Here is a 72,089-nt window from a genome sequence, read left to right as displayed (position 1 = left end):
GAGTAATAGAGTGGTGATCACCATTGACAAGCTGGGCATCTGTATATGAGACCTTGGACCTGAGTTTCCTCCATATTATTATCTTTGTCATTTATCATGTTTATTACAGCAGTGCCTCAAAGCCCATGCAAGAATGGAGCCTCATTCTGCTAGGCAGTGTTCAGACATAGTGTTCAGACAGTCCTGGCCCTGAGGAGCTTACAATCTAAATATACAAGTGCGACAATCAGAGTCCAGACATCCCATTGGGAAAACAGGGGTCTGAGCCCCAAAGAATAAGCTGTTGAATCAACTGATTGTATACAATAGTACTGTAGTATACAATTATACCAAGTAAGGTCTTTTATGAAAGATGGTGTCACACTGGTGATTAATATTGTGAAATGTCTGTGTTAATACTGTAGGAGGAATTATGGATACTCACTGCTCTTACGCTTTACAGCCTATGACCAAACAAAGGGAGAAACAGGTTTTCTCCCAGCCAGGAGGGAAGGTAGCTGTCTCCCTCTGTCTTTAATGAAAATTAAGCATTGTGGAACTAAAACAATGAAAGCCTCATTTACAGCAGAGGGATGAGAAGTCCACAGGAAGGGACAAACAGCAGGGAAGAAAAATTTTCTCTGGGGATTGTGATGCTATTAACACAAACTGGAACCAAATAGGTCATTGTTGAAATCAAGGTCCTGTAGTGGCACTGAATATTGTACAAAGGTTGTCATGTGAGGTGTCTATTAAAATAAGTTTGGCTGTAATGCAAGAGACCTACAGGCCATATCCTGTATGTTAAGCTAAAGCAAAGTTAGTATCTCTATATTAAGATCTTTTACTCAGAAAGCAAAGTTGACCTATATCTTGTTACCTAAATAGATGAGTACCCACGCCTATGTCCATGACCTTTTATTTAGACCAATAGACAATGGGGAATGGCATAGGGGGTTTTCAATGTTGTACCCACAGACTTAACAAGTACACCACAAGAGACTGATGTGCGTACATACCTGTCATCAATACTCACATACATACTAGCCTATGGGGTAAGTGTACCCTAACACTTCTGTGGGTGAGGAATGAAATTTGGGCATAAGAGGAAGGATTTCCAGCATTTGCCCTATAAAAGAGGTAACCCACCTCAATAGAGTAGCTCCAGTTCTCACTTTACTCCATCTCCATTCTCACTTTACTCCATTCTCACTTACTTCCTCCACTTTATCTATTCTATCTATCTATGATGACTGCTACTATTAGTAGGCTATACTAGTTCTTCATAAACTTTAAGTTTCAAAGGAACTAGGCTAAGCTTGGTTTCCCTAAGTTTTATTCTTTGTTTATTAGGTTTCGATTTAAGTTTAAGTTAGTCAAGTAAACCCTATTCAGCTTGCATAGCTCTTAGCATTTTCTAAGCACTGCATCCCTCACTCAAGAATTGAGAAACCTGAACTGCAACGCTGTTCCTGCGTCACATACCAGCAGGTTATCAAGGAAGGGTGTGAGTATGTTAACCAGAGCTTTGTTGCATATAATACTATATTATCATATGTATCTTTTGAATAGCAGTAATGCAATTGTAACTTGGTAACTCTGGTTATTTTACCATTTATTTACTATTATTGATTTTAATAAAAAGTCTTTAAGGCTAAATCTGTCTCAGTGTAAGCTTCCTGTCATACCTCCAAGGGTCCTTTGTAAATTCTCTGGAGCCTGATTCAGGACAAGAACTTTTATCTTCTGATCAAACAGATTAGCGAGCCTAGAACCCATACTAATTAATATTAATGATTAATTACTATTGATATTATCAAATTAAGTAAAAATTAGATAAATTTAATTCCTGTATTATCCAAATTAATATTAGTACACCCTAAATCAGGCAACATATTATTTGCTGGTTATGATTATGTTATCTGAATGTGTGTATCATTTTTGTAGTTGAAGTTATGACTATTGATTATGTACTTGTATCTCAATGTGTTTTGATTCTAAGTAGCCTCATTGAAGCATTTGATTAGCTTCTTGAGAAAGGACTATTCTCAGTAAGTGCACAGTCAAGAAACACTTAACTGACAATGAACTTGAGAGATGCCAATCCACATGTGTGCTTTCCTGGGAACGTTCAAATTAACATGTAAACGATGGTGTTGGCCTGCAAACTGAATCATGCATGGATGGGTGACTTGCTCATGTGACTCCAGCCTCCATCTTGCTGCTGTAATTTTCCACAGGCAGAGAATATAAAAGGCCCTGAAAACCTCTCCATCTTGTCTTCAATACTGCTTCTAACTTCTGGAGGAACCTTGCTTGAAACTGAAGCTCTGAACAAAGGACTGAATGACTGAGCTGTGGATGTACTCCAGAAATTTGATTTGAACCTGCAGTTTATTCCATCAACACTACACGCCCGAACCTAGAACTTTGCCTTTACTGTATGTAATTGATTTCATTTAACCAATTTTGGCTCTCATCTATATTTCTTTCTTTTTATGAATAAACCTTTAGATTTTAGTTTCTAAAGGATTGGCAACAGTGTGATTTGTGAGTAAGATCTAATTTGTATATTAATCTGGACCTGGGATTGAGAGAACCTTTTTTCTTTTACTGGGTTATTGGTTTTCATAACCATTCATCCCCATAACGAGTGGCACTGGTGGTGATACTGGGAAAATGGAGTGTCTAAGGGAATTGCGTGTATGACTTATGGTTAGCCAGTGGGGTAAAATCAAAGTCCTCTCTGGCTGGTTTGGTGTGCCTTAGAAGTGGATAAACCCCAGCCTTGGGCTGTAACTGCCCTGCTCTAAGCAATTTGTCCTGAATTGATACTCTTAGAAGTGTCCCACCAAAGGCAGCATCATTACAGTGAGATACACTTCAGAAGAATTCATTTCAAAGGTTTTCTGGACTATAAAAAGAAGAGGAGGGATCCCTTGGTTATCCATCACTTAGAAGACAAAGGGGTCGAGACTCTCTGATTCTGTGAACCTCTGGCTTCAGGGGCTTGATCTAAGTGAGAAAGCTGCTTAGGCAAAAGTTTTAGCTTGCTAAAGCTAATTTTTAGGCACTAGATAGAGTGTTATTTTTGTTTTGTTTGTAACCATACCTATCTCTTTTTCTTCTTTAGTATTAACTTAAATCTCTGTTCTTTGTTAATAATGTCGGAGAAAAACATAGTTCTCACTCTCTGGTTGGGTGCAGCAAAGTCAGATATTTTATTCTCAAGCAATTGCATAGAGGGAGAGCGTGCGCTAGAACACAGGGTTTCCCCCTCCTAGGCAGGTCTCTCTACAGGTAAACAGTTACAGCAAGAATATATACCTTTATTACAAACAATAATAAACAACACTACACGACAATATGAGTCAACAGGCATTGCCAGCAGATCGATGGATGTGATCATTCCTCTCTATTCGACATTGGTGAGGCCTCATCTGTAGTACTGTGTCCAGTTTGGGGCCCCACACTACAAGAAGGATGTGGCAAAATTGGAGGGAGTCCAGTGGAGGGCAACAAAAATGATTAGGGAGCTGGAGCACATGACTTATGAAGAGAGGCTGAGGGAACTGGGATTGTTTAGTCTGCAGAAGAGAAGAATGAGGGGGGATTTGATAACTGCTTTCAACTACCTGAAATGGGGTTTGAAAGAGGATGGGTCTAGACTGTTCTCAGTGGTACCTGCTGACAGAACAAGGAGTAATGGTCTCAAGTTGCAATGCGAGAGGTTTAGGTTGGATATTAGGAAAAACTTTTTCACCAGGAGGGTGGTGAAGCACTGGAATGCGTTACCTAGGGAGATGGTGGAATCTCCTTTCTTAGAGGTTTTTAAGGTCAGACTTGATAAAGCCCTGGCTGGGATGATTTAGTTGGTGTTGGTCCTGCTTTGAGCAGCGGGTTGGACTAGATGGCCTCCTGAGGTCCCTGCCAACCCTGGTATTCTATGATTTTATGAATAATAAGCAACAGCTGCATTTTGTTTATACATAGGTCATCCTGATAACTTATTTTTCTCACTTATTTAGATTCTAGTCTACATTCCATGTTTATCTACACAAGGTCTCAGCAACTTCTTACACAGTTCTTTCCCACTAGCCTCACACAATCCTCACTTCTACAAATCTTGTGTTATTAGGGTTACAGCTAGCCTGACTTTTGCTAACAGAGACTGTCATGTATTGAAATCCCCTTCAAATCCCTGTCAGTTCTTTCTCTACTTCCACAATAAACTTAGTCATAGTTTTACTATAAACCATCTCAGTGTTGTGTATTATAACTTTGCAACAGCAGACTTCAATATTTCTATGAATGCCCAGAGAAGGGACTGCTTTTTATAGAGAGACATGCCTGAGGAACTTGGGAATTGGGGCTCACTGAATGTTACCTGCAAGGTAAGGTTTGGATTGGCAGAGTCTCAAGGAGTTTGCTGGTTAGGCAGACTGACTGATGTGGCAGGGAGCTGTCACAAAGCTTAAGTGCCAACAAAGCTCTCTCTTGCTGAGAGAGAGGGGTAACACAATGGCTTAAGGCTCTGGACTCTCTGAAGAGAATGTGACAACAAGGCAGACACAGAGCAGGTGTTGGGACATTACTAGAGCTGTGCAGAGAGTGGAAATTCTGTTGCACACAGAATATCTAGATTTTGAACTCTGACTTCATTCCAAATCAGAATGAAACCTGGAAATTTCAACATGCTCCGCAAAGCAAAATTCCAAAAAAGAAAATAAACGTGGATCAACTGAAACCTTTTGATTAGACAAAATTGAAAATATTTTTATGTGATTTTGACTGATAGTATACAACATGTAATACAAAATAAGAAAACATTCTAAATGAAAATTATTTCAAGACAAAAAAATAGAAATGTTTCATTCAAAAAATGGTGAAATGAGATGTTTTGACATTATCTGAACTTCTTTTCCCATGTTTTCTCCAAAATGTACTTTTGATTAACTTAATACTACTTTGCAAAGCATTTCAATTAGGACAGAACTACATTCTTGGATGGAAATTGGTTCACTCAAAGTTTTCTCAAACAGCTGTAGATATAACACACACATATATGATGGCTGGCAAATGTTATGTTAGTTCCATGATTTTTCCTTTTTTGCGGGGGAGGGCAGTGGGAATTAGATGGGGAGATAAGCTGGGTGGAAAGTGAATGTGAAACCTGTTTTAAGTGACCTCTCAAGAGCCCAAACATACAATTGGTTGCTGAATACAAAGAGAACAGAATTGTACTCTGCACATGTGGGGATAGTTTGAGGTGATCTTTTGAGGTGGCAGGTTGCCTATTAAAGATCTTCTTTTGTATGGATTCCACTGGAGGTTTTGTATGTGTTTGGTCAGTTTCCTTATTAAATTTTAAAAAATAAACCACTCTGCTAATGATAAGCCTGAAAAGTCAGCCTATAGCAGCTACAAGGAATTAATCAGCTTTTCCTGCTTCTTTCCCCAAGGTGAGTGCACACCAAATAAATAAATATGAAAACAAGTGTCAGATTTCTTGTATTTTATCCTCCGTCTGTTGAGTTTAATATTTCTGATTTAGCCTTCTAGCCAATTTATTGTAATTGTTTTTTTCCCCACTACTGGAGGCAATTTCCTGCAATTATTATCCTGCTTGAAATTTAAACATGTGCATATAATCTCAAGGTTAATACAGGGCTCAGGGAAAGGAGGAGGAATTGTAATTGATTTACAAAAGCACGACCTCAGCAGCAATATTATTGTAGATGATTTAGAAGGAAATCCTTGTGCAATTCCTTTGGTGACAGGAGCTACCCATCCATTTTTTATTAACAGTTCAATGGAGATAATTAGATCCTTTGGAAGACTTTCCCTTATTACATGCAGAGTATCAGAATCATTGGGCATTAGCAAGAATCCACAACGGGTTAAAAAAAAATCTACTTACAACATTCTCACAGGTGCAAGGACTACTCCCTCGCTCACTTTTTCACTCATGATATTGCTTGAATTTATTACTCATCACATCTCCAACATACCATCAGTGAGGCCTTTTCTAGTCAATCCTTTAAAAGCAGCCTCAGTAAGAAAGTACTTAATGAGTTAACTGAGGGACTGGAATATATTGGCCTGGGTAGTTTTCTGAAAATGTAAACATATGAATATACATATCTTGAGGTGCTACAGCTAGCTAGCTGGTTAGCAAAGGGTTAAGTTCTCCTGCTACGAAGATGTTAGCATGAAGGAGAGATTAATTTAGAATGTGTCTCTCATGTTAAACCGCATCTGCAAGATCAAGCCAATTGACCTGAATGATATGATTAGGAAAGAAGAACTGGTAGCAAGGGAGGTTTCTGTGAACTATACACATGCTTGTACCCATTTCAGCCTGGCCTACCTGGAAAGCTCTGGGCCCACATTCTTCCTGTCCACATAGAATCAGCTGAGTACAAGATGCTGTTCTGTCAATGTATTGGATTTGCCCATTCTGGGGAGGAAAAACCTCCAACTTAATTCCTTACATCAGTAATAACTTCCCAGCTGCCATAACATGTAGTTCTTATTGTCTTTTCCCAGCACACAGTCATCTATAGAAACCATGGCAACCAGCAATGAGTGCTAAGCCTGCTGGAATTGAATTCCCTGGCATTTCTCCTGATCACCCAAGATTCCTTGGGCCATACCCAGAAGGGGTGTGAGTCTTTTTAGTTAAACTTTTGCTACTCAGAACAGCCAGTAAAACAGAGATTATGTATTATTATTATGGTACAGAGCCTCCAATTCCTTTTTCATCGTCATGTGCAGTCGCTTACTGTAATTCAGGTCATCAAAAGCAGTTTAAAGAAAACAAATACAGAGCTCTCACTTCTGTCACCAGTTTAAATCCAGGGCAAAATTTCCAAAAGCAGCGGAGTGATTTAGGCGCCTACGGCCCATTGACTTTCAATAAGACTTAGGCTCTGACATGCAAAGGTCACTTTTGAAGTTGGACTTAGGCTCCTAAGTCACTTAGGAGGGTTTGAAAATTGTACACACTGTCCACTTGCTGTCCTGTGCCAAGAGAGTTTTGCGATAGCATCACAGTCCCCAGCACATCTTGATGGTCTCTGAGATAGTACAGGACCTAGCACAGGGGAGCCCTAATTGTATCTGGGTCTTTGGGCACATTTACAGCAAGATGCAATGGTTCAATCCAGTTCTTTGCAAGAGTTGTCCATGCACAAAACACCTACATCTTTGCCTGCAGAGAGAAGCCAAGGATAGAATGAGAAGGAGGGAAGTTACACTTCTCCCTACTAAGGCTACATCAACACTACAAGCTGGGGTTTGATTTCCCCTGCTCATGTACACATCCTAGCACTAGCAGTCATCAAGATAGTGTGAGTATAAATAGCAGTGAAACTGCAGGAGCAAGGGTAGCAGCAGCAGAGGCCCGGCTGAGCCATGCCAAGTACATACATACTGGCAGGGGCGCTTGAACAGGGGGGCCAGGGGGCCATGGCTCCATCACTTTTTACCAGCTGTAAGGGTGAGTGACATGGGGGGAAGGGTACGGAGAGGAGCTAGTTGGGGGAGGGGTCTTGGGGGAAAGCAATGGTGCGAGGGCAAGGACTCGGGGAAAGAGGTGGCATGAGGAGGGCGGCTTGGAGGGAAAGGGGCAGTACTGGGGCGGGAAATCAGGAAGAAAGGGCAATGTGGGGAGGGCGGGCCATAGTTCCGGAGCCAGTGCTATTTATACTGGCACTAGCTGAATGAGAGCTAGCGTAAGTTTGGGTACACGAGCAGGGAAATCACACCGCTAGCTCTAGAGGGGTCTCACAACAAAAGTTATGGTGGCCTCAGAGTGTGGCCACCAACTGTTGCTGGTGGCCGCTCTGACAATTTTTCCTAAAATACTTGATTAACTTTAAGAAAAACAAATAAATACGCACATATACAGGTCCAAATCATTGTCATTTATTTATGTTATTTATATATTAATTATATTATCATTTTTGTAATTATTATTTATATGTAGGGTTTCTTGCAGACTCAACAATAAAATAATGCACAGTTGTCTCTATTCTTTACTGGACCTGAACAGAATAGAAACAAATAAGGTACTTTGTATGTTCTTTTTGTTGTTGTTGTTTCTTTTGCTTTCTTAGTTGCTCTTTTTTAGACTTGCTAGCTAGTAAGTCTGCTTGTGTGAAAAGTGATATTTGTTTGTTAATATCTCTTTCACAGCAGCAGAATTGCTAGCTAGCTGGGAGGCAGGGACAAGTGATATTAACAAACATACAGATATCATTTCACAACAGACTTACAGTCCTGGCAAGCTGGGGGACAAAATAAACCTAGGATGGGGAGGCGGGTAGGGAGGCAGCAGGGACTACGGGCAATGAGAAGATAGATGATGGGCCAAGGGAGGCAGCAGGGGCCAGATGCAATAGGGTGGGTGAGTGAGGAGCTAGGGGAGGCAGCCGGGGTTGGAACAATGGGGTGGTGGTGAGCCTGCGACCAGAGCCCTGTGTGACCAAAGCCCAGGGCTCGAGGACACAGCAGGGACCAGGAGGGATGTGGGGGGAGGTGAGCTTGGGGGCTGGCACCCACTGCCACATGACTGGGTACCGGGGCCGTGATCCCTCAGCCAGAGCCTGAAACCCTTCAGTCAGGGGATGGAGCCCACCACCCGTCACTCTAGAGTTGAAGCTGGAAGCCCAAGCCCCACCTTTCCAGGGAAGGTGAGGGACTCACACCACCTGCTTGCTTCTCTGGCATTTGTTCCAGAGAGGGGCAGGGCCCAACCCCTGCTGACAGTCACGGGGGAGAGGCCACGGCATCCCCCCTCCAGCCCCAATCACTGCCCAGGAGGCTGTGGACACATGAAAAGCCCTCAGTGACCACATTTGAGAAACACGGATTGATGTAGCCTTAGTAGGGAGAAGGGTGACTGTCCTCCTGCTCATTCAGTGCTTGGTTTCTTTGTGCAACCAAAGATGATAGCCTCAAGTTGGTTCCTCCAAAACAATCCGGGCATGTTTTTCCAAGGAGTGTTGAAAATACAAATAAATACATGAATAATAATGGGACTGGTATCCCCATTATAAAAACAGCTACCATGGCAGTTGTTACTAATTAGCAGCAACAAGGCCAAGGACAAAACAAGGTTTGGTTTCCTTAGAACAGAAATGCTTTAGTTTAACTAAAGTCATTGGGCTCAATATAGGAGTATCTGGGTCAAAATTCAGAGCCTGTGCTATACAGGTTGTCAGACTAGATCAATGGTTCTCAAACATTTGTTCTGGTGACCCCTTTCACACAGCAAGCCTCTGAGTGCAACCCCCATTATAAATTAAAAACACTTTTAAATATATTTAACACTATTATGAATGCTAGGGGCAAAGCGGAGTTTGGGGTGGGCACTGACAGCTCACAACCTCCCCCCATATAATAACCTCACAATCCCCTGAGGGGTCTAGAACCCCCAGCTTGAGACCCCCTGGACTAGATGATGTCATAATCCCTTCTGGCCTTCAACTCTATGGCATCTGGTAAATGAAGTCTGAGCTATATTTGACCCTTCAGGTCAATTTAAGGGCCGACTGGCAAGGCAGTATAGGGAAGCTGTTGCTCCTGTTGCCCATGCTGTACTTCAATCTGCTGGGCTGTCAATCTCTCTCTCCCCCTCCTCCACCCCGTGCCCCGCCCCCCCAGCCCAAGCACTACATTCAATTTCTTCTAAAGGAACAAAAAAATGACAAACAACATGGCAGAGAGCTCCTCCATGGATGGAATTTTAGAGGCTGGAGGAGGAAAGACATAGATTCACCAATATCTGCACTCCTGCAGCTGCAGGGTAATTTATAGCAGGGAAGGCTTAAACTTGTTTGTAGTTCACTTCACACCATACCTTGATGGAGGAATGACAGATGAGGGCAACCTCCCAGCCCACTGGCAGTTGCAGGGACCATCTTTCTACATGCAAGATCTATGTGGCAGCTGTAGCAATTAGATTCATTTCCCATGTAAACAGATATGATAGTATTTCATGTATTTAGCTTCTTGGGAGGCAGTTTAGCTGTCGATAATGAGGAGGAGAAGCCAGAGGAAAGTGAACTTCTCCCAGTGTGCTCTAGGGGTGGGGATGGAGAAGGAAATTCTTCACCACTGTAAAGCTGCTGATCACTTTAAACATGCGCATGCGAGTGGGAATCACCATGATATTTAAACTGGACATATAGTGATTTTTTTCCCCTTTAGCTTGTATCAGATTTACTACCTTATTTATTTTACGGTAACTTTTCCCTCATTCCCTCATGGCAAAAAAACCCCTTCACTCTAACAGAGAAATGACTCAAAAGACATTTGGAACCTTTCTTAAATGGTCATTAACCTTCTGCACAACATTCTTCTTTGGCCCATGGCTCCCGTTCACACATTCTCCTCTGTAGTTCCCATCTATCAAATAAATGCAGGATATGCTGCAGAGAGGCGTTTAGGAGCAGAGCAGAAAATTATCCCTATGTGGTTATTTTAAAAACACTTTGCCTTTGAAGTGTTTTTCCCCAGCAGCTCATGATAATTAAACAAAAATACAATGAAAACAGCCTTAAAATTACAAAGAGAGAGAGAGTCCCACAGTGAGGAAAACAGGCCGGACAGCTGCTATAAAGATCACATTGGGGGAATGGCCTGGATCAAAGGCTGTCAGAGCACTCTGCAAATATTAGGCCTGATTATACTCATTACACAGGTGTAAACTGGAATAATGCCAGGGTGAATCAGGCGCAGTAAGGCCCAGGAGCCCTGTGCAGTAGTGGTAGCAAGCCCTGTATTTACAGAGAGGTTTGTGAATACTGTATTATATTTGTTACCCTGTCTCAGCCCGCTTGCTGTCCCAACCACCGGTTACATCGTGGCTTTTTGATTGTCTTTGAGGCAGGGATTGTCATTTATCATATGTCTGTACAGAGCCTAGTGTAACACACACTCATCAGTGGGTTACACTAGCATAAAGGGACCCAACCTGGCTATGGCCTGTATGTTCTGCTGCAACAACAAAGGTTAAATGACTTAGGACACAGAAAGTCATTGGCAGAGCTTGGAATAGAACCCAAGAATCCTGACTCCGTTTCCTCCTCTTACTACTAGACAACACATTTCTCAAGCCCACATGACTTTACTTGCCCAAGCTCAGCAGAAAAGCTGAGGGAAAAGATGCTAAATCAGACATGATCACACTAGGGATAGCAGCAGGGCTGTAGCAACAAAGAACGTGACCCCCTCTGAACATATGTCCAGGGCCCCTTACAATGCAGAATCTGGAATGCGATATTTATTTTATACAATATACAGGGTTCATATTATGTATACATAAGCCTACAGTGTACATGTATTCCGTATTTACGCAAAGCCCTTCTTTCGAGCCTTGTTCTCCGCAAATTGGTTAATCAATGCGTCATAGTCCAGAGATCTGGCAATCTTTTTTTCGATTGAGATAACTGCAAGTGCAGAAAGCCTGTCATCTGTCGTGGTTGAGCGCAGGATATTCTTGATCAGTTTCATTCTGCTGAAGCTCCTTTCAGCACCAGCGACAGTAACTGGTGTGGTCAGAAGAATTCTGATGCAAATGCAAAGATTCGGATATATCTCCTGAAGGCTGTTTTTGTATATGTACGTTAAAAAATGGTTTGCCGTGACAAGTCCTCTCTCTTTCTCGATGACATAAATAAAACGATTCAATTCCATTATGAGTTCGTTGGCATCAATGTCTCCCATTTTTCTTTCAAAATTTTTGCTGTGATTCTCGAGTTCATTTTCTCTGTGACACTGCTTCAGGCTGTTAGGTTGTACAGAAATCCAAACAACTTATACCACTCCACGAGTTGGTCAAATCGCGATGAAACAAGATATGGCCTGATCAGTGAGAACAAGAAAGAACTGCAATTTGAATTTTTCTTCGGCAGAAAGACGACTCGAATCATCAGCACATTCGTAATCAAACATTCTCTTCTTACATCGCACCCTGGTTTCTGGAAACACTTGCTCAATACCCATATGCTCTGCTATTTCACGTGCATTTGTGACCACAGAGTTATATCCTGTATTTCAATAGTCTTCCAAAATCTTCATTGTAGCACAGACTTCTGCCCGCAGTATGTCAATTGACACATCTGGTGACTGAATTAATTTGCTGGTTTTATTGACATGAAATAGTATATCGTACCACGTGTACACAGTCAGAACAAAAGGCCACGTAGTAACATGGTCTAAAAGTGCACCGGCTTCTGTTGCTGTATTGCCATCTTCCTTTTCGAGCGCATATTCTCGCAAAGATGACAAAGCATTGCACAATTCTTCAAGGTGATAATGCAATGGCTTCACAGCATCAATTCTCGACTCCCAACGAGTGTCCGATAACCCTTTAACAGATATTGGCATATGTTCTTGAAGTATATCCCAACGTGAAGGTGAAGAAGAGAAGATAATGTATATTCTGTTAATCAGACCGAAAAAGTCAACGGCATATTTCAATGACTTTGCCGCGTCTGAGATCACAAGATTCCAAGTGTGAGCTCCACATGGTACATACAAGGCACGGTCATTTATTTCTAGCATGCGGGCTTGAACTCCTTTATTCTTTCCTCTCATATTTGTGCCGTTATCATAAGCTTGGCCTCTCATGTCAGCAATGTCTATTCCTAAGTTGTTTGCCTTTTCAAGAAATGCTTCCAGTAAGCCCTCGCCAGTTGTATCATGAACATTAAGAAAACCAACAAACGCTTCACGAATATTGACACCATCTTCACCGTTGCATTCAACAAAGCGTAACACCACAGACATCTGTTCTTCATGTGACACGTCGGGAGTACAGTCCAAAATAACTGAATAATATTTTGCTTTTTTAAGCTGCGCTATGTTGGCCTCTTGAATGTTACTGGCAACAAGTTGAATCAGCTCGTTTTGGATCTGTGGACTGAGGTACTGAACATGTGTCTCTGCCTTCTTAATCCTCTGTAAAAGTTCGCTGAGGACAGTATCATACTTTGCAAGCAATTCAAACAGTCCCAAAAAATTGCCATTCGAAGGATCACCGAGCTTTTCATTACTTCCTTGAAATGCCAAGTTTCTTTTGGACAAGAAAATAACGACATCAACCATACATTTGACAACATTTCTCCAGAAATCTCTTTCTTTCAGAAAAGCCTGCAATTCGAGTTGGTCAATAGATGTACGGTTTACTATGCCTGACTGAAGGTCAAACCATTTCACCATACAGTCTTGATGACCTTTGCCTGTTTCATGCTGCTGAAGTCTTTTTGACAGTGCTTTCCAAGCAGATGTTCCACAACGTAGCGGTATGTCGCCAGTGTCAAATAATTTACAACAAAAACAAAAAATGGCATCTTTCTGAACTGAGTACATTATCCATGAACGTCTTATTTTCTTGCCATTTCCTGTGGTTCGATAGAAATGAGTACTTGTGAATCTCCGTCTTTCCTCATTAAATGGAAATTTGTAACTTTCATTCTGCTGCAGTGGGCCACGTGCAACAATGTCACACACTTGCCTGTCCGATATTATAGACGGCCAATCTCCTGGATCATCAGTCAGTGGTTCAGATTCAGATACTTCTTTCCCGGCAGCAGCTGGAATATCTGTCACAGTTTGTTTGGTAGAACAACTGGCTTCACCTTCGACCTCACTTGAAGCACTTCTGGATACTTCTGGATACGATTCGTTGCTGCTAGCGCTGTCTGTTTCATGTGCCTGTACCTGTACGTTGGATTGCAGCGCAAAATACGTTGACAACTTTGGAATTTTCTCAAGTTTCTTCTTGGCATCTTTTGCTGCCTTTCGTTTACTAGCTCCGCTCTTATACATTCTCTTAGACATCACAAAGCACGCTTTTGCATTGGAAACGATAAAAAACTAAACAACTAAATTAATAACATTTATCCGCCGACCGCCATTATGAATGCAAATACACATTCTTTGAATGGGTCCAACTAAAATTCGAAACTGACTGACAGACAACTGATGTAGCCAATAGCGTTATGATGTATCATAATGACTTCACGGTTTTGTCAGTAAAACCGACATGGATTGTGCAATAGCATCAATAAATGTCACTTACCTAGTTATACCTTACATTTTTTTCACCACTTTTAGGGACCCCCTTCCTTGCGGGGCCCCCTCCGGTCGGAGGGTATGGAGGGCGCTCGCTACACCTCTGGATAGCAGAGAATTACATAGGTATAGCCATGTTCACAATTTTGTTATTTAAACATACAGTAAATTAACCTTTTTACATTGTTTAAATCACATCCCAGAGATCAGGTGGCTCTGGAACATCGGTGAGGCTCCTCACATTATTTCAACACCCAGTTAAACAGCCCCATCTGCATAGGAGGTGATATCACACTGCTCTGATAGCTCGTTGTTACTGACTCCCACTCATCGCTGTAGAGTCTACAACACCCAGAAGTCAAGCTGGCTGAAAAAAATAAAATTGGTTGAAAAGTAATTTGGACAAAAATGGCTTTTCCTCAAAAAATGAACATTTTAATGGAGATATATAATTTTTAATGACATTTTCTGGGATTGGAGGAGGGAGCTCACCAAAAATCAAAAAGTAAAAACTGAGACATTCTCAGTAAAAAAAAAAAATGTGATTTCAAATTTTCTAAAAGGAAAATCTTTACAGCATCCATATATATATATATATATATAGTCAAAATGTTCTATGACTTTTTTTTTTCAGGAAAAAAATAATTAAAACCTATTTTAAATAAAAATAACATATTAGATGGGTTTTTGTTATTTTTTTCTGAAAAAAACAAAAGTCATAGAAAATTTTGACAAAAACAAAAAAAAATTAAATTTCCAATTAAAAAAACATTTGCCATTGTCCAGTCAGCTCATTAATTGTCTCCTGAAGGGTAAGTTTTTGAGAAACAAGGATTAAGGAGTATGCCTTATGATTTGTTGCTTGTTCTAGAGAGTCCTGTCTTAGGAAGAGTAGAAACCTTAAGGGTCCCAGTAATCTTAACCTCAATGGGGCATATACAGAGAGGAATTTGTTCTCAAAACTGGCTCCCAGATCATTCAGTCTTACAGGCCTAAACAAATACCTTAAACTGAACTTGGAAATAACTGCAAGTCATTTTCTGCTTCAGCTAAGATACCACTTAATCTCAGCATCGAATGTGTGATTTCTAGCAGCGTACACAAAGCAGTATTTCAGGGGATGAAAACTGATAAAACGCAGCTGTAATTTAAGCATTCATCATGTTAAAGCTGCAACACTGGATGGGAGCATGATGGGTGAGGTCTCCAGATCATAATAAATAAATACTTCATCCTAGAATGTCACTGGCTTGTATAACACCCTCCAAACCTTGCTATGATGATAAACTTAACTGGTGAAAATTGTGGCTTTCCTTGTGTACGCTATAGGCTTGCACCGATGCAGCTAAACTGCTTCCTTGACAACGATGGCTGAAAATTGGGCTAATTAATCCTCGGGATGGACAAGGTCTCAAGATGACAAAACCACAGTGTTATCTTCAGTTTATATTTGGAATGTAAACTTCACAGTCATGTGAACTAGAAACTTTCATAGGTTTGAAATGCAAAGGCCAGAAGGGACCATTCTGACAATCCAGTCTGGCCTCCTGACTGGATAACCCAGGCCATAGGACTTTCTGGAATTAATTCCTGCTTCAAGTACAGCAGATGGGTTTGAATAAGAGCAAATTTTTTTAGAACATCCAATCTTGATTTTAAAAATTCCTGTAACTGAAAATCTGCTATACAGCCCTCGGTAAGTTGTTCCAATGGTTAATTACTTGTTAAAAATATGTGTCTTCTTGCCAGTCTGAATTTGTCTAGCTTCAACTTTGAGCCATTAGATGTTGTTATATCTTTGTCTGCTTAACTAAAGAGTTCTCTATTATTTAATTCTGTTTCTCATGTAGGTACCTATTGATTTTATTTCAACATCATCATCATCATCTGATATAGCTATATCATCTGGGTTTTTTCCCAGATAACAGAAATATTTATGGAACATTTCTGCCATTTCTGTGTTAACATTAACCATTCGACCATTTCCACCTAGTAATGGACCAATCAGCGATTGTCCTAGATGTTTGGGAGCATACAGCAGAAAATATTTTCAATGGCTCCACCCCTAAAGTCACAAGAGAACAAAACACTACTTCTCCCAGCAATTGGATGCTCCTGAATGTGATGATTTGGCATCTGAAATGTTGGCACCCTGGAAGGTTTGCCCAGATCACCCATCTCTAAGGCTGGCCTTGGGACTAATACCATTGATGGGGTACCATTTGTTCCTGATATACTTTAAAACTCCTTATTGTCCTTAACTCTGGTGGCGAGAGACATCTCCTTGTCTCCTTTTGGTTCCCTTATTGATTTTCTGCCTTCTAAAGTATATTTATTGCTATCAACTTCCCCTCTATTCTATATTATATATGGGGGGCAGGGGAAGGGTATTTGTTTGACTGCCTTCTGCTCTCAGTTCCTTTCTAATCTAGGCAGTGGTTTTAATAAGTGTAGCTGTCTCTCTTGATTTTCGGCTTTGGGGCATCTAATAAAGTGTTCTGAAGCAGTTCTCAAATGCCATCATATTTTTCTGATTAAATTCTTTCTCTCAGTTGATTTGGCTCAATTGTTTTCAGCTTTTTAAAACTGGCCTTTCTAAAGTACCAAATATATATGTAGTTACTGGTTGGGACTTTATTCTGTTTGCATATAGATGTAATCAAGTCATGATCACTTGTACTTAAGCAACCACTAATTTTTAGTTCTGTGATTTATTCCTCTTTATCTGTCAAGGTGAGCTCTAATACAGAATTATCCTAGGTCAGAAGAAACATTTTTTGAGCTAGGAAATTGTCACCTATGGTTTTTTAAAGTTCCAAGGATGTTTTAGTATTGCAGCATGTTTCCTCCAGTATATGTCACTCATACAGATGTCCCCTGATAATCCAGGTTCCCTACACATTACAGGTATGTGCATAAGGAGCTCCTCAACCTGTTCTCTAGTGTGATTTGGTTGTCTGTAGCAGACACTGAATAGTATCCCATCTTGCACTTTATCTATTAGACAACTGATCACTAAATATTAAAGATAATTTGTGTGACATTACACTGCATATTCTTCTTGAAAATATGCTTATTATATGGATATGACATAACTGAGAAGTACTTTATTCAAGATGGCTCATGTAAGGTATCATTGGAAAGGTTATGATTTATGGAATGTGTTTATCCAGTCTGTATGCATGTATCATTTTTGTATCTGAAGCTGGGAATATTGACCATGTCTCTGTATTTCAAATGTGCTACATTACAATTTTAGTGGTTTATTGAAGAAATGCACACAAGCATAAGAATCACCCCAGGAACTGTGTGCAGCAGAGACCTCTCAGAAATAGCTCTACACAATGGAAACTGTTAGACCCAGGTCACAGCAAAAAAAAAAAAAAACTTTTCAGCAAGTGAGGGGAAGATATCAAAGAGGGACAAGGACAACATGAAGGGACCTCACTCTCCCTACAACACACCTGGAAACACCTGAAGAACAAAGACTGAATTGTGGGAAGTGATGGTCCCAGGCTGGAAGAATTTTGAGCCTAAGAAAACCTGGGAAAGCCAAGGCACATGAATCTGCCAGCCTGTTTATCACTCAGGATGAAAATTTGCTAATTTGTATCCTACCTATCTAGTGTGTTAAGGTCAGTTTACATCTTTTTTTTTATTTACTAAGTAATCGGCTTTGTTCTGTTTACTATCCCTTTAACCAGTTAAACTCTACCTTTTGTAGTTAATAAACTTATTTTGTTTATTATTAAACACAGTTTATGTAATTTCTAAGGGGGTGGGGCAGGAAAGAAGTGCACATCTCTCTTCACATTGAGGAAGAGGGCGGATTTTTATGATCTTGCGCAGATTTTTCTATACAGTTCAAGACAGTATTATTTTGGGTTTATCTCCTAAAAGGGGTGGATATGAGCGTTGGGGGAGCCCTCTCACACAGAGCTGACTTCAGTCTGTGGTTGCAGCTGATTATGGCCCTGCCCATGTGTGTGTGCTGCAAGAGGCCAAAGATCCTAATTCAGCAAAGCAGGGAGAGGGAACCCAGGCTGGTTGAGCAGAAGAGGCTCAGTTAAACCCCAGTACATCAGGTGAATGACATCCCAGAAGGGGGGGTCCAAACTGTCACAATTGCTTCCAAGTTACCTGTTTCCTGGTCTCTGACAATGTTGTTTCTGACAGAACATCACTCTTCCTTGTTTTTGTCCCACTTGATCATTTGTAAATAGATAATAACTAGTCTTGTGGAGAAAGGTAATCCTGTTTCATGGAGGATTTCAAAATTTTGACATTTGGTTGTGTTATAATTTGGAACAAACCCCCCCAAATTTCAAAGTTCTCTGGGAACTGCAACCAGAATCAGCAACATGGAGAACTTGCCATTTCAAGAATTCTTCTAACTTGGGCTTTTGCTCCTGTTTCTGTAAGGAAGTAAACAAAGCTTCCCTGAGATACTGGTGGGAAGCTTAGTGGTGTTTCCTGACTCACCAAAGGCACTTGGCAGAGTTAATGATGGAGAAGGAAGGTGACAGTCATGGAAGACTCAAACTGGCTGATGCTGCTCATGACACTCAGTATAGTCACTGCCACATACGTAGATCAGAACTTCCGGGGCAAGGTCACAAGCACAGACTGGGTGGGACCACATAGTCATGCAGACCTGGGATGATGAGCAATGGGTCCAGAAAGTTTGCATGAAGAAAGCTTCTGGAACACAGTGAACAGCTTGCCCAGCATAAAGATGTGCATGAGGGCAGCCATGCTGGTCCACAAGCAGGTTGTGATAACCTCCTTGAATCTGGCTCCAGACTGCTACAGGTCCATTACTAACAAGTTTGGTGTTGGAAAGTTGACTGTAGGAAAATAGTGGCAGAGGTTTTCTGAGGTAACCAGTCATGTGGCTTACCCCAAAGTGGTGGGCATAAAAGACAAGGCGCATAACTAAGAGGCCTTGAGAGCTGCCAAAAAGCCAGGAGCTCGGAAGCCCAAGTTTCCCTGCAGCCTGTCCAGTGGGTTGCTAAGGAGCTGGGTGAGCAAGCAGGTTTCCAAGGAACCTTGCCTGTATTCCATCAGACCTTCACTGAAATTCAACTATCTTAGCGGAAGAGCTTGATTTTGACAAATCAACATTCTCTGACAGAAAAATGTTCCATCACAGAATTTCTGACCAGCTCTACTTATCCCAGTGATAAGCTCTTATTATCCAGGTGCCTAGCATTGATGTATAGACAATGAAAGAGTTTCTTCTCTTCACATCCCTTCATGCCTTAAATAATTTTGTTCTTGACACCTTTTCTGCTAAATGAGTGTTCAGTTGTTCTGCCTCTTTGCTGGTTTAATGCCCTCCTCACTAGTCCCCTGACTAGCCTCTCTCCCTGAAGATTGGTTGCCCTTTTCCTGAGATAGAGGCCATCCAAACTATGCAGGCTCCCTCTCCCCAACAAAGGTGGATCAATATTCCATGAAACCAGAACTTTCAATCTTACACAACTTACATAGCCAGTGGTTTACTTCCAGAATCTTCTGTCTTCCTTTACTTGTCAGACAGGAAGGATCTCTGAGGAAATTACTTGGCAGGCCACTGAAGAAGAGGAATGTCTGAGTTCGCTGGAGTAGTTTATAATCTACAAATGCATCATATGAAGCAATGTCTCCACTGATATTCACTATCACTAGTGAGGCCTTGCCTGCCAATTCCAGAATCCTATCCAATCTTGCAGTCACATCCTGGTTCCAGGAAGACTGCATGTCGTCCTGATGTCTCCATCCCTTGCAGACGATTCTTTCCATTCCTCTTAGCATACAATCCCTAAGGAAAACTAATAAAATCTTAGAATCCTCAGAATCCAAGTGACTCATGCTGGCCATGTAAATAGCTGAAGTGGGCTGCGTGTTTGACACTTCTGAAATATGATAATTAAATACGGGACACTACAAGCCAGATGAAAACAAATGAGTCTGGGTCTGAGTGCGTCTGTGATCACACTAGATTATGGGAAGACCGCCACTATATTCAGCTGCCCCTGTGGAATGCTAGTAATAGAGGGGACACCAGTGTTTCTACTGGCTTGGAGCAGGTGTGGATGACATGGTGATAAGTAGTAGTGAATACCAATGTCCTTTCTACACCACCATTGCCATTAGTGCTTGTAAGAGTGTAATGGTGGGAGATTTTACTTATACACACACACACACACACACACACACACACACACACACATACAATGCCTAAGCTTTAAAAAAAACCCATGAGATTTTTAAAAAAATCCATTGGGAATTATTTGCCTTCTGAACTTTATCAAGACGCATTCATGTTTTCAAGCGTATCTCCATAACCATACAACCCTATTTTAAAGGAAAGCCGAGAAGCTGATGCATTTACCTGACTTCAGGTCTTTAAGAAAAACGCCAGTTATTGTTGAGAGTTGGCGACACAGTGATGACAGCCAAAGAACAGGAAACCTTGAACATACAATATGTTCAAAGCGTGTTACTAAGGATGAAACCATGACTATCCATTGTGCAGTGGCCTCAGAGCGTAAGACTGAAAACAGGGCCTTTTTCCACTTGGAAAATACAGCTCACATTCACAATCACAGAGGTGTTTATAATGTTGTTGTCATGGTATAATTCCCCACTCTGAACCTTAGCGTCCAAAAGATGGGGTACCAGCATGAATTCCTCTAAGCTCAGTTACCAGCTTAGTACTTGTAGCGCTGCCACCAACCAGGAATTCCAGTGCCTGGTACACTCCGGTCCCCTCCAAAAACCTTGCCTGGGGACCCCCAAGACCCAGTCCCTCTGGATCTTAACACAAGGAAAGTAATCTCTTTCCCTCACCGTAGCCTCTCCCAGACATCCCCTCCCTGGGTTACCCTGGAAGATACCTGTGATTCAAACTCCTTGAATCTTAAAACAGAGAGGAAAATCCACCTTCCTCCCTCCTTCTCTCTCCCCCTCCCAGACTCTCCCTGAGAGAGAAAGGTTAATTTCTCTCCGTGTTAGGATTACTTTCTCTCCCCCTTCCCTCCTTTCTCCCCACCAATTCCCTGGTGGATCCAGACCCCGTCCCCTGGGGTTTCACACCAGAATAAAAAAACAATCAGGTTCTTAAACAAGAAACTTTTAATTAGAGAAAGAAAAAAACAGTAAATATTATCTTTGTAAATTTAAAAAAATGGAATAGGTACAGGATCTTTCAGCTATAGACACTGTGAATACTCTCCCAGCCTAAGTATACAAGTACAAATTAAAATCTTTTCAGCAAAATACCAATTTGAACTCCTTCCAGCCAAATACACATCTGAACTCCTTCCAATCAAATACACATCTGCAAATAAAGAAAACAACCATAAGCCTAACTTGCTTTATCTACCTAGTACTCACTATTCTGAACTTATAAGAGCCTGTATCAGAGAGATTGGAGAGAAACCTGGTTGCACGTCTGGTCCCTCTGAGCCCCCAGAGTGAACAACAACCAAACACTAACAGCACACATACAAACTTCCCTTCCTCAAGATTTGAAAGTATCCTGTCCTCTGATTGGTCCTCTGGTCAGGTGACAGCCAGGCTCACTGTTCTTGTTAACCCTTTCCAGTCAAAAGAGATATGAAACACTTTTGTTCTATTAACTCTTACTTATTTATGACAGTTGTCCAACACTGCAAGTGCATTTGCTTGGAGCAAGTTATATCCTGAATTTGGTCAGCTGTGCACAGCTGCAATACTGATGTAGAGTGAAAATCCTGATGTTGCCTACACCAATCAGTTGGTCCTCACAAAAGAGCACAATACTCCAATAACTGGTTTATGATGGGCACTGTTTTCAGTATGTACATACTTTGGAGCTACTTCAGTGTCTAATGTAATGCATATGTTAATTTCATCATGTACCTGCATCCATGAAGCTTTTCTTGTTAAACAGGTTGTTTTATATACCATAAGGCACAGGTACTGCAACAGAGCAGGTCATGAAATGTGTTTTTAGTCAAACTTTCATAGAAAAGTTTTAATTAAGAAAAATTAGTCTTTCATCAATAAAACTAAAGTTATTTTGGGGGGTTGAGGATAAAAAGCTGAGTATAAACAAAAAATTGTTTTTGCAACAAAAGCATGGAAGTTTCAGAACTGGACATTTCCCATGGAATTATTTACATTCATGCACAGAGTATTATTAATACTGCCATACCACCAAGAAGCTGTAATCATGGACTGGGACTGCACTGTGCTAGGTGCTGTACAAAGACTCTGCTTGCACTTGCACTAAAGAGCAACACCATGCAATGTAAGAACTGATACAGAACAGAATTGTCTGGAGGCCAGATGATTTGTAATTCCCCTCCCCTACCCACCCCCAAAATCTTCCTTATGCTAAAATACCTGAATAACCCTTCTCAATGTTGAAGCTGTTGGTGAAGGTCATAGCAATAAAAATGCATCAACTTTAGGAAAGAACAACTCCAATAGCAATAGAGTCAGATTTTTATTGAGGATCAGCTTGGAATTGAATTCAAATGACATCCATAAAAACAGGAACTTAAAAAAACACCACATAAATGCAGTAAAAGGCCAATATGTAAAACGAACTTTGAAGTTCAGAGAATTTGACATCTGACATTTTGCTTGCACATTTGCCAAACACTTAAAGCTTTAAAGTTTCCCTTTAGTCACAGTATAATCATCCTCTGATGCACACTTAAGATGTTCAATTTTAAAAGGCAGTGATTCCCTGATTTATTGTGTAAGGCACAATACTTTAAAAAGTGTCCCTTTAAGTAATTGTAGATGATTGTAACAATCATTTCCCTCTGAGATCTAGTTTTAAGATTGTCCAAGGGAAAAAAAAAATATTGGGGCTTTATAAAATGAATAACCACCACTTATTGTTAATTTAACAGCAACTGCATTCTTAGAGAATTTACTGCCAGGAAGTGTATCTTTGTGTATCACAAACAAAGAACAGAATTTTTAAGTGTCCTCAGTGGTAGAGAGTGAATACTGCTCACATGATTCTGAAAAATCTCATTAAAGCTCATTTTTAAGCTTTAAAACACTGCAGTAAAATTTTCCAAGTACATAATATAATCAATACATTCCTACGGCTGAGAAATTTGCTTCTCAGAAATGAGGCACTTGGGCAAATGAGTTTTGCTTTATAATTTTGGGACAGGAGTTGCGGACACTGCTATACTTTCAATTGCACATTCATCGGTGCCCCGGCGGATTCTGAAGTAACCATTTTCTCCCCAGGTGCTTCCCCAGCTGTTTTTTACTGTCCAGAACTTCTCACCAGTATCTGGATCTTTGCCATACCCCACGAGCAACACAGCGTGATTGGTCAACTCAAAGGGGTTGAACTCATCCTGCAGCCCAGTGTGATGGTAGATTCCTCCTCTATAGAGCATGAAATCACTATAAACTTCGAAAGCAACGGCCATTGGCCCATATAGGACAAGTTCAAGCTTCATCAGGGCTTCATTGCAGCCTCCATAAAACCCTCCAACGTAGTGGTACTCAGAGGCATAGTAGTGGTAACAGTTGCGCTTCGGAGTGCATGGAGAATCTGTGGCTGTGTAAGGGAAACACTCTTCCTCCACCACACCAAAATCTTGGACGTATTTCCCAGCAATGAGGTATGGGAATCCGCCATCACAACCTGAAACAGTCAGAAAAGATCTGATTATTCCTTGTAGAAGGTCTTTTTGGGGTAGGAGAGGAAGCTGCAATTTTGCAACTTTATTGATTTAAAAATCACCACAAGTCTTTATTATCCCCGGTATTTTGTATCAGACTGAGCATGGCTAATGCAGGTTACAATTACAAGGGAACCACTCTTACCCTGAGATCAAGAGGAAACAATGCCTAACATTCCTTTAACACCTAGGGGCTCTCAAGCTGTCTCACAGGATGGACCACCTTAACTTCCTCTTCCCTACTGCAGAATCCATCTCCTCAGCCATTTGTGCCCGTGTGACATCCACATGGTAACCACAGCAATTCCTTACATGGAAACATAGCACTAGTAAAAAAGCGTATGTATTGTAGCAGTCATATATCGTAGGGATGGTGTCCTTTTCCCCCAAAAGTGAATCGCACAGTCTGCTGATTTTTGCTTTTCCTTTCACCTCCCTCCACCTTCTTCCTCCCTCTGTACATGCTTCAGGGACATTTTGTTCCCTTCTCCCTAAATGTGCTACCCAGTCTGGTGGCCTTCTCCTAACTCCCCTGGACACACTGCCCAATTCCAATCTCCTCTGCTTCCCTAGACATTCCCTCTCCACTGCAGGTGGATTACAGCTCCAGGATCCTTCTCCAACACAGCAAATTCCCCTAGACAGGTTCCTTTACCTTGTTTTCAGCTGCTTTTTGCAGTCATCCAAGGCTGTTTACAATGAAGCGCCTGGATGCCTGCACAAGTAGCTGGAGAAGAAGTAGAGCAGATACCAAATGAGTAGCCAGTCTCCACAGACCGCTAGCTAGTGTTAAGCAAACCACTGGTGGTTCAACTCCAATACAAGATTCCCATGTACATGGCAAAATGGACTCTAATGACCCTGGAATGAAATCTGGATCACTATGATGGAGTCACAGAAGTCAGCTACCATAAAATGTAGTCCCAAGCATGTGACACTCAAGAATTATCATCTCTTTCAGTCATGAAAGAAGCGTGTTCTAATACCCTGGCTTTCTGAAGCTGCTATTTCACAGCAAATGAGTTTCCCACCCCAAGACCACAGACAGGCTTACAAAAATGGTTGCCAATCAATGAGAAGAGACTGTCAACCCTTCCTCTCTTGTAGTGACAGAATCCTTGGGGTGGTGTTCCTCCCCCATCTCCTCAATACCAGGAGAACATATCCAGTCCACTCACCTTGAGAATAATGGCTGCAGGACACAACCTGCTGAGGACTGAAGATTGGTGTCTGAGAATTGTTAGTGCGGATACGAATTCTTGCCTCCAACATGCCCATGGAAGCAAACGCATAGCAGCTGCCACATGATGCTGAGGGAAACAGGAAATACAAAACATCAGTAAATTAAACAAGACCAGAGTGCTGTAAAGGGAGGTAACCCTCATATTGCACAGGTTGTTGAATCAAGTCAACCCTGCTTTGACATTGTCTTCAGTTTGACCAAAAGTCAGGCTCCAGTTCAAGAAAGCCATTTAAATATGCTTAACTGTAAGCACAAAAGTAGTCACACTGAAGTCAGTATTTAGAAATCCCTCTAAAGATCAGCTGTGGTCATAAAGCAGGTTTGATGTCTCCTAAGAGGAAGCAGCAAGACAGAGAAGGTTCTTTTTAATATAGTTTCTCTTATTAAAAATTTTAAGTTTAACTTTTTAATTGTCTAGTATCAAAAGGTGCATAATTGCTAAGCTGTTGCCTCTGAATGGTCATATAAAGAATATTTGTTAGCATGGTGCAGAAGATGCTCATAGCTAACTCCTTGAGGCTGCTTTTTAGGAAGCCCTCCCATAAGTTGTCCTATGAGACTGTGTCCACTGAACTCTGGACATACTATTCTAGATATCCTCAGCATGTTAGTATATTTAGAGCCATAGTTTCCCACTGCACCACTATACTTATACCGCTGCTTCTAAAATAATGGCTTGTTTTAGAGTCTGGCAATGTAAGTGTGAGGTTTAATATTGTGGATTTTGTGATTCTCTCAAGCAGCATGCAGTCTCTGGCTTTTCAGAGTAGTTGTCCTCAAGATAAATCACCTAGCATCATAATTTACACCAAAATTTAGAGTTGCCTTTTAGTTTCAGCTCCTTCGCCCCCTCTCGGTGTTTTCTGTGATGTAAGAGAAACTTTGAAAGTGAAGTAGCCTCACTGCAGAGGGGGAGTTGCTTAGCCAAGGTCTTATTCTGACGATTGCCCCTCACTGAGGGCCCTCAATTGTAGTTACCCACTACAAAGGAAAATACCGCAAAGCTTAAAAAAGGAACGAGGCTTTGGGAATACAAAACCAAACTACCCCCTGTCTCAAACTGCGTGTAGGAGGGCATCAAGCAGGGCTATTATAAAAGCAGGACTTTGTACCATTATTCACCATTAAGAGGTTGGATGCATCTCTAAAGAAGAGGGAATGGAAGTTGCTCTCTGATCACATTGCTGGGCAAAGAGCATTCATGTTCCAAGTGCTGAAAGGAGACACCCATTCTTATGCAATCATGCCATCTTTTGCTGATTGGCCAAGCCACTGCAGGCCAGGTCTCAATTGCAAAGATACATAAGAGTCCATTCATGTAATCATTGTCCTGGAAGTAACTTCTTTTAAAAAAACATTCTCCCCTATTAACGGCAGCAGTACACTCTGGGAAGCTCCTAAATGGCACCCGCACAGAAATGGAATGTCAGTGGAGATCAGAGAGAATTGCTGGAACTGTTGCATGTTGGATGCTCCCCACAAATTCAATTCCAAGTCAATCACAGACTTCATTGCATTAGATTCCACTCAGTCTGTGGCAAAAGGATCATTACATGATGAAAAATGATTTAAGGGCATAAAACACCTTTAAAACGCGAGGAATCAGTAGGTCACTATATTTTTCCACCTACTCTGGTTTGACAGGAAGATTACAGGAGCCAGAGCAGAGATTTACTGAGAATCCTAGATCTCTGGGCTAAACTGGTTACTGTGATGTAATTGCCCAACAATATTTCCCCACAGTATAAACTGACAGCAATGCAGCCTCTCAAACTAATCTCTTCTGCAGAAGATATCTAAAGCACGGGACAGGGGAGTTCCTGGAACAGTGATTTTATTGAAGCTTAATTTGTATTAGAGTTCTTTGTTCTGTTTGCTTCTAGTTTCAAACTGAGCGTTGGGCATGTCTACACTACCAACTTAAGTCGAGCTATGTTAGGTCAACTTACAGCCGCTGCAGTAATTACCTGCCATGGTTCATTACTCTCTTCTGTCAGTGGTGCGTGTCCTCGTCAGGAGTGCTTCCCCTGACTTAAGAGGAGCAGTGGGGGAGGGTTGAGAGCCTGGGTTCCCCGCAGCCCAGCTGCCCCCACTCCGCAGCTCCTCGCTCCCAGTGGGGAGCTCTGCCTCCCAGAACCCAGGGGGCAGCTGGCCTCTAGCTGGAACCTCTCATCCACCCTGGTCTGAGGATGCCAGATTCACAGAAGGGAACCTACTGGCCTTTCTCTTAGTATGAGGCTCCAGCAGGGCACCATGAAATTGACAAGCACGTGAAAGTTCGCCTAGCATGATTGGCTGTTTGAAAAAACATTCTTATTGCTCATGGTTCTGTTAGACTCTGGTGCATTTTCAAATTTTCAGCATCTAAATCTTAATACTGTGCCACTATTTTACTAACTATTTACAGCCATTGATGTCTGATGCCTCTGCAAATCTACAATAATTCATTAATGTAAAGAAGATGGTTATTTGATATGTCAGCACTGCACATATTAATAAGGTTGTCTTTTTGGCTCTTTATCATATCAAAGACACTCATTTCTGGCTGAATGTGACATGCAAATACAGTCCACCTAAATTCCTTTACGTGTTGGATGTGCTTTGTCAACACAGTATGAGGGGATTTAGGCAGCTCTCATTCCTGAAAACAGCAAAGCAAGATTCTCCATACTGAGAACATATTTACAATGCTGCTCAGGAACAGGAAGCCTTAAATCAGGGGTTCTCAAACTTGGGGTCGGGACCCTTCAGGGGGTCATGAGGTCATTACATGGGGGGGTCGCAAGCTGCCAACCTCCACCCCAAACGCTGCTTCCCTCCAGCATTCATAATGGTGTTAAATATATTAAAAAGTGTGTTTAATTTATTGGGGGGGTCCCACTCAGAGGCTTGCAATGTGAAAGAGGTTGCCAGTAAAAAAGTTTGAGACCCACTGCCTTCGATCTTGTTACCCACTGAATGAAGAAGGGACGATACCACACTTCTCAAGTCAACTGAAGGTATGAAGGAAGCATAGGTCTTCACACCAGTTAGCTGTTGATAATCCCTGTTTAAGTGTTTCAGTATTTCCTATCATCATTCAGCAACAGATCAGATTGTGAATCAAGTCTCTCATATTCCATCACCCCCCATCATCCTCCTTCTGCTCCTCTTTCCCCCCCAAAAAAAATCCTGTTAGGAATTTTTCAGTACACACACATACGCACACACATACACACCCCTCATGCATTTGAAAGGGACCAATAGTTTAAGGAAACAATTTCATTATATAGCAGCACTCCATTCCATTTGCCTCAAGAGGAGATTTTGAACCACTACAAATGAATAATAGTAAGACTGAACCTTTAAATCCAGCTAAGAAGGAAGATCTGTACTAGTGCAGGAGTGAGGAGAAAGCTTTACAGTGGTTGCATTTTGTTTATGGGGGGGTATCAGACGTTTACCAATGTCTACACTTTCCAAAGCATAAACAGACACCTATCTCTGTAATGGATCAGTCATGTAACTAATTATTCCTAAAATGATTTAAGTAATGAGACTTGAGGATGGTATAAACAATTCTTCAAGAGATTATTGGTTAAAATTGCAGGATAATATGCTGTCAGCAGCAATTAGTAGAAAAATTAATAACTGAACTTGCGCTGTATCAGTTCTGAGATTGTGGTGGGCAGAAATTCATCATGATGACAGTTTGGACAAACAGAATTTGCTAACGATCTCCACACAGAGAGCCGTCGTAATTGACTTTCACTCCTGTACTGAACTGGATAGTCTGACAGGAAGTAGTTTTCTAGTCTGGCAGGAAGTATTAAGAGACAAAACTTTTCCAAGCCTTAGCAGAGGGTTTATATATCAGGTGTGTTCTACTGCCTAAAACAGGGGACCATACAGCAAAGCAAATTAAGATTTTTCATGATACTGACATGGACTAGATTAAGTATCAGGTACTCTTTGCAGACAGTCTCATTATGAGGATTATGAAAAACCTCGTACCTTGGTTTCTTACAGGAGTGACATAGTTGACACCATTAATGTTCCTCCAGTCCCAGGATTCTGGCAAACCTGAAGCTCGTTTGACTAATTCGGGCGTTAACGGTGCAGGCTTCGGTCTAAAACACAACATACATTCGACATTAACATACTATCACACCCGCTAGACAGAGGAAAAGAGATTGCATGAGGAACTGATACCTCTAGCAATTTTGCTTCCACAGACTATTTCCTAACAGCAGAGGCACATTAAGATTTACTGGGGCCCTCGGCACAAAGAACTTTTGGGCCCCCGACAACCCCTCTCGCTATGGGCCCCTGCCCCTGCTCCTCCTCTCCCCAGAGGCCCTGCCAGACTATAGTAAGAGCTGCGGCAGCTGCCCAGGGAGCCAGGTCACCGTGGGGAGCCCAAGGGTGATGAAACTTTTGTAAAAGTGGGTGGGGCCAAGGCCAAAGTGGCGGAGGAATGCCCCCCATTGCCCCTGGGCCCCACTGCCTCCCTCACATTGCCCCAAGATCCCTTCCATGGCTTCATACCCCAGGCCCAATCCCGCTCCTTGCCTCTTGAGCATAGAACCCCTCTGACCATGGCGCTCACGCGTAATGGCCAGACCTGTGTTCACTTTATTTCCAAACTTCACTGCATCAGAATACACATGCCAAGATTAAAATGCCCAGGCTCAGAGTGGAGTAAGATCTAAACAGCAGGCTACCGGCATGAAGATTTACACTCCTCCTCTAGTGGCCTAGATTCATGCCCTCAGTATATTAGGATGCACCCAACAAGGCCATGACAGGATTCACATTACAGAGACAAGGTGGGTGATGCAATATCTTTTAGTGGACCTGCATCTGTTGGTGAGTGAAGAAGAGCTCTGTGTAAGCTCGGAAACTTGTCTCTCACACCAACAGAACTTGATCCAATAAAAGACATTACCTCACCCAACTTGTCTCTCTAATATCTTGGGACCAACAGGACTACAACAACACTGCCTACAAGAATGGAGGATTCACTTTAACAGCCCAGAGTGACCATCACACCAGGACACTATTTTCAGGATTCATATTTCTAGCATAATGTCATAATGTCTCCACACCTTGGCACTAGCACTACCAGCAAAATGAGATAAATACAGCAGGGTGTGAAGGCTGAAAATTCACAGTACAAGGACGCTGGGATCCACATAGCAGGGTAGCAGTGTCAGATTCCATGCTCACAATATGGCAGGGATACACTCAATCCCTGAATGCAAGGGTCCAGCTAAATACAAGGGCACCTGCAAACAGCTACACTAACAGCAGGGTCTACACCATTGGCTCAGTAGCGCATGAATTCACCAGCCCAGCACAATGGGATACAGGCTACGGGTCTTTAGTATCCAAATTTGTACTCCCAGAATAGTGGGATGGAATTATAGCAATTAGAGAAGAAAAAGCCCTCTGTGATCATCCCGTCTCGGTCTATCCCCCTGCGAATGCAGGGCTGCCCCTTACAGTATGTTCTGTCCAGTCTCCTTTTAAAAGTCCCAGGCCTTGGGGTTTCCAGCCTTTCTCTTGGGAGACTATTCCTAAGACAGAGATCGCACTGCCAGAAAGGTTTCCCCTGATAGCTTTGAGTTTCCCCCTCAGGTGACAACACAGTTGCAGTTGTTCCCCAGACACTCTAGTGCAAATTGGTCCTAAACAGAATCTCATCACCACCACTCATTTGACACTTCCTCTTTCTAAGGCTGGTTTTGTCTTGTTCCTTGGAGTACTGGTTGGTGCAGAGCAGGGTAACAATCCCAGGAGACACCTTCTCAGCAATGTGAGATCCGCACGCCATCCCCAGCCTGGCAGACCCTCACCTCTACAGTGCTGGGGGAAGGTGTCTGTTTCACCTGAGGGTGGAGGGAGAAGGATGTCACATCCTGGGCTCTGGAGAGAGGATGTGCATGGGGAGGGGTGCAGACATGCTTGGCTTTTTGCAAGCAGTTTAAACCGCAACAAGGAGGTGTCCCAGGAAGGGAGGAGGCCCAGTTAGTGGGGGGCTCTCAGTGTGTCGCCACGGGGATGGGGGGATCCCGGATTGGGGGATGGATGTGTCCAGGATTTCCTGGTCTGTAGGGGATGTATCCTCTGGGGCTAGGGGGATCTCAGGATGGGGGTGAAGTAGGATCTCTGGCTGTAGAAAAGGGGATCCCAGGCTCTGAGGGTGGGTGTCCCAGGGAATATTCTGTGCAGTGGTGCACTGTGTGGGCAGGCACAGGGATAGGCAAGGCAGAGGCTGCTGGAGCCCCCGGGATTGGCTTGCTGCCCTCTGGCCCCTACACTCAGCACTGCAGCTGCCACAATCGGCAGCCAAAACTTGCAAAGTCCCGGCCCAGCAGAGCCAGTGCCGCCAGGAGCAGAGCAAGAGAGCAGGTGCCTGGGAGCAGCCCCCTCCAACGGCGCTGTGGAGCGAGCTGCCAGGTGGTCTGGGTACGGGGTGGGGAAGGAAGGGGCACAGTCTTCTAGGACAGGGTTCGGATGATCCACGGATTCAAACATTGCCCAAAGGGTGGTGAGAGCTGAGGTGGGTTCCGGGCGAGGGGGGGGGGGCATCCCTTCCATAAGTGTGGTTTGACTGCTACATTTGGGGGGCCGCATGTGTGTGCTGAAGCCAGTACCCCTGGCTCTCCCCCCCGGCCTGGAGGGGTACCTGGGCTGCCGGTACTGTGGGGGACAGCTTAATGGGGGTGGGGGCTGCTGCTGCAGTGATCTGAGTGGCCACTCAGGCAATTCAGATGCAAAGTGCCTCTCCCCACTGCCCCCTTCCTCATCCCCCTTTCTCTCCCCACCTCATCCTCCTTCTCTTCCCCCTCCCGCTTCCTCTCCCCACCCCATCCCCCTTCTCCTTGTCCTCCCCCTGCCCTTTCCCATTCATCTTTTCCACTGCCTCTTCCCCATCCCATCTCTCTTCCCCTCACCACTGCCCCACCCCTCTCCCTCCTCCACCCTCTCATCCCCTTCTTTTCCCTCTGTCTCTCCCTCCCCAACCCCTGCCACCTCCTTTTCTCCAATCCCCACCTCAGGCAGAGCAGAGCAGCTCAGAGCTGCAGAAATGTGGGGAGGAGGAATGGCACATGATCCCCTGAACACCCCTCCATATCTCATCCATTTTTTGCGTGGGGGGGGCAATTTCTCCCCAAAACTACATCCATCCACTGCCTGTCTCAGGACACTGCAACCCAACCCCCCACCCAAGCAGGGCTCCCTCTGCCCAGAACTGGAGTCATCTGGGGCTGGGAGCTGCAGCCACACCCGGAGCCGGCCCTGGCTGAGCAGGGGCCAATGCTGATGATACAGGGCTCCATGCTCTCGCCCACCACTAAGGCAAGTTTCTTGTATTAAAAGTGGGAGGGCATAGTCCCCTTGGTCCCCCCGGTTCTGGTGACCTGGGCCCCGAGACTATCCATTTGTCCTGGATGGTGCACCCCGGGGGGCAGGGACACAGACTTTGGTCCCCCAGCCCTCTGCCCAGGGCAGGCAAAAGGTCCAGGGCTCTGTGGGCAGCTCTGGCCCGTCTCCAGCTTCCGCCCTGGCCAGGAGGCAGGGCGACAGGGGGAAGAGGATGAGCAGAGGGCGGGGCCACAGTTTCAATGCTCCCCGGGGGCCCCAAATTATCCGGGACTCGTGTGTTAATCTGCCACTGCCTAACAGTATCTAGAGCTAGCAACCCCCTCCATGCACACTGAATGGGTGTCAAGTCTCACAGGTGATTCTTTATTGCTTAGTTTCAGTGGGATGGAATATGGCAAGGAGAAAATAGTCATAATCCCTGCTGGAGCAGATAAGGGTTTATTTGTGCCGTAGCAATCTCCTGGTTAGGGCAATTAAATCAGTCCAAAAATTTGTTTTTGTTTTGAAGTACTGAACTAATACCACAATATCATCAAGAATGGCAGCCTTACAACAGACTTTGAACAGGTACTGAATGTCTGTGCTATCAACAAAATTTCATTAAGAATACACAGGGTTTCTTGAAACGACACAAAATCACCAATTACTGTCAATGTGCATCAGTCAGAGGTGAACATAGTTTAACTGCAAGCGCTGACAAGGACAAAGTGTCCAGCCACGCTTCCGATGATCACGGTTAAAGCATGTTTGGAGACAGCTACTTGAAGCCGACTTTCTCCGCAGATACTGAAGTGGTGCTGAATACTGACTATCCCTGTCTACGCTTGCAGCTAAACCATCCTCACCTGCACCTGTTGCTGGCGGACGGTTATAGTGCAGACAAGCCAAAAAGGATTGCACAGTTAAGCATTCCACTCCCTTTAAAAGTCAAGTTCTTGTGACGAGCAACAGGTTCACTCCTACTCACAGCAGACTGGAAAGATCAGCCCAACAAGTGCTGTTCCAAGTGCATTACAGAGATCTAACATTACACCCAGATGACGGAGGGTCTAATGTTTGTGTGTCTGTATCTAGTGCTATTTTTCTGTGATTGTGAGGGCACGTGACTATCTTCACAGGGACAACACATAATCTTACCAACGTATCGGAAAGCCCTAACATTATCTGCATGCACAAAGCAAATATTTGGAGTTCTCCATAATCAGAGCAGCAAAAGTTAGAGACATTTCAAGTTCTACCTGCACACTTGAGTGCTATAGTACAGTGAAGTTTTGGGGGGAAAGTATGAACAATATTTCTTCCCTACAGCCCCCTCCTACCTTGGGACATGGCTCAACACCATGAGAGTCAACCATCTGAGAGAGAAAAAAGACACCTGCAAAGCTAAAACACTGCAAAGCAAATATTAGGCATAGGGAATAGGAAGGTAGCTTTACTCTCTCTCTTGACAATGTACTAAAGCGAACAGCTACACAATGGGAAATTTCAAAGGAAAAACAATTTATACCACCACTTACAAGTTTGGTCAGACTGTAGTGAAATCAGAGGTTAGTGTAGTGAAATCAGTGTGCCAACACAACCCCCTGCTGCCTGATATGGAATGGTGTGTGCCTTACTCTGTGTATAAAATATAGGCCAGCATTCTCCCCAAATTATCTATAGAAGCAGACACTGGGATGGGTAATTTGATACAGTGACAGAGAACTCCTTCTGAAAATCTGCATTGTCTGTATTTCAGCCATGATTGCCTATGGCTATTTTTGGACTGAAGGTTATAAACTTGCTAATTAACTTTATTTAAAGGATAAAAATACCTAACTACCTGCCATAGCTGTGTGTGGGCACAACCTCAGTGATGGATGGATAAGAGTCTAATTCTAAAATTCCCATTCTACACCCATGTTATCACCTCTTCCCTTAATCTGTATATTCTGAGGCAATTTCAGGACCGGATCAAAGTGCTTGTAAGACAGCCAGATATGTTTGGATCATCAGGACTCAAACAGGCAAATATGCTGGCACTCAGTCATACTGTAAGGGGTTTGAATACATCTGGATTTCATAGCATATTATATATAATCTGAACTAGGAGCCAGATCTATAGCTGATGATAATCAGCACAGCTCCAAAGAACTCAGAGAATGATTTTCACCAGCAGGCCTCGTGAGTGACCTAAGTAGGAAAATTTTAATACCTCGGAGCTCTGGACTTGAGACCTCCAGCTCTTCTAGTTAGTTCTTCCAGGGAGAGGTTTTCATATTCTTTGTATGTTGTTGCTGTCCAGGATTTCTGAACAGTATTGATAGCTTTCACGAAGTCAAAGTTGTGTACATAAGGCCTCCTTGAAAACCTGCAGACAATCGGGAACAATACAATAAGATAAATGTTTGGCCTGAAGACTACTCACTATTCACGCAACTGCTGTGATTAGACAACTTAACGCTTTGCCACTAGGTTAGGAGCAGGCCCTTATAAACCAGCTGTAATACTGAAGTATGGTCTACCCTACTGACCTATATTGGCATAACTACATTGCTCAGGGGTGTGAAAACCCCCCCCCTAGCATCGGAGTTATAGTGACTCCTTGCCCCTGGTGTAGACAGCACTCCCACAGACACAGCTACCATCTGTTGGGGAAGTGGATTAACTATGCCGACAGGAGAACTCTCTTCAGTCAGCTTAATGTCTTCATTAAAGCACCACAGCAGCGCAGCTGAACCAAAGCAGCATTTTAAGCATAGACTTGCCCTGTGGAGTGGGGGAGAAACAAATATCAAGTCAATCATTTCTCCCTTTTTACCTTAAGTAGTCCCGGTAGTTTAAAGAGGACATTACATGGGACTATTTGCCTAAAAGGGTTTATTTGGATTTAAGAAAATTCAGGGATAACCACTTCTTAACCTTTTTCTTTCAAATTTCCACACCAGTGCTTTAGATTTCCAGTTTAAATCCTTCTATTCTATTAGAACTGGGCTGATGCTAGATTAAGGTTCAGAGTTTGAGTGTGCCTCAGAGAGCTAACTGGACAAGCAGACTAGGTTATTTAGACAGAGGTTCTTCAGCTTTTTCAGGCTGTGGATCAAATCTCAATCCAAAGCTTGACAAAGACCACCTCTCCTTCTATTTGGATTTGTGACTGACTAATATCCAGCAACCACAGTAATTTCTTATGTTGAAAAGTAAGGATATTCTCCACTTAGCTTTTAGCAGCTGGAAATGAGTGGCCGCCCTCAGACAATACTTAATCAGGAATTATTGCTGCAGATTCTGCACGTATAGTCCAGGAAGCTTATAAACATCTCCAGATCTTTTTTAAAACAGATTAAATGTAGCTTTCCATTTTGTCTGTGACTACAGTTGATCTTAAAGATAGCATGCCAGATCTGAAGAAAATGGAAACCCTGTCCACTAAACTGCTCCATCACCACTATTTGCTTCCCTCAGGCCTAAGGAATTTAGTTTCATTTGGACCAGAAACTTGCTGTGATACTGTTGGGGGGTGCAGGGCTCCAGGTAACTGGCAATATGGTGTGGGGTCAGAAGTTTACATTCTCAGGCCTACGACTGTCTTTCGAGCTAAACAATATGTTCCTTTAAAGTTAGCATGAGTACATGTAATCATTTATCGTTTTCTTGTGTTCTTTTGTTTATGGTACAAGATGTAATCGATCAAAGGGGGGGGGTCAGTAGTATGGGTTAAGGATATAGTTAATTAAAAGATCCGGTAGTTAATGAATTGTAAATGATGAATTGTAGCACCTGTGAACATCTTTGTAAACAAGTAAGGTATATAAGACATGGCAACGGATAGTGATTGGTGCATGATCTGAGATTTTATATCTCCTTGCACCTTATTTGACTCAAATAAAGATACTTGCTTCTCCACTCTGGTGTGGTCATTGGGGATACGCACACTGGGCAAACGAACCCCAACTGTTGCCCCCCTGCAACAATACTATAGCTTTGTATCTTGCCCCCGAGCCAGTCTCCTCATTTTAATCTGGAACTTAAAGCACAACTGCTGTTGTCACCATATTTCAAAATAAAAAGTCATCCTCCATTCACTGTGTGCACTCACCTTTCCCTTGGTTTATGATGAAGGAGCTGGTTCACATGAATGCTGGAAGGAGAGGGCGAAACTTTCTTTCCGATAAAACATGCCCAATTATGGCCTAGCACATCATGCACCCATCCTGGAAAGGTCTCATGGCAGTAACTGGTTATGTTTTGTCCTTCCTTTTTGTACTGTAAACCAAACAAACTCCGTTAGACACATGTACAGCCATATCAAGATTCCTGCGTTTAAGGGGTGACATCTGTAATTTGCTACTAAGCCGCTCTCCACAGGACAATGTATCAGTTGTAGTCTGGAAGAATCTTATTGGCAATACACCCTGCTTCAGCATGTAATAGTGTGTCTGGAGGACATGCACACTGTAGTATCAGTGCATGTGGGGAAATGCACTCTGGACATCTGAGAAGACAGACCTAGGAGGAAAGCGAGCCAGTCACCGGACAGAATCCTGTCCACACAATAAAGTTAAACTTATGAACTTGTTATATGAAGACAATCAGGTTCTAGCTTGGCTTGTGGCAAGGGCGAACCACATTTAGTGCTATGGTTACCAACCAAGTCCTAAGCTGGTACAAACTGGTTAAAATCAGTAGTTCAGGCAGGGCATTAGAATCCTCTGCACTTCTGGCCCTCAGGAACTGTGGCAATAAGAATAGGAGTACTTGTGGCACCTTATAGACTAACAAATTTATTGTAGCATAAGCTTTCGTGGGCTACAGCCCACTTCATCGGATGCATGTAGTGGAAAATACAGAAGGAATATATATATATATATATATATAGATATATATACATACATACACATTCTCAGGGACCATGAAATAAGGTCAGCAAAGAATTGTTACAAAAGACCCTGGTGTGACACACAGCTTTATCTCCTTATAGTTCTTCAGACAGCACTGCACCTTCACACTGCCTAGTTTTTCCATTTCAGAGAGCTGGACCAGAAGGCAAGTTTTCCTCTAGTGTGTGAGTGGTGTTAACTACATGTAAGCAAACAGGTTCACCTTGACAGTTTAAACAAAAATTTATTCTAGACTCCCTCCCTCCCCCATGAATGTTGATTCAAAGAAGGCAGCTTCAAAGAACAAGTGATGTGTCACTGAAATTTATTTGCATATAAATACTGTATTGATTTGCTAAATACAAATACTATTTCCAGTGCATTAAAACTTCAATGCTTCCCTGTTGTTCATCTTATCTCTGAAAGCCAACACTCATTCCACGTTACACCCTCTGGTATTTCACCAGTTAAAAGTGGGGTAAAGATTAAGTTATCTAACGAGATCAATCTCTCTGCCCAGCCTTATAGTAAAGCTTTGATATCTTACTTTCTGGATTAACAGGGCTTTGAAAGCAGAATACTCAGCTTTAGAAAGAGGGAGTGTCAGATGAGTGGTGGTGAGAGATTCTGTTTAGGGCCAATTTACACTAGCGTCTGGGGAACCACTGCAACTATGTTGTCACTTGAGGGTATGTCTACACTGCTAAGTTGTAGACAAAACCTTTGTCTTTCACCAGCACTTTAAAATGTCCCCCCCCACCCCCACCCAAAAAGATATGGTCCTCCCTCCTCCCTGCTTGGCTAGGGGTGGAGAGAGTTGTGTGTCTGTGTATGTAGTTACTGCCTAGTGAGAGCAGAGTCCCCTTTGCTGTGCCTAGTTAGCCGTGCAGACTGGGAGAGGAGGGGGGAACATGCTAAGGTGCGCCAGGGCATGCTTCCGCCCTCCCATTGGGGGGGTGGCTGAGGATATCCCCCATTTCCTTCTCTTCTCCCCCAAACCTGCTCTGGGGGATCCCCGCTGAGGAGGCCAGCCCTGGCTCTGTCTCCCCGCAAGAAGCTGGCACCAGGAGGCCTGACTGAGGAAGCCTTCCCCCTGTTCTCTCTTCCCTTGCAGCAGCTGTGTATGGGGACCTGATTACTTGGGGGAGGGGACAGCTGAGAAGCACTCCTCACAAACAACACACTCTGTTGGCTGGCCACATCATACAAGTGCGTGAGATATGTGAGGCCCCTCTACTCTCTCCGCCTTGGTGGGGGGCGGGGGGGTGAGGGAGACAGTACCTCCTCCTTTCTGTCCTCCTCTCCATATCCTTTAAGGCACGGGAAAGACACAGCCTAGCCTCTGCGTGCTCCAGCACAGCAGCATATGGGGGGTGTGGGGAAGTCAGGGGAGTTCAACCAGTAAATGGAAGGAAACATCCCACTAACTTGGGGTGCGGAGGAGGTTTGGTTTAGAGCAGGACCTCAGGAGCGGGGACCAAAGCCTGAGCCCACCATCCTGGGTTGGGGGGCCCAAAGCCAAAGCTCAAGGGCTTCAGACCTGGGCAGGGGGCCTGTAACCTGAGCTCTGCTGTCCAGGGCTGAAGCCCTTGGGCTTTGGCCCCAGGTGGTGGGGCTTGGGCTTCAGCCCCCAGCAAGTCTAACGCCAGCACTGGTGACCCCATTAAAACAGGGTCACAATCCACTTTGGAGTCCCGACCCACAGTTTGAGAACCCCTGGTTTAGAGGAAGTGTGTGTGTGTGTGTGTGTGTGTGTGTGTGTGTGTGTGGGCTGCTGAGCTGAATCAGGAGCAGAAGCAGCTGCTGCTGTTTCCTGGGGTTTCCTGGGGAACTTGCTATTGGAAGGGAGTTCCCAGGGCAGAGGCAGGGTCGGATTAACCTTTTGTGGGCTCCCATTTACAGGCAATGGAGCACGGCGTGGGGAGGTCAGTCCCCAGAGCGAGGGGCCAGCCAGAGGTAATGGGGCCTGGCAAGGCAGGGGCGGCCCTGCTCTGCCCAATGCGAGGGCACTATATACTAACCGGCAATTGCCAGACGCACAGTGGCCTGCCCAGCCCTGTGCTGCCAGCATGTCCCTTCCCCTTCAGGGCAGTTCTACATCACACCACACAGCCCCCCTTCCCTCAACACCTCCCAACTTCCTATGGCCAGACCCCTCCCGGACCCACTATGCCCAGTGCCTCCCTAGACCAACTCACAAATGTACAGTGCCCTGCACAACACCACCCCTGCCCACACCCCACCACAACTGCCCAGCAGCCCCCACAGAACCCCCACTTCCTAGTGACCCAACACACAGATCTTCCCTACCCCTTCACAGCCCAGTCCCCAGCCCTGACCCCCAAGAGACCCACTCCCCAACACCCTGCCTCTCGGCCACATTCATCGGTCTGCTGGAAGGCGACTGTCTGCTGGGCTGAGCCGCCAGCACAGCCAGAGTGATCAACCAGGCCAGGTCCTGCCCGAGCCAGACTCCCTCAAGACACCCTTGCCTGGAGGGGCCCAACCAACTCCCCTATATTGTCCTCCCGCCCCACCCCCGCCACCTGGCTGGGACTGGCCAGGCTTCTGCTCCAGTCCCAGGCGGCTCAGCTCCGGGGAGACAGGTGGGGCCCCACAGGTGGTAGGAAGCAGAGACTGCCCAGAGCCAGAGGTGCATGGGGTCTGGCCAGGGGGCTAAGAGGAGCAGGGGTTGGGACCGGGGGCGGAGAGGAGCCCTCGGCCAGACGGCGGGTAGGCCAAGAGGAACAAGTGGTGGGCAGGGGGTGCCAGCAGAGTCTTGGAGCGCAAGCAGAGCAGACCAGGGGCCTCTTCTGAGCATGGGCCTGGCTCAATGGAGCCACGGTAAACCCGTCACTGGGCAGAGGTGTAGGGCCAATCTTAGGGGTGAGCGCTGTGGTCAGGAGGGTGGCATGGTCAGGAGAAAAGGAGCAGGGCAGGCCTCCGGTGTGAGGCTGCACAAGGCAACTCGGGACAATGGGGAGGGAGCAGGACCCGGGAGCAGTGGGAGGGAGCCCGGGGGAGACACTGGGCCTGTGTTCCCTCTAATTTTTTAGATCCATGTGCAGAATTAATTTTGTTAATCAATATGGAGGTGATATGTGACACATCAGCTTCACATTGATGCACATAACAAAATTCAGGTGGTGGGGGTGGGGCCAAGGGGTTTGGAGTGTGGGAGGGGGCTCAGGGCTGGGGCAGGGGGTTGGGTGCAGGGGGTGAGGGCTCCGGCTAGGAGTGATGGCTCTGGGGTGCAGCTGGGAATGAGGGGTTTGGGAGGGGGCTCAGGGCTGGGGCAAAGGGTTGGGGTATGGGGGGGTGCGGGGTAGGACCAGGGATGAGAGGTTTGGAGATGCAGGCTATCCCAGGGCTGCGTCAGCGAGAGAGGACTCCCACCAGCCCCTCTCCAGCCACACCAGTCGGGGCCAAGGGAGGGGCGCCTCTCTCCGCCGTGGCACATCCACGCTGGGGGAAGAGGCCTCTCCCCCTGCCGCAGCCCTGAGCCCCTGCACAGGGCTTAATAGGCAGCCACGCAGTTTAGGAAACTTAGTAGCGGGGGTAGGGGCACCAAAATGCAAGTCCACCGAGGGCACCATTTTTCACTAAGGCCGGCCCTGTTACCTTGTTCTATTCATTCCATCTTACTGTGCAAATAAACAGACAGTGTCTGAGGGAAAAGAAATGCAGTCCGCTGAATACCTTGAGGGGTGTGGGGGGGGAAGGGGTCAAATGATTTGTTCTACAGTCTGGAGGGATTCTGCACAACAGTGTTGATAAAGCCCAGACGTTCTGTATCACAAGCAGAAAGTTATTAAATTAACATTGATAAACATTCATTGTGAATGCACTGTACGCGGCTCTCCCTGAATAGTGCTGTTCATGAGAAGTATTGACCTTGAATCTTAACAATCCATATGCACCCGCTTGCCATCCTCCTTCTAACAAGCCAGACACAGGCCCACAGCATTTGTCTTGTATTCAAAACAGGATGGTAGCAACATAGGTTGAAGTCCCAAGCTACCCGACTCACTATTTATTTATGTGATCTAACAGTATACATCTAGGCTCAACAGGACCTGCATTTTAGTCTAAAACTGCCGCCCTGTCTTCTTTTGGTGAAAAAACTTTAGGCTTTCTTTATAAATCATGAAGAAACATAAGAGGTCACAAGCCCAATTTTATTCCCTTTGCTCCAGGCCCATCCATCTTCTGGAACTGACTAGTTTCTATGTGGATCTTTTAGTGGTTTCATTGGTTTTAAGCAAATTAAAACTCAATCTTTAGAAACGAAAATCATTGACAGATTTTATTCAGACGAATAGAAAACCTTGGTGTATAACAGCACCATAAATAGGATATTACAATAGGAGAACGTGAAATTACCTAGTGACTCATATCCTTCTAATAAGCAGCCTTAGGCATTTTGTCCTCTTTCCTTGCCTCATAACATTTTCAGTAAATCTGAACATTCAACACTGAAATTTCATGAACTTAAGCAAAAACTACAGATTAAATAAAAAATAAACACCTTGTCTTAAACCCACAGGAACTAGGACTTTAAAGCCTTCCCTTTTTAATAAGTATTGTATGCCAGTGCTGCACTGGTATAGCAGAATATACCCTCAAGCAGGCTTATTATAAGCATATGATGCAGTTCAGAACCTGAACGTAATCATTCACAGAATTGAAGATACATGTTCACTTCAGCTGTTTGACATGGTTGCTAAAAATGGCTGTGTTTTTAACACTTGGTAACTAATGTATTAAAAAACTTAGTGTAGACAAGGTAAATTGTACTTTTAACACACATTAGCTGGGCAAAGTAAACCCTAGTATGTGTTAACAATCTTTTGCCTTCTTAGGCTATGTCTATACTATGACAAAGGGTGGGGTTTTAGTATATTAGCTAACATAAGATCCCGGTGTAGACAAGGCAAGCTGTAGTTTTAACACTTTCTGGGGTTTATCTTGATTTAGGATAACCACATTTCGCTATGCTGAACACAGGACACCTGATAAAATTACTCGTATTCAAGCCAGTTCAACAGTAATCACTCCGAACTATGCAGTACAAACATTCAAATTAACATCAAGTTGACTGAGCCGGTTAAAAAGAAATACTCCATAGTTGGATTCTTTTTATTTACCTTCTTATCTTTAAGGCTTTAGGGTTCACATGGGGAGGGGTGACACACACCTAGCCCCCACATACACAGGGAGAAGTGACACACACACACTCCCGTACACCTCTCTCATACAGCAGGGGTGACTGACCAGCCCTCCCCTCCATGCCTGGCTGGGCCCCAGGATGGACCCGCCTCTCCTGGTACCTGGCGTCATGTCCCAAGGCAACACTTGGGGGGGTGGGCACGCAGGGTCACAAGCCCCCTCTCCCCAGATTTCTGCCAGGGTTCACATCAGAATGTGGTCAGCAGCAGCCTTTCAGCACTCTGCAGGAGGGAAGGGATGGGTGCTGCTTCCAGCTGCAGGGGGAGGAGGAGGAAGAGGACAACGACTTGGTCTGTGTCTTTCCACAGCTCATCTCTTCTCCCTCCTCCGCAGTGTGGCTGGAAGAAGCTTGTCCCTTCGTGCCTGCACAGTGTTGAAAAGCAGCTAACACCTCCAGGTTGCTGCTGGCCACTGACATAACTCAGCCCCCTCTGGCTACAGCATGGGCAGGAAGGGGTTAAGCCCTAAGGATGTCTCGTGCATCAGGATCCAGGGAACCTGACTGCAGGTACTTCAGCAAAACGCATCATGGAGCAATCCTGCGCTCGCTGGGGACAGGACCCAGAGAGTGGGTGCTTAGCCCTGGGGGCTGCTGCAGACCCTGCGGGTTCGGGTCGTGAACAGGCTGGAAATCGCTTCCCTCCCTTACAGTTTGCCTTGTCTACACTAGGATCTTCTGTTAGCTAATGTGCAAGCCTACATTTATCATAAAGTGTAGACACAGCCTAAGAAACGAAGAGATTTTTAGTCAGATTATTAGTTAACTATTGTAACCTCCAATGTGCAATTAACATTTTGGAGACAGGAAACTTTTGTTAAAGATTCAGCATCTCTGCCCTTTCAATTAAGGCAAGAGCTATACATCTTCAGATGTACACAACCAATCCAAAAAAACATGGGAAGTTAACTTTAGTCCTCATATCTCAGATACAAGCAACAAAAAATGTCTTTCAAAAACCCCTTTCAGGCATACTTTTTACATATCACAGGAGTCCAAAAGAGACCAATTTATTAAAATCCTGAGGTCATCTTTAAGACATGAGTAGCCTTGCCTACAAATTGCATGAGAAAATAGTGTGGTATTTTACTGAGATAACTAAGGCCAGAATAAACTTTTGCAAACTGGAAGTGAAATTTACAGAGAAAACTGCTGTCAATTAATAGCACAGACGCACAAGTGGGTTGCCAACTTATTTACATTTATTTTTAAGATTTATTTTTCCAGCAGAAAAACTACACCCCCAAGAAAATGTGTAACACTCTTCCTTATTGCTCAGCCTTGGATTTCTTCAGAACTGCTGCTGCTAGGGAACAGTGATTTAAGGTGAAAAGAGAATGCAGAGCACTGTCCACTAGAGGTCATAGCATCAAACAACTAATGTAGCATTAAAATCCCATGAGATCTTTACTCCTGGGAGCATTCTGCACCAAAACATTAAAATTCTGCACACAATATTTTTAAAATTCTGCAAATTTTATTTGTCAAAATAACACTACATAACAACACCGGTTTCAATTATTTTGGCAATTTATTTCAAAATACCTGACAGAAAATATGTCTGTAACAATACAGACACACATAAAAATTCCCCCTAAGGAGTAGAGAGTTAAAGAAACCCCTCTGACAATCTAGTTCCTATTTTTCTGCCCTCTTCCCAGACACAGAGCCCATCTGGGGGGCTAGACACCCACACACACACCCTCCGAGCCCAGCAGCCGTCCCACCACAGCCAATACACCGAAACCCCCTTCCCCCCGGAGCCCAGCCACGGGGACTCCCAGCCCAGATATCAGTACCCCTCCTCAGAGCCCAGCGGCAGGGCTCCCCACACGCCCTCCTCTCCCCACAAGAATCCAGCCCAGATATCTGCACCCCTTCCACCCCAGAGCCCAGCCGCAGGGCCTCAGCCCCCTTGTCCAGATACCCACACTCCCCCATTCCCCAGAGATCCAGAGGGAAAAACAGCCTGATTTTCGGTCCTAGGCTTGCATGGAGTTTCCTGCGCACTATTGCCTCCTTCCCTCAGGCCGTGCTGAAAACTGCAGCTGCCAGGAACTCTTTAGCTCAGTGATTCTCAAACTTTAGCAACCTGAGGACACCCATTTTGATTTAAAACTTATCACAGACCCCCAAGCCTCCCACTCAGCCCTAGGTTCCACCCCACTTCTTCCCAATCCTGCTCCACACCTGCCCCTTCTCTTCCCCACCTTTCTGCCCGCTTTCTCCCCGAGCCTGCCCCATCCCCGCTCCTCCCCCTCCCTTCCAGTACCTCGTGCATGCCACTGAACAACTGTTCCCCGGCTTGCAGGAGGCGCTGGGAGGGAGGAGTAGTTGAGGGAGGGAGGGGGAAGGGTTGATCAGCAGGGCCCACGGACTCCCTGGAGTACCCTCACAAACCCCCATTTGAGAAACACTGCTCTAGCTCCCTTGCCTCCCTCCCGCCAGCAATGTCTTCTATGTGTGAGCTGGGCTCTGCTGGGTTCAGTGGCCCCTAGTGGCAGCTAGCAGCACTGCAGCCCATTTGTGTGGGGAAAGGAAATTCTGCACGCACCATGTTAATTTCTGCAAAATTCTGCATTGCGCAGTGGTGCAGAATTCCCCCAGGAGTATATCTTGCTACCTAATCTGATTTAAGAGCACAAATTCACAGATTTTAAAGCCAAAGAGGAGTCATCTGAACATCTAGTCTGCCCTCCTGCATACACAGGTAGAATTTTACCCAACAGCGCCTGATGTGGAGGAAATATTCTTTCCTACTATGTAAATGAACACGAACTAGACAAACAACCAGTGGCTAAACTACAGCTGCCTTTAAAAATGCATCCAGTTTTCATTTAAAAAGACTCCAAATGATGGAGAATTTACTGCATCCCATGGTACTCTGGTCCAGTGGTTAATTATCCTCACTGTTAAGAACTTGAAACTTATTTTCTGTTTTAATTCTTCTAACTTCATAGATTTTAGGACAGAAGGAACCGATAAGGAACCAGCTGACCTCCTGTATAATGCAGGCCACAGATATCACCAAGTGAGTCAAGCACTGAGCCCCTAACTTCAGGTGCAGTGAGAGCACATCTTGATTTAAAGTCTTCTAACCATTGGATATTGTTATTCCATCTTTTCTCCCTTTGTAGTGTATCAGAGGGGTAGCCATGTTAGTCTGGATCTGTAAAAAGCAACAAAGAGTCTTGTGGCACCTTAAAGACTAACAGCATAAGCTTTCATGTGTGAATGCCCACTTCATCAGATGCATGTGTAGGTCATTCTAGATTATATAATTACAGTTGTTCCTGTTAAGCTTCTTATATTTCCCATTATGAAGCATGTTTTTTCAGTCTTACAGATCTTCTCTGAAACCCTCTCTAAAGTTTTCAACATCCTTTTTAAACTGTAGAGACCAGAACTGAACACAGTATGCCAGCACTGAGCATACCAATACCGAAAGAGAGGTAATACTGTCTTCCTGCTCCTGCTTCATATTTCCTTATTTAAATATCCAAGGATCGTGTTAGTTCTTTTGCCTCAATCACATAAACATTTAAAAATTTCAGGAACATGGTTCAGAGCCCAGCGTGGAACAGTTATGTTAAGCCAAACGTCTTTAAGAAAGCCTAACATCTTGAACAATTTTCCCCCTATTTGCTCCTTTTCTCCCGCAAAATTTATAGTGAGATGCTTAAGATTTTTATTGAGAAAGACCTATTTCATAATTGCAGTAGGACTCCAGGTCACATTAATGGGCAATGCACACCTAAATGTTGATAGAATGAGATGTTACCCAGAAGTATACCATTGCATGCTGCTGCCTAATACTGGATTCACTATCTATACAAATGTAAACTACTGGACAGGAAATGCATTTTTGCACTGGCATCAGGAGAGCAGACCAGACAGCTATTCTGCAGCAGAAGGTGGTTTATGACTGTATATATTTATATTTCACACATTAAGGGTAAGCAAACAGTAGGTGCAAGTTATTAAAATCACACTCAGAAGTGTGAAAATTATTAATTTCAATTCACTAACAGGATTAAAAGATGATCCACAAATCTAACGGTCCAAACCAAGATGCACTCAAATTTAAAACCTACCAAGAACATACCTTATTTCTTTGGCAGATCCTGAAGTCTAGGCCCACAACCAGTTATTACTTGCTGCAAATACCAGCATGCACTATGTTGGTGATGTCTTACACCACTGACCTATGCTTTATCCTTACATTGGTTCCAGCCAGTTTGCAGCCACTTAGCAACCAGGCACTTTAGCCATCATTCTGTGCTCCAGAATCTAAACTGGGATTTATTTATTTTTTTTAAACAAATTGGGCATGTGACATTTTTTAAAAACATCTTTGATACATAAGGGTGGCAACAACTCCCCTTTTTAAATTAAAAAATTGTATCACAAATGTCAAACGTTAGTCTTCCCTGGTTTTGCTGGAGGAGGGTAGGCCTCGGAGGTTGTATATTAGCTTACATCTTAATTAAGGAGGCAGAGATGTTGAGTCATAAGCAGACTTCCTGTCCCCAAAATGTACATTAGTCACTGAGGTTAAATAAGTGTTACCAAAAACTAATATAAAAGACTTAAACACTAACTAAATTCTTCCCCTCTTGCTCAACTTTCACACTCTAAGCTCTTGTGATGTCACTGTTTTACTAAATCTCCAGTCATCACGTGCTAGGCTCTAAAGATATGAATTTCTAATGTGAGAAACAAGCACTGAAAATTCACTTTGTAAAAATTGTTCAGATCTTAGTAAGAAACGTCACAAACTCATTTTTTCCCTTTTGTAACTCACTTTTAAGAGCCTGTTCTTTATGGTTGCACACATCAACTTTTTAAATGTAAGTCAAGTGTCCTTGATACTGAGGTCTGTCTGAATCTACAAATTGACAAACAGCTCTAAGAAATGGAAACTGCTCACATTCATATCTATGGGGTGTTGACTAATATCGTGACTTCAACCTGAACTCTGATGTAACTATTTTACTGCTGATCAAAGCAGCAGAGAAAGGAGATGTGCAATCATATTAAGATCTGTGAGTGGCACCTATTTTGGCATCATGAGAGAGCTGATAGCTTGGGAGAATAACACTTATTTTATCCCCCAGATCTCACCCTACTGTTTTAATATTGCAAAGTTTGAAACTGTTTATTACACAGGACAACAGATAAACTTTAGAAGAGACCCTGTATTACTGAAGCCAGTTCCAATGGGATCTGTGGTAGGTTTGATATAGTGCACGCTGGATTTCAACATGTAGCATACAGCAATTCTATGTGGGCCTAAATTTCAGGACCGGTAGAAAAAACAAGATACATTCTTAAAAAGTTACATGACCATCTTAATAGCGGGGACCTACAAAATTCATTAGAAGTTCAGTTTTAAGAGGCTTAATCCTATTTAGAAGGGACAGCATAGCTACCTGCCTTATCTTTGCAGTGGTGCAGGCCAGGATTAACTCCTGTTGTGTGCTGGTGTGAAAGCCCAAGGGCTTGTCTTCACATTCAGTGCTATAGTGAAGATGCTACTACACTGACAGGAGTGCTTCTCCCATTGGCATAGTAAATCCACTTCCCCGAGAGGTGTTAGATATGTCAATGGGAGAAGCTGTCCTGTTGACGTAGTGCTGTCTACAGATGAGGTTAGGTCGGTATAACTATGTTGCTCATGAGGTGCGGATTTTTCACACCGCCGAGCAACATTAGTTAAGTCCACTTAGGTCTGAAGTGTATACCTGACTCAAGTTAAATGTTCCTCCTTCTTTGGGACATCAGTAGGTTGCTATTTATGTAGCACACTGCAAATGCACTGCATGTTTTAAGAGACCACTGCTACAAGATCTTCCCCTTTTCATACGCTGCAATAAACATTCAGCATAAAAACTATGACTTGTGACAAATGGAAGCTCTGCCAAAATGCAGTAGGACTCTGCATTTTTAATGGATCCAAGGCTAAGGAGGTTGGGGGGCGAGGGGGACGGGAAGAGCAAGATTCTGAAGTTGGGCTCACACAAAAAGCTAAACACAAACAAGCCCTCCTTTGCTAGGTAGTAGTTACACAAGCTACTGAAAGCTACAAAAATATATGGATAAGCTCACCCAGTCCATTCCTTTGGCGTGACAACTCATTTCCCCACAGTGCCCAGGCGTAAGAACAAGTGACTTGTAAAATCAGTGAGATCCTAAGAAAATTTTACAGTGGGTGACTGGTAAGTAGGTTGAAAGAACAAAGGAAAATTATATTATCTATCTATCAATCAATCAATAGCAGACATGTATTAAGGTCAGACTTCTCATATATGTATTCTTAAGGCATAATACCCTGTCATAACCATTCTACAGAAGCTCACAACACCCCTACTACTACCGAGTTAAATAAATATTATGCCCAGTTTACAGAAAAGAGCAAGAGCTAAAGGTTAAATGACTTACCTCAGTACAAACTGCAGTTAGTAGCAGTTTGCTCTGTGTACACTAGGGGGAACACAGGAATTGTCTTCTGGACAAGCATTCTGACACCAAGCAACTAAAGCAAGCCAACATAGGAAGTGATCTATTTTCTTTCATCCTCTCTGGATAGGTGCTGGAACTAGGGGTGCTGGGGGTACTTCTGCACCCCTCTGGCTTGAAGTGGTTTCCATCATATACAGCGCTTACAGTTTGGTTCAATAGCTCTCAGTACCCCCACTATATAAGTTGTTCCAATTGTTCCAGCACCCCAGGGTGGGGGACAGTAATACAAACTGGTGGGTTGTGTTAACATTGAGCTAATGCAGTTATTGAAGACAATGAAAGCTCTTGCTAAACACTCAGCACTCAGTCCCTGTTCAATTAAGAGCTGGATCCACATCTCTGGATCCTCCACAGAGACAAAGAAGACAAGACTTGACACTCCTGGCATTTCCAGGGTAGCACAAAACAAACAAACAGTCTCAACTTTTAAATCTAAAAATGGTACAAACCCTGTTTTTTGCTCTCCGGGTCACCTTTTATTTTCAGTTATATCTAAACTCTTCTAAGAATCAATGTTAAAATAATATTTTGCATTTCAATCTGGAACGTGCTGAACATTTTAGAACAGGTAAGTAAGTAGTGTGCCTGGCACCGTGAAGTTAAGAGTCAGGTAGTTCTTTCCCTAAAGATTTTACAGCAGAAGATAAGTGGACCAGATCATCAGCTGTTGCTAACTAATGTACATCCACTGATTTCAAGGGAGCTCTGCCAATTTACATCAGATGAGAATGACCCAGATAGCTTTAGATATGACTAAAGCTAGGATTCACTGATCTGCAAATTTACAGGAGAGACATGCTTTCCCCCATGTCCCTCAGCATCTTAACTTTCCAACTTGCAGCCATGAAATAGAAACTGCAAACTCCTGTCTAGCCCTGAGAAAAAGCTGCATCAGGAGTTGTGAACACTAAGGCTGCGTCTACACTAGAGATCTTCAGTGGCACAGCTGTAGTGCTGCAGCTGCACTGCTGTAAGGGCATGGCTACACTTGAAGATGTAGAGCAATGGGAGTTAAATCAGCTTTCGGAGACAGCAGCAGGGAAAACGCTGCCGAGTGTTTACACTCTCAGCTGGAAGTGCACTGGTGTGGCCACGTTAGCAGCTCTTACAACGCCACAAAGAGCAGTGCATTGTGGTAGCTATCCCAGCATTCAAGAGGCTGCAACATGCTTTTCAAATGCAGGGGGTGGGGTGGAGTGTACAGGTAGTGTGTTGTGTGTATGTGGGGGTAGAGAGAGTGGGTTTTTGGGGTGCTGAGAGTGTGTCAGCATGCTGTCTTGTAAGTTCAGACCCCTTCCCCGCCACCGCTCTCTCACACACTCACAGCAATCAACGTTCCACACTTATGGCTGCTTTGTCCCAGTGCAGATAAGCATGCCAGTTGTCAGACACAGAGCTTTGAAAGGGGATATCCACATTCCTACAGGCGATTCCAAAACAATGACAAGAGTGGCCACTTGACTTAAGGGGATTATGGGACATTTCCGGAGGCCGATCAAAGCGCAGTAATGCACTACCTTGTTCACACTGACGCTGGGGCGTTTCAGCCAAGGAACAATAAGCGTTATGCTTCTGGTGGAGCGGATTACCAGGAGCGCTCCAGCAGCAGAGTCCAGGTGCTCTAAGTGCCTTGCCAGTATGGACGGGTCGGGAGTTAGGGCACCCGGGGCTGCTTTAATACGCTCTAACTTGCAAGTGTAACCAAGCCCTAAGGTCTCCATATAGCTGCTCTAAGCTGTTAATTAAACTACCCCCAAAGAGAGATGATAGCTATGTCGGCAGGAGAGAGTTCTCCTGTAGACATGGCCCTGTCACACCGGCACTTCTGTTGGTGTAACTTATGTCGATTGGGGTGTGTTTCTTCATACCTCTGAGTTTTATCGACAAAGGTGCTAGTGCAAACATAGGCTAAGCATCTGTACTATTTACTCATGATTTCCAAAACAATCTTTGCCTTTCTTTTATAAACTGTCTCAATAATTGCCTTTACAGAATCCAAATGAGAATGGGACTTATTCTGAAATGCAAGTTAGTTATAATCTGCTTAATGATCAACTCAAATAGTCCAACCTAATGTTTGTAAGAAGGAAGACTTTAACCCAGGTATGTCTTGCTGAAGGAGTCTGAAACATTAGTAATCAACAGTGGTCTAATAGCCTACCTATTCAATAAGCATCTTATGTCTCCAACTACTAAAAACCTCTGCAAAACTAGGAATGAATCAAATTGCCACGCAGTAGGGAGTCTCAGATTTTTTCCTCTGAATCTCAAACAGCTTCATTCTTCCTTGTTCATGCAATCATTTGAGGCATAGTCAGAATACTCATTAGGTAGCAGATACCACCACATTTCAAGCACTAAACCAGCTTTCACAAACATAAAAGAATAGGTCAGATCGGTGTTTTTAATCAGTCTGTCTTCCACGGTCCTTTGACTCAGTTAGTGCTCTCCAAATGAACTTCAATTTCACAAGAGCCAAGTTTAATCTCTTGTGAATGCTACTGGAGTAGCACTGTTACCCGGCAACTCTTGCACCAGGGGAGCCTAACTGTTGAAACGCAACTTGTTTATATTCCTTTCAGAAGCCACTTGCTGTTTCTACAGTTTATCAGGATGTAACTTGATAACTGACATTTGTCTAAACTGCTCACTTTATTGGCTCTCGAAGCAACCCTTCACATTTAACATGAAAGACATCAGCCTAAGGATCCCACAGTCTGTGTCGGTCTAGTATTTCCCCTAAGTGTGTCTGTCAAGCAAAGTAACACTATTATGTTCAGTTCTGGCAGGTGGAATTAATAGTTCCGTCCTAGGTGCGTGAAAGAAAACAAGCCAGTACACTGAGCTCCATTACCCTAGTAACGGCAATAATTCATAATTCATGTTGTGATACGTAGTGCCCTGAAGTAATGAAAATTCATTTAGGGATTTACCTTTGCACTGTCCCAGATGTACTGCAATGCAAAGCAACCATAACTAGATCTCATTCTTTCGTACTTTATAATCTTTAAAATATCATAGATTTCAAGGCTAGATGGGACCATTATGATAGTCTAATCTGACAACCTGCATATACAGGCCAGAGAACCTCACCCAGTAATACCTACCTCAAGACCATAAATTCTGGTTACGCTATAGCATAGCTTTTTAAAAAAAAAGATATCCAGTCTTGATTTTAAAGAGGTCAAGTGATGGAGAATCCAGATTAGCTCATCAGAGAGCTTTACTTCCCTCACTGTTAGACGTGCATAATGAAGCAGCATGAGGCTGTCTTCCAAGCTGGCCCTAACACTTCATTTCAGGCTCTGGAGTGCTAGGCTGATCAGTAAGACATCAGCCCAGTTGATGTTGGTTTCCCCATTCAGTTAGGAAAGTAACCACACCCAAATTTGTCATTCTGGACAAGATCCTATCAGTCCCTCAGGAAAGTATTTTCCCTATGAAACTGTCATTCCTTTTCATCAGAAGAGTGTCCATAATATCGCTGGCTCAAGCAAGAATGTCTGGTTCAGCAATCCAGACCCTTCACTGGTGAATAGTTTGAGGAGTTTTTTTAAATATAAAGATACTTAGGAGTCCTTATATTGTGTTTTTCATCACTAGATCTCAAAGGCAGTCAGTACCATTACTCCCCTTTCAAAGAGCAAGGATAGGATGCACAGTTAGGTGAAGAAAGTTGTTCAAGGTCAACCAGCAGTCCAGTGGCAGAGTCAAGAATGGAACTCAGGTCTCTTGAGTCCCAGTGCCATATTCTAACCACTAGGCAACATTGCTATGAAGAGAAACCAGAATACAGATAGATTTGGGGCGGGGGCGGGGAGGGAAGGGAGAAGACAAATGTAACAAAAATTAAAACTTACCTTAAAAAATGCAAACCATTTGTAATCATTTATTACAACTTCAAAGCCTTGATTGTAAATTATGGTGAAGAAGCCAAAATTGCCCAGATCATCTTGAGCTACAGCCACCTTCTGAAGAGTCACAACTACTTTTTTTTCCACAGGTCCTGCAGAGATGAGAAAGTTTTTACATGGACGGAAATTTACTATGCCACTTACGAACTTACATTACCAGACTTGAAAATAAAATACTGGCCTTAGGGCTGCTGTGTAAAATATGTCTCATGTGACATGCAGAAAGTACTAGGCAGATAAATTTTATTGGGATCAGTTTTTTGGTTGATATATTTTTCCTGTTGGTGTACTAGACTTTTTTCAGAGCCTTATGGTTTTTATATATCTGGGTTTGGCACATGAGAAGTACTGAGCACCTGTTGCAGGAATAGGTTTATTTTACTGCAGTGGAATCTATTACACAAGCTTCCTTATCTCTGGATATTAATAGCAGTGAAATGATTGGCCCAATCACAGCAAAGCTGGCAGTGGCTTCTTAACACACATCTGTAGCTAGGTATTATCAGTGCATTGCCATTTAGTGCCATGCAGCCTAGAACAGACGTTGCATGGCAGTTCCAACAGGGGCACCCTTACTTGCCTCAGAATCCCTCCTCCAAGCTTGCTTCCCACAACTAAAAGCTCAACTCTGGGCAAGAGAAGCAGCAGAGCACCAGTTAGATTGAAAATAAAAGATGGCCAACCCAGAAACATATGAAAGAGAAAATGACCTCTCCTCAGGGCAGTTCTCTCCCACCTCCCTTCCCTGTAGATGGTAAACTCCTTCAGGCTATGAAGTGCCAAGTGGCACAATTGAGCTATATTATACCACCCATACACACCCAGGGAATGGGGAGGGAAGAGACCCAGAAGTCTGCCATCAAGATTGAGGCAGATGAGTGAAATGCAAAGAATGGATGGTGGAGTGAGTGGAAGGAGAATGGAATTTAGGGCAGGGACAAATAAAACTACCAAGGGGCAATATGAGACAGAGGCCCAATTTTAGACGACTTATGTGCATACCCCATACCGGGCTAGGGGAGAAGGCAGCTGTTAGACTGTTTCACCAATGGCACTTGATTAAATTCACATTCACAAAAGACATTTAAAATATTTTTGAAACCATTTTTAAATACAGGGCGGCAATCAAATTTGCACATAGCCATGTTCCAAACCACTGTAATTGTTTTAAAAGAAAAAGTCTCTAGCCTGGATCAACTGCTGTGACTGACTTTTAGATGTCTAAAAGTCACAGTCTGAGTCAGGCACCCAGGCTCCCCAAACAATGCATGATGAGAGACAGGTGCCTTAGAATGTGATCCACAAACTGTAGCAAGCTGGATAGGGAGATGCCTAAACTAGCCAATGGGAGATGTCGATGACAGGAGTGCGTCTAAGGCCTGGTCTACGTGTTTAAACCGAATTTAGCAGCGTTAAATCGATATAACCCTGCACCTATCCACACAACGAGGCCCTTAATATCGATATAAAGGGCTCTTTAAACCGATTTCTGTACTCCTCCCCGACAAGAGGAGTAGCGCTGTAATCGGTATTGCCATGTCAGATTAAGGTTAGTGTGGCCGCAAATTGACGGTATTGGCCTCTGGGCGGTATCCCACAGTGCACCATTGTGACAGCTCTAGAAAGCAATCTGAACTCAGATGCACTAGCCAGGTAGACAGGAAAAGCCCCGCGAACTTTTGAATTTCATTTCCTGTTTGCCCAGCGTGGAGCTCTGATCAGCACGGATGGCGATGCAGTCCCAAATCCAAAAAGAGCTCCAGTATGGACCATACGGGAGATACTGGACCTGATCGCTGTATGGGGAGACAAATCTGTTCTATCAGAGCTCCGTTCCAGAAGATGAAATGACAAAGCATGTGAAAAAATCTCCAGGCTATGATAGACAGAGGCCACAGCACAGTGCTTGTGACAAGCATAACGGAAAGCCAAAGAATCAAATGGATGTTCGTGGAGGGAGGGAGGGGGGACTGAGGACTCCAGCTATCCCACAGTCCCTGCAGTCTCCGAAAAGCATTTGCATTCTTGGCTGAGCTCCCAATGCCTGAAGGGTCAAAAACATTTTTCCGGGTGTTTCAGGGTGTATGTTGTCAATTTACCCCTCCCCTGAAAGAAAAGCGAAAAAAAAGTTTCTCGCCTTTTTTCAATGTCAGCCTTTGTCTACTGCATGCTGCTGGTAGACGAGGTGCTGCAGCGCTGAACACCAGCATCCCCTTCCTGGTGGCAGACGGTACAATATGACTGCTATCCATCATCATCAGCAGCCCGTGAGTGCTCCTGGCTGGCCTCAGGTGAGGTCACCGGGGATGCCTGGGTAAAAATGGGAATGACTCCTGGTCATTCCCAGCAGATGGTACAGAACGGCTGGTAACCGTCTTCATTATAGCAACTGGAGGCTGAGCTCCATCAGCACCCCTCCCTTCCTGTCTAAAGAAAAGATTCTGTACTGCCTGGACTATCATAGCAGCGAGAGGCTGGGTTCCTCTCCCCTGCCACCCTTTAGTGTCCTGCCTGGACTATCACAGCAGTTGGAGGCTTCCTCTCCCTCATTTTATCTCACTAAAAAGTCAGTGTTTCTTATTCCTGCATTCTTTATTACTTCATCACACAAATGGGGGGACACTGCCACGGTAGCCCAGGAGAGCTGGGAGAGGAGGGAAGCAACGGGTGGGGTTGTTGCAGGGGCACCCCCTAGAATGGCATGCAGCTCATCATTTCTGCGGGATCTCTAGGGCTCTGACACGGAGCAGCTGTGCTCTCTGGTTCTCTAGTACACTTGCCCCATATTCTAGGCAGGACTGACTCTATTTTTAGACAAAACATAAAGAAGGGAATGACCCGGGGAATCATTTCCATTTTTGTCTTTAAGCCCTCGGCCGACCTCAGCGAGGCCAGCCAGGAGCACCCATGACAGCAGCAGATGGTACAGAATGACTGATAACCATCATCTCATCGCCAATTTACAATGGCATGGCAGACAGTGCAATACGGATGGTAACCATCTCTGCTATCTTGCAAAGGCAAATAAATGTTGCTGTGTAGCACTGCAGTATCGCGTCTGTCAGCAGCATCCAGTACACATACAGTGACAGTGACAAAAGGCTCCATGGTTGCCATGCTATGGCGTCTGCCAGGGCAATCCAGGGAAAAAGGGCGCAAAATGATTGTCTGCCATTGCTTTCACGGAGGAAGGATTGAGTGACGACATTTACTCAGAATCACCAGTGACACTGTTTTTGCATTGGGATCTCAACACAGAATTCCAATGGGAGGGGGAGACTGCAGGAACTATGGGATAGCTACAGGATAGCTACCCACAGTGCAACGCTCTGGAAATCGATGCTAGCCTCGGTACATGGACGCACACCGCGGAATTAATGTGCTTAGTGTAGCCGCGTGCAATCGACTTTATACAATCTGTTTTACAAAAACGGTTTATGTAAAATTGGAATAATCCCGTATTGTAGACATACCCTTAGATCCACCCGTTCAGAGAGAGGCACCTAAGCCCCAGCTGTAGGCGGTGCCTCTCTCTGGTCTGAAACCAGGGGAAGAGAGTTATTCCTCTGCCTAACTTGTGGGTATAGGACCAATTCAGTAGGTGCACTCAGAAGCTGAACCCCACACAAAACCATTTAGGCCAGTGGTTAAAGTACTCGCCTGGGATGTGCCCTGGGATGCGGAAAACCCTCATTACAAGTCCCTCCTCTGCCAGGTGAGAAGGGATTTGAACAGAGATCGGCTACCTGGCAGGTGGCAGGGCAGGACAAGAGGCAATACAGCATAGCAGATTTAGATTAAATCTCAGCAAAAACTTCCTAACTGTATAACCAGTAGGACAATGGAACAGACTGCCTAGGGAGGTTGCGGAAGCTTCTTCACTGGAGATTTTCAAAAGGAAGCTGGATAGCCATCTGATAGCAATCCTGTATCTTGGCAGGGGTTATCCTAGATGACCCTTGTGGTCCCTAACCCTTCTAACTCTATAGTTCTATGATTCTAAGGCAGCTCTCTGCTCTGTGGATCACTCTGGGGCTTAGGAGTCCTGGCATATTTACACTTTGAGATTGGGTGTGATTCCTTGATTGAGGAAATATACCCATGCTAACAATAAAGCAGAACTGTGGCAGCACAAGAGGTGGGCAGGGCTAGCAGAACCTATGATAGGTCCTAACTGGGGTGGTTAGCCCCTCCCACTACTTGCACTACAGCAACCATTTTTAGTCCAGGAGTTTGAGGAGAGCTAGTGTGTGTCCTTCCTCGAGCTGGGCATCAATCACACACTCAGCTCAAAGTGCAGAATACCCCTAGAGTGACACAGCCCGGTGTATGCCCAGAGGCAGAGTCAGACACACTCTACTGCAAAAATGTAGGTGCCAAGCAAATGTAAGCAACTACAGGGTTAAGCTGCAGTCAAGCTGAAGTTTTATAGATCACAGTGGCTTCTAAAAATGGTAATTAGGTGCCTAAATCTGGGGGTTAGAGACTTTAAATATCCAGGCCCCTACCCCTGTTAGAAAAGATATCCAAGACTAACTGCAACCACTTTTTAAACACAAAAGTAGCAAAGTCTTGTTCCTGACATAATCAAGGTAAAAGAGACAAGTTAAATGAAATCAGATTAACTTTCCTATTTAAACTTACAAGTCTTAAAAACCACAAATTATTCACATTTGTAGGCTTGGTTTACTTGTAACCAACGTGCCCTTTAGTATCACGTGGTAAGACGGGAGGGAAATTCCATTGTTAGCCTCTATTCCCATCCTAACCTCCTGAACTTGTCATAACATATTGCTGCTTAGTAACAGAATCAAAATGGCTAAATTTGAAAGAGAAAAGTTCTGAAACAGTTTTTACAGCTCACATTCAGTTCCCTACAGAATTGCAGGAGCTAACACCCAATTTCTCATTCTACTTCCTCTTTTGATATCTGAATTGATACATCAGAATGGGAATTTCCTAAGAACAGGCCAGCTGAAAATTAACCAGAAACAAGTAATTTAAAGAGAAGAAACAAATACACAAGTTTCCACGGAGTTCTTAGGGGGTCAAAGGGCCACGTAACCCAGACAATCCCTTTTATGAAAATATCCCGTGTGGTTTTAGTTTCCCACTAAATGAACTAGGGGGGCAGCTTGGGTGGGGGGGTGAAAGGATCTGTTCAAACAGGAGTAGATCAGACATGCCGCATGGTTTTAAAAAAGCCAGGGCCCTGGGACAGAACGTGTTTTGCCAACACTCTTAAAGGACCAAGGGGGCTTTTTCGTTCGTTTTAAAAAAGGATTTTAACTAAAGCGTGTTTGTCTGAGATTGTCACAAGCTGATTATCGCGCTGGCCAGAGGAAAAAGGGCAAAAAGAAAGAGAAAACCAGGTGGAGAAAGAAAATGAAGAGGGGTGGAATAAATGCCCCCCAGCACTTACCCATCTCGGAGCAGTTAATGTGGCGGTTCTGGCCCCCCTTCCCCACCTGGAAGACCCAGGTGCCCTCCAGGTCCGCAAAGCTGCAGTTGGCCGGGGTGTCGGCCAGCGACCCCCGGAGCTGGCAGAGCAGGAGGACGGGGAAAAGGCACCATGCTAAGCGCCCCATGTCTGCGGGCGGCGGCTCCACACGGCCCCGCTGCTGGGGGAGCCGAGCTGGACCGAGCGGAGCGCAGACAGTCCAGCAACGCCAGCAGCAGCGGCCTCCCTCCCCCAGCTCTACGCGCTACCGGGTTGGGGCCGCCGGGGACCCAGGGCCAGACCCGCCCCGGAGGGATCACGTGGGAAAGGGGAACGTGGCCTCCTGCCCTGCCCTGCAGCTGGCCTGCTGGGTGCAGCAAGGCGGATACAGCAGCAAACCCAGCTCCCTCGTGGGGTGTCAGGTGTGTTATCCCCGGCTAGCCGCGCACCGTCCCCCAGCATCATGCATGAGCTTCCTCGGGGCTTCAGACAACACGGAGCCAGAGGCAGAGATCTGGCTGTAGCAGATCCGCCCCCCACTGAACAAGCTGCGGCTGGCGCTGGGCAGGAATGGGTGTATTTTCTTCTCTTTAAAAAAAAATCCTCCCCCCCCCTCCCCCAATGCTGGCCATCCAAAACTTTTCATTTTTGACTAAGTCCTCACTGAAGTACAACAACAATCTTTAGTCAAATATTTCAAGAGATGGGACAAAACCAATGTTGCCAGTTCTTCCCTCTTCCACCTCCCACTGAATTTGGGGGTGGGAGTAAGGGGCAGTGCATATGAAATAGATGCCAGAACAAATTGGTTCCTAGATCTGATTTGGCAACTCTCCAATGACCAGTTTTTACAGAATCAAACTCAAACCACCTTGATTTGTCTGTTGCAGAGATGGAGGAAACTCCCAACCCCCTTTAAAAAAAAAATTATCAGGGTTGGAAGGGAACTCAGGAGACCATCTAGTCCAATCCCCTGCTCAAAGCAGGACCAATCCCCAGACATATTTTTGCCCCAGATCTCTAAATTGTCCCCTCAAGAATTGAGCTCATAATCTGGGGTTTAAGAGACCAAAGCTCAAACCACTGAGCTATCCCTTTACTGGCTTTTGGCAACTCAAATAATCTGTCTAGTTTTGCAAACTCCAGACTTACAAAGAAGGAAGTGCAAAACCAAACCACAGAACCCCTCCAGCTCATCACAAACCATCCTGTGTGACTTGCACATTCAGAGAAATCCTGACGTGTTTTGAACTTGTGGTTCTCCCTCATATTTTAATATAGTTTGTTCAAATGTAAAACATAGCGTCCCCTTTTCCCACCCGCCTTTCTCTTCTGCTCAGAGAGCACCATGATTACATGGCAGCCACTAGTGTTTGTCTCCACTAGTGCTCCCACCATTTCCTCATAATTATTAATCAGGCTAGGGACCAGCTGACAAGAGGGTCCCGTTGTGCTGGAACTGTACAGCACACAGTAGCAGACTGTCCCTGTTCTGCAGCACTTACATTCTAAGTAGACAAAACACATATAATTTTTACAGACAGTAGCAAGCATCCATGTTCGAATTTTCCAACGGACATGTCCTAGCTAAACAGCCTGTTGGAATACTCAGATTTGCAGCCTTAGGGCTTCTCTTCACATACAGCGCGACAGGAAAGGGCTTTAGTGAAGATGCTGCTTCGCTGACGAGAGAGAAGCGGTAGCTGTGTTGACGGGAGAAGCTCTCCGGTCGACATGGCACTGGCCTTGGCTACACCACAAAGTTGCAGCGCTGGTGAGGGGGTTACAGTGCTGCAACTTAGGAGGTGTACACACCTGCAGGGCATTACCAGCGCTGCAACTCCCTGTTTGCAGCGCTGGCCGTACACCCGGTCGAACCTCGGGTGTAGAGGATCCAGCGCTGGATCACCAGCGCTGGTCATCAGGTGTAGACACTCACCAGCATTTTTCTTGACCTCCGTGGAATAAGCAGGTATCCCAGCATACCTGAGGAAGCCTCTCCGGTAATCAAGAAAACTCCACTGCCTTGTGCTCACCTGACCCCTCCTTTAAATGCTCAGCTGTAGTGTAGTCTCCTTCCCCGCGGTTTGCTCTGGTGTTCCCCGACCCCCCCCTCCAAGCAGGTCTCCTTCCCCGCGGTGTGCTCCGGTGTTCCCCGACCTCCCCTCCAAGCAGGTCTCCTTCCCCGCGGTTTGCTCCGGTGTTCCCCGACCTCCCCTCCAAGCAGGTCTCCTTCCCCGCGGTTTGCTCCGGTGTTCCCCGACCCCCCCTCCAAGCAGGTCTCCTTCCCCGCGGTGTGCTCCGGTGTTCCCCGACCTCCCCTCCAAGCAGGTCTCCTTCCCCGCGGTTTGCTCCGGTGTTCCCCGACCTCCCCTCCAAGCAGGTCTCCTTCCCCGCGGTTTGCTCCGGTGTTCCCCGACCCCCCTCCAAGCAGGTCTCCTTCCCCGCGGTTTTGCTCTGGTGTTCCCCGACCTCCCCTCCAAGCAGGTCTCCTTCCCCGTGGTGTGCTCCGGTGTTCCCCGACTCCCCCCCCGCAAGCAGGTCTCCTTCCCCGCGGTGTGCTCCGGTGTTCCCCGACCTCCCCTCCAAGCAGGTCTCCTTCCCCGCGGTTTGCTCCGGTGTTCCCCGACCCCCCCTCCAAGCAGGTCTCCTTCCCCGCGGTGTGCTCCAGTGTTCCCCGACCTCCTCTCCAAGCAGGTCTCCTTCCCCGCGGTGTGCTCCAGTGTTCCCCGACCTCCCCTCCAAGCAGGTCTCCTTCCCCGCGGTTTGCTCCGGTGTTCCCCGACCCCCCCCTCCAAGCAGGTCTCCTTCCCCGCGGTGTGCTCCGGTGTTCCCCGACCTCCCCTCCAAGCAGGTCTCCTTCCCCGCGGTGTGCTCCGGTGTTCCCCGACCTCCCCTCCAAGCAGGTCTCCTTCCCCGCGGTTTGCTCGGTGTTCCCCGACCTCCCCTCCAAGCAGGTCTCCTTCCCCGCGGTGTGCTCCGGTGTTCCCCGACCTCCCCTCCAAGCAGGTCTCCTTCCCCGCGGTTTGCTCCGGTGTTCCCCGACCTCCCCTCCAAGCAGGTCTCCTTCCCCGCGGTTTGCTCCGGTGTTCCCCGACCTCCCCTCCAAGCAGGTCTCCTTCCCCGCGGTTTGCTCCGGTGTTCCCCGACCCCCCCTCCAAGCAGGTCTCCTTCCCCGCGGTTTGCTCTGGTGTTCCCCGACCTCCCCTCCAAGCAGGTCTCCTTCCCCGTGGTGTGCTCCGGTGTTCCCCGACTCCCCCTCCAAGCAGGTCTCCTTCCCCGCGGTGTGCTCCGGTGTTCCCCCGACCCCCCCCCCCGCAAGCAGGTCTCCTTCCCCGCGGTGTGCTCCGGTGTTCCCCGACCTCCCCTCCAAGCAGGTCTCCTTCCCCGCGGTTTGCTCCGGTGTTCCCCGACCCCCCCTCCAAGCAGGTCTCCTTCCCCGCGGTGTGCTCCAGTGTTCCCCGACCTCCTCTCCAAGCAGGTCTCCTTCCCCGCGGTGTGCTCCGGTGTTTCCCACCCCCCCCCCCCCCAGCACGGAGGCAGCCACGCGGTGTCCCTGCGCTGCAGGGTAGGGGCGAGCTCAGCACACAGTGCTGGCAACATTCATCAATAAGTTCGTCAGCTGCTCAGGATCCATTCATTAAAAAAAATCGCAGAAAAATCGCTGTACAATCACAATGCTGCCACACTGCTCCGAATGTCTGCCAAAGCAACACGGGGCGTTGGAACAGGAACAGGAAGCGGAAAGACAATCACACTTCCTTCCCCTTCCCACAAGCCACAGCGCCGATATGGGATGAGGTGCTCTGTGGGATAGCCGCCCACAATGCACCACTCCCAACAGCGCTGCAGTGTGGCCACATCTAACACCACTTGCAGCGCTGGTTGCTGTAAGTGTGGCCACTCTGCAGCGCTGGCCCTATACAGCTGTACTAACACAGCTGTAACAACCAGCGCTGCAAAATTGTAGATGTAGACATACCCACTCTCTACACAGAAGGTTAGGGCTCACTCAAGGGCATGGATTTTTCACACCCCTGAAAGACGTAGTTGTACCAATATAGTGCTGTAGTGTAGACCTGGACTTAGTGGCTTACAAGGTCCTTTCAATTGAGTAGGCTGCCAGCATATGACAGGTATATCCAGTAACAATGGATAAGCACATGAAGTGAGTGTTCCTGATCATCAACAGTGAAATGGTTAACTGTGTGAGCATTTGCATGCAAACCCCTGGAATGAAAGAGTTCACATTTCTCTTAATGGTTGTTGTTTCATTGTGTCTGCAGATTCCAAATGTGCATAGCTTTCTATTCTGAAGGTTATGTCTACAGCCAGAGATGCTAGACAATTTAAGCATGAGTGAATGGATTCTGGGGAGGAACAAGGGGGAGTAAGATATATAGCAATAACCTATGCTAGTGGAGTTGGCAGAAATTTAAACATTGAAGTGTTCACACTGTAATTCATGCATTGCTTTGACTACGTTGTGTTTTTAAACTGTTTTAGTTATTTACTTATTTTGTTTTAAAAGTGGTTTATATCAGTTTAGTTTAAATCAATTCCTAAATGAGTTAAGCTATACTTGGTTAGAACCAAAATCATAGTGTCCACACAGTCTTTTGCACTAGTTTAACTAAATTAGCTTAAAATCACATCTTTAGTTAAACCAGAGCACTGGATTTCAATGCCAATACTTCACAGTTTGAATTTTTTCCAGTCATCCTCAAGGAGAAGAATTAGTTTCAATGTCAACATTGCTGGTAAATGTCCTTATTCAGGGGAACAGAAAAACAATAACTCATTGCACTTATTCAGAGACTATCATTAGAGGTTTTACAAAGGTGGGTGAACTAAAATTCCTCCCACATTGCAGATAAGGAAACTGGCATGACTTCAATTCAGTGAGACTTCGTTGGGATGAGAAACTATACAAATGTTGTCAAGGTACCGAAATAAAAAAGGAACAGGCCCCTAATGGATATGTCCGAGGGAGCTACAATTTGTTTTCCATATGCACTGCCATTTCTGACTGTTCCTGATCTGGTGACTGGTGGCTACATGGCATGATGCCATCTCGTCTGACTCTCACCTTTCAGCCATGATGTCAGGGAACAATCTGTACCTCCTCGCTTTCTGATGGCAAGTTTTCTTGATAATATGAGGAAATATCCTTCTTGCACTTCCCTCTTCTTTTGGAGCAGAAAGCATCTCTGTCTCAAGGCTTGTCTACACTTTCAGCACTCTGCCACGCTTAGTACTTATGCTGACGACGTAGGTACTCGACCTCCCCGAAAAGCAATAGCTATGTCGATGAGAGAAGCCCTCCTGTTGACATAGTGTTGTCTACACCAGAGTTTAGGTCAGTATAACTACATCACTCAGGGTGTAGAATTAGTTATACCTATGTAAGTTTGTACTGTAGACCAAGCTTCAATCTGACCTCTGTCACATTGATTATATATGAGTTTGGACTGTGCATTGTGCCTCCCTTTCCACCTGTAGTTGATGGTCTCTGAAGGCTTGTCTACACGCTAAGTTGCACCTGTTTAACTTAAATCTGTTTAGAGTCACACCCTTAGGCTATGTTAACCTGTGGAACTCCTTGCCAGAGATGTTGTGAAGGCCAAGACTATAACAGGGTTCAACAATAACAACAAAAAAGAACTAGATAAGTTCATGGAGGATAGACCCATCAATGGCTTTTAGCCAGGATGGACAGGGATGGTGTCCCTAGCCTATATTTGTCAGAAGCTGGGAATAAGTGACGGGATGCATCACTTGATGATTACCTGTTCTGTTCATTCCCTCTGGGACACCTGGCATTGGCCACTGTTGGAAGACAGGATACTGGGCTAGCATGGACTTTTGGTCTGACCCAGTATGGCTGTTCTTATGTCTTCATTGCAAATACAGGTGTGTCTTTACATCGAGCTAGCTAATGATATAAAATCCTTGTCTAAGGCATGAGTAGATTTTACCTCCACGTAGCTAGTGAAACTCAACCTGTATCCCCTACCTGACATTTACCTTGAGTAGCTAAATGGAATTAAAAGCTACCTGTGCCATGTCTCTACTAGGACTGTACACAAAAAACACACCTATTTTTAGAGGGTAGATACAGCCTTAAATTCCTACCACCGTGTATGTAGACTAGGCCTTAGGTAAGATTCAGCCTTGATATTGCAGATTTCAGTGCAGTGAGCTCTAGCCTGATAGTTTAGAACAGTATCAGAGGGGTAGCCGTATTAGTCTGGATCTGGGTTCCCGGTAAGCGGCTTTTATTTTCAGGATGGAAATGTTTCGGGAGAGGAGTTAGGGCTGCATGCATGCATGCCTAGATGTGGAATAGCCCATTGATGTGGTCTATCATGTCGCGGTAATCGGCCTCGGTAATCTCTTCAAAAGTTTCAGCCAGAGCGTGGGCAATGCACTTGTGCAAGTTTATAGGGAGAGCCACTGTGGTCTTTGTCCCAGTTAGGCTAACGCGTCCCCGCCATTGTGCCGCAAGGGGTGGGGGGATCATTGCTGCACACAGGCAAGCTGCATAGGGGCCAGGGCGGAATCCGCATTGCTGTAGAAGACCCTCCCACTCTTCCCAGGTGACCCGCAGCAGTGAGATATCTTCCAGGATTAACTCCTGTGGAAAATGTTGGGAGACTGTTCAATGTAGCTGCCCCCAGAAGCAGTTTGCTTTCCCCAATGCACAGAAACCCCTGCACATCCCTGAAGCAATCAGTCCCCCTTACTCACCATTTCGTGGATCCTGTGGGTTATGTGCACTCTGTTTGATATGGGATAAGTATGCTAAGGTGAAGACTGTAAACTCCTTCACGGTGTGGGAATAACTTTCTGGGTGAGATTATAAACAATGCAGCCTCTGTTAACTGTTGCCATTTTTGCCTTTCCAAAAGTGTCCTTGACTACTCGACTGCCCGTATCATCCACTGCTCAGAGGCTACAAAACCTCAGGAAGAAGCTGCGAAAAAGCAGAGAAGACCTGCTGAAAGCAGTTATGGATCAGTCTGACAGAGAGAGTAAAAAACTGCAGGACTGGAGGGAAAGGAAAAGCAGGATCCGCCAGAGAAACGCAGCGGCTAAGAAGAAAAGCACAAAACAGCTGATAAGCATCCTGGCGCGCCAAGCGGACTCTACCAGTCACTCGTAGCCATGCAGGCAGAGCACTACTGTGCCGTCCCGCCCCCGTCCCAAAGCTCTTTCCTTTGTGCCCCAATGTCAGCTCCAAACCTCCTTCCCCAGCATCCAGGTTCTTACCACCACCAGCTGCCCCCAACACCTGTACGTTCACCAACCAGCCCTGAGAACTACGACCCTTACCCTCTGCACTCAACCCCCATCACCATGCAGTATTTTCATCCTGAAGTGCAGCCGTCATTGCACAGCACTCCAGACGGGACATATTCAAACCTGTGACTGTACAGTTCACCACCCCACCTCCCTGCCATTTTAGGTTCCCAAAATGTTGTGTGTCTGTCAAGAGAGTTATTTTCTTTTCAATAAATGAATTCTTGGCTTTGAAAACAGTCTTTATTATTGCAGAAAGTGAAAGATACTGTAGCCCAGGAAAGAAACATGCACTGCAAATCATTTTAGGGAAAACAGATTCCTACTAACATTGTAACCACTGCACTTCACTCCCATGCAAGGCACCAAACATTACTGTTGGTTTTCAGCCTCAAATTCCTCCCTCAAGGCATCCCTAATCCTTGTAGCCCTGTGCTGGGCCTCTCTAGTAGCCCCGCTCTCTGGCTGTGCAAATTCAGTCTCCAGGCGTTGAACCTCGGAACAGTCCATGCCTGACTGAATCTTTCACCCTTCCCTTCACAAATATTATGGAGGGTACAGCACGCGGATATAACCACAGGGATGCTGCTTTCCCCCAAGTCTAGCTTCCCATACAGAGATCTCCAGCGCCCTTTAAACAGCCAAAAGCACATTCCACAGTCATTTGGCACCAGCTCAGCCTGTAGTTGAACCAGTCCTTGCTGCTGTCAAGCTTCCCTGTATACGGTTTCATGAGCCAAGGCATTAACGGGTAAGCGGGGTCTCCAAGGATCACAATGGGCATTTCGACGTCCCCTACTGTGATCTTCCGGTCTGGGAAAAAAGTCCCGGCCTGCATCTTCCTGAACAGGCCACTATTCCGAAAGATGCATGCATCATGCACCTTTCCAGGCCAGCCTGTGTTAATGTCAATGAAATGCCCACGGTGATCCACAAGCGCCTGGAGAACCATAGAAAAATACCCCTTCCGATTAATGTACTCGGATGCTAGGTGGGGTGGTGCCAGAATAGGATTATGAGTCCCATCTATCGCCCCTACACAGTTAGGGAAACCCATTTGTGCAAAGCCATCCACAATGTCCTGCACCTTCCCCAGAGTCACAGTTCTTCTTAGCAGGATGCGATTAATGGCTGTGCAAACTTGCATCAACACGATTCCAGCGGTCGACTTTCCCACTCCAAACTGGTTCGCAACTGATCGGTAGCTGTCTGAAATTGCCACCTTCCAGATTGCAATAGCCACCCGCTTCTCCACTGCCAGGGCAGCTCTCAATCTCGTGTCCTTGCGCCGCAGGGTGGGGGTGAGCTCAGCACACAGTCCCATGAAAGTGGCTTTTCTCATCCGAAAGTTCTGCAGTCACTGATTGTCATCCCAGACTTCCATGACGATGTGATCCCACCATTCAGCGCTTGTTTCCTGAGCCCAAAAGCAGCGTTCCACGGTGCTGAGCATTTCCGTGAATACCGCAAGCAATTTAGTGTCATACGCATCAGGCGAATCGATATCATCGTCGCACTCCTCACTGTCACTTTGGAGCTGAAGGAATAGCTCAACTGCCAAACGTGATGTGCCTGTGACACTCATCAGCAAAGTCCTCAGCAGCTCGGGCTCCATTTCCCACAGAAATCGCGCTGCACAGAAACCGTTGGGAGACTCACAATGGTGCCAAACATGGATGGAAAAGCAGTGACTGCTGGGATGTGAAGCGATGCATCACAGGGCGTTGGGACAGGAAGCAGAATGACCCGCACCCTTCCATCCCCTTCCCACAACCCACAGCGCCAAAATGGGATGAGGTGCTCTGTGAGATAGCTGCCCATAATGCACCACTCCCAACAGCGCTGCAAATGCTGCAAATGTGGCCACACTGCAGCGCTGGTAGCTGTCAGTGTGGCCACACTACAGCGCTTTCCCTACACAGCTGTACGAAGACAGCTGTAACTCACAGCGCTGTACAGCTGTAAGTGTAGCCATACCCCTAGACCTGAAGAAGAGCTCTGCATAGCTTGAAAGCAGGTCTCTTTCACCAACAGAAGTTGGTCTAATAAAAGATGCTACCTCATCACCTTGTCTCTTTAACAGGTTTAGCTACCTTCCCTGATCTGTGCAGTGTCTTATGACACAAGGAAGAATAGAGAATTCTGTACTGGCAAAGTGAGGGAGGAGAGGGAAGCAGATGATGTGTCTGGGCTGTGACCATTTAAATGCTAATATTATAAAGTGCTGGGTAAATCACAAACTCAACAGGAGTCTAAGGGTATGGCTACACTCGAAACTTCAAAGCGCTGCTGTGGGAGCGCTGCCACGGCAGCGCTTTGAAGTGTGAGTGTGGTCGCAGCGCCAGCGCTGGAAGAGAGCTCTCCCAGCGCTGCACGTACTCCACATCCTCATGGGGTTTAGCTTGCAGCGCTGGCAGCCGCGCTGCTTTAGCTTGCAGCGCTGGTGCTTTGCAGCGCTGTATCTTGCAGTGCTCGGGGGTGTTTTTTTCACACCCCTGAGAGAGAAAGTTGCAGCGCTGTAAAGCGCCAGTGTAGCCACGGCCTAACAGAGTTTGGATTTGTTTCTTTGACAGCCAGGATGTCGTAACATTAGCATTTATATAGTCCTGAGTAGGCTCTGAAGTTAACATTTCAACAAGTAAACTTTCTTTGCTGTTATTCTTTGTCTGTGGACAGTTTTCTGCAGGTCTGTCTCCTATGCCAGCTCTAGTATGGAATTAGGGCAGTATAACTACATCACTCAGGGTGTGAAAAATCCACACGCCTGAGCAATGCAGTTAAACCAACCTAACCCCTGGTATAGACACGAGGAGTACGTATACTGAGGGGAGAAGCCCTTCAGTCGTCGTAGGCAGCGTCTTCACTGGAGCATTACAGCAGCACAGCTGCAACGTTTTAAGTGTAAACCTGTCCTTCCTTGCACTGTCTTGAAAAGTGAAGCTCTGTCTACAAAGGCTTTGTCTTCACTGACTTTTTTGTTTGTTTGTTTACAGTGAGAAAAGAAATGAAACTGAGACCTTTTCACAGGAGGGTGCAGGGGAGGGGAGAGAGAGAGAGAGAGAGAGAGACGTTATGAAATACACCTTTCTCCCTGTACAATTACATTAAAAACTATTAAAATGTTATACAATTAAACTGTATACACAAAAATATATGAATAAACTAAAGCAGAACATCTTTTAAGGATACATTAAACATGGATTACTAAAGCAGCAGCATCACCAAGTTCACTCAAAATATTGTTAACACACCAAGTCAACCAAAAAGTGTTCAGGTTACAAGTCAATTTGTGAAAGCTGTAATCAATCCGCAGCCAGGCCAGAATCAGTGCACGAACAGCTCAAACACCTCACATCACTCTAGCCTGGCCATTCTGTTCGGGTGAGATTTCAAAACAGCTAGTTTTGTCCAAACCAGCGAAACGTTAGCCAGGCAGGAAACTGGCCAAATGCGAGCACTGTATCTCACTCCAAGAACAAACCAGGAAGCACTGGCTAAGAACCCCATTCATCTTTAATACGTTAAAAACATTGTGGTACAATAAAGAAATAAATGAAGAGAACACTGACCCAATCCCGAAAGCTTCTAATGCAGGGGCAGGCAAACTTTTTGGTCTGAGGGCTGCATCGGGTTTCTGAAATTGTATGGAGGGCTACTTAGGGGAGGCTGTGCCTCCCCAAACAGCCAGGTCTGGCCCAGCCCCTGCCCCATCCAACCGCCCCTGTTTCTTGCTCCCTGATGGCCCCCCCAGGACCCTGCCCCATCCACCCCTGCTGCTCTCTGTTCTCTGATGGCCTCCAGACCCTCCTGCCCCTAACTGCCCCCCGCCGCCCCATCCAACCCCTCCTCTCCTTCCTGGCCGCCCCTGAAACCCCTGCCCCTGCCTGCTCCGCGCTGCCCCATCCAAGCCACCTCCTTCCTGACAGCCCCCCCGGGACCCGTGCCCCATCTGACCCCCCTGTTCCCCACCCTCTGACCGCCTCGACCCCTATCCACACTCCCAGCCCCTGACGACCCCCTGAACTCCCCTGCCCTCTATCCAAGCCCCCCCCACCCCCCCGCAACTCCCAGCTCCCTTACAGCACTGCCTGGAGCACCGGTGGCTGGCAGCCTGGCTGCACCAGGACAGGCAGCCGCGCCACCCAGCTGGAACAAGCCACACACCGCACAGCACAGAGCACCAGGTCAGGCCAGGCTCTGCAGCTGTGCTGCCCCAGAAGCTAGCAGCCCCGCTGACCAGAGCATTGTGCCCACGGTGCAGTGAGCTGAGGCTGCAGGGGAGGAAGGATAGTGGGGGAGAGGCCGGGGGCTAGCCTCCTGGGGCAGGAGCTCAGGGGCCGAGCAGAATAGTCCCATGGGCCAAATGTGGCCTGCAAGCCATAGTTTGCCCACCTCTGTTCTAATGTTTTGAAAAGATAGCTATGGTTAACTCTTTCAAAGGCCTTCTCCTGGTATCATTGAAACAAGCCTCATATCTGGGTTACAAAGTTTGCTAACAGTAAAAAAGTCTTGTATTAAAAACAAATTCTCAAAAATACAGAGGTACAAATAAAATATGCTTGATCTGATTGTATCAAAGAATCCAGACAGTCCTTCAGTTGGTTGGCTAAAGCCCTGGATAAAATCTTATAGTCAGAACCAGGAAGAGAAAAAGGTGTCCTGCTCTGTAAGTCACAGAGGTCCCCTTTTCTGTGCAGCAAGGTGATCATTGCCCTGCAGAAACTGTGGGGCAGCTCTTTCTCCTGGACGCGCTCCAGCACCACTAGAAAAACATCAGGACTTATAAGATGCAGCTCATCAATGCCTGGGGCCTGGCCTGAGGAGAGCTGCTGGACTGCAGCAGAGAGCTCTTGCAATGACAATGGGGCTAGAGTGACCTGACATCCATCAACCCCTAGACAACCATTTGGCAGATGTAGGCAAAAAATCTGTCAATGGTCTGCAGACTTTTTCTCCAACCTGAAAAAGAACCTTGTGGGAGTGTCAGTTTCACGGAGCAGAGTAAAACAGGCCCATACCAGTCATCTCCTCTTCCAAGAAGCACCTCAGGAGCTGGTACTTCTTGATTAAGGTTTAGTGAATCTGCACTGGGATTCCCACATGAAGGCCCAGGATGTCTTGTTGTAGGGCACTCATGTGCTGATGCAAGGACCATGTGGCAGCCTGGGTATCCTGCTGACAGAACAGTTGGCTCTGGACCTTTCCGACATCCCACCACTGCCTCAGGGACTCATACAGGGGTTTATACTGTCGTCAACGCTCCCAAAACACAACAGACCTCTGAGTGAAATTCAAGTCCTGTAATAATTTGGTGTTAGAGCCCCAGTGGAAAGTGCAGGAAGGAAGAGGTACAGACACACTGACAGAGACATAATGATAATCAGATAAGTGAGTGGGAGACGTGGAAGACTCAACAAACATATTCACACTGGCCTTGAAGGTATCAAAGCGATCCAGTCTAGCCCCGAGACTGGTTGGGAGTAGCCTTCAGCCAAGAGTACTGCCTAACAGTGGGGTGAGAGAGTCTCCAGACATCTACTAGCCCAAAGGTCTGCAGGAGACAATGCAGTTCCCTGGCTGACTGATGGTGTGGCTCCTCATGGTTCCTGTCTAAACATAATCTCTAGAACAGTGGTTCCCAAACTTGGTTCATGCCATGTTCAGGTTAAGCCTCTGGCAGGCCGTGAGACACTTCGTTTACCTGAGTGTCCACATGGACGGCCGCTTGCAGCTCCCAGTGGCCACAGTTCACCGTTCCCGGCCAATGGGAGCTGCAGTAGCGGCAGCCAGAGCCCCATGGTAGCGGTAGCAGTAGCAGCGGTGGTGGCTGGGAGCCCCAGGGCTCTGGCAGTGATTTAAAGGGCCAGGGGCTCCGGCCAGTGCCGGGAGCCCTGGGCCCCGGGGAAGCTGCCCCTTTTTTCCCCCCTCCGTGGCCCTGCCAGACTGGACGGGCTTACTTTTACCTCTGGGTATTACTCAACCAAAGCAAGTCTAGGAAAATCTGGTTGTAGACACGAAAATATCATTCCTTGTCTGGGAGTTGTCATTTAATGAATTCTAAGCTTGTTGGAAGCTTTTTGTTCTGCATTTGTACAGCACCTAACACAGTGGGGTCCTGGTCTCTACAGAAATATAAATAAATAAAAATAATCCTGCCAACTTTTCATTGAGGGTGGCTCACATGGTTCTAGACTCTATATATGTACAGGATTGCTCTTGAAAAATCTGTTCTTGGCTTAAACAAACAACGCTGATTTCAAGTTTCTAGTTATTCACTCTGCACCTTTTCATTTGTTAACATGTGCATGCTGGAGGTTTACTTGAGACTTATTTTGAGGGCCAACAAAATAATAATGCAAATTTAGTGTTGATTAGAAAACTGTCAGGTACTGCTCTAATTAGGGCAGATTAACAAGAAATATTACAGTAGTTAAAGCAATATGAAAATTCCATTATCTTAG

General features: G+C 45.2%; 1 protein-coding gene and 1 long non-coding RNA gene across 2 annotated transcripts; one reads left to right on the top strand and one right to left on the bottom strand.

Moving 5' to 3' along the window:
- Positions 1 to 22,527: 22,527 nt before the first annotated feature.
- CTSC (cathepsin C) lies at positions 22,528 to 58,597 on the bottom strand. Its single transcript, XM_050941859.1, has 7 exons — positions 58,309 to 58,597; positions 52,833 to 52,978; positions 36,443 to 36,609; positions 34,559 to 34,714; positions 28,987 to 29,102; positions 24,929 to 25,060; positions 22,528 to 23,713 (listed from the first exon to the last, which is right to left on the bottom strand). The coding sequence occupies exons 1-7, from the start codon at positions 58,472 to 58,474 to the stop codon at positions 23,211 to 23,213; spliced, it is 1,386 nt and encodes a 461-aa protein (XP_050797816.1). The 5' UTR covers positions 58,475 to 58,597; the 3' UTR covers positions 22,528 to 23,210.
- A 1,532-nt stretch (positions 58,598 to 60,129) lies between these two features.
- Positions 60,130 to 62,001, top strand: LOC127046049 (uncharacterized). Its single transcript, XR_007772920.1, has 4 exons — positions 60,130 to 60,396; positions 60,920 to 61,023; positions 61,129 to 61,232; positions 61,808 to 62,001. It is a non-coding gene; the product is annotated as an uncharacterized LOC127046049 (long non-coding RNA).
- The last annotated feature ends 10,088 nt before the right edge of the window (positions 62,002 to 72,089 follow it).

This window comes from Gopherus flavomarginatus, chromosome 1 (genome assembly GCF_025201925.1).
Source record: "Gopherus flavomarginatus isolate rGopFla2 chromosome 1, rGopFla2.mat.asm, whole genome shotgun sequence".
Taxonomy (NCBI): Eukaryota; Metazoa; Chordata; order Testudines; family Testudinidae; genus Gopherus; species Gopherus flavomarginatus.
Note: the sequence above shows the minus strand (reverse complement) of the source record. Positions and strands in the feature narration are given on the sequence as shown.

Excerpts from the sequence above, each read along its gene's own strand:
- CTSC (XM_050941859.1), bottom strand. The coding sequence starts at position 58,474 with ATGGGGCGCTTAGCATGGTGCCTTTTCCCCGTCCTCCTGCTCTGCCAG. Across the intron at positions 52,979-58,308 it reads CATTAACTGCTCCGAGATGG|GACCTGTGGAAAAAAAAGTA; the intron begins GTAAGTGCTGGG and ends TCATCTCTGCAG. Across the intron at positions 29,103-34,558 it reads CTCAAGTCCAGAGCTCCGAG|ACCGAAGCCTGCACCGTTAA; the intron begins GTATTAAAATTT and ends GTTGTGTTTTAG.